The 72,089-nt window shown below is 41.1% G+C and overlaps 1 protein-coding gene across 1 annotated transcript; it reads left to right on the top strand.

The window, feature by feature from the left end:
* Positions 1-11,236: 11,236 nt before the first annotated feature.
* Positions 11,237-29,202, top strand: LOC308416179 (ras-related protein Rab-8A-like; the record flags this gene model as incomplete). The annotated part of the gene is made up of 4 exons (XM_080942607.1): positions 11,237-11,358; positions 27,182-27,257; positions 28,268-28,376; positions 28,648-29,202. 4 exons carry the CDS (start codon positions 11,237-11,239, stop codon positions 29,163-29,165), a joined length of 825 nt encoding a protein of 274 aa, XP_080798733.1. The 3' UTR covers positions 29,166-29,202.
* Positions 29,203-72,089: the final 42,887 nt, after the last annotated feature.

A 72,089-nucleotide genomic window follows, 5' to 3' on the forward strand; every position in this document is an offset into this window, starting at 1 on the left:
GGGCGTGAAGGTGGGATTGTGGGCTGTAGTGTAAGAATGTCTTGGGGAGGGTGAGTCGAGCCTAAGCCCCTAAGGGCTGCAGCCCTAGCTGCCTCATCGGCCCGGTTATTTCCCTTGGAAACAATGGAATCATTGGTCTGGTGGGATCTGCAGTGAATAATCCCAATAGCCGTGGGGAGATGGGAAGCCTTTAGCATGGCCATAATTTGATTTGCATTAGTTACTGATCCTCCTTTTGTTGTAAGTAGCCCACGTTCCTTCCAGATGGCAGCGTGGGACAGGAGGATATGAAAAGCATATTTAGAATCTGTGTAGACATTGAGGGATTTTCCCTGTGCCAGTTGAAAAGCACGGGTAAGGGCTATTAATTCAGCCTGTTGATTGGTGGTATGAGCAGGGAGGGCCTGCGCCTCTACCACCTCTGTGTCTGACACTATGGCATAGCCAGCTCTTTTGTGCCCTTCATGTAGTAAGGAGCTGCCATCTGTATACCAGGTGTGGGTAGCCTGAGGCAGTGTGCCCTCCTGTATGTGTGAGGGATGACGTAATAGTTCATCTAAAGTTTCAGTGCAAGAGTGAGACAGGGAGTAGTTAGTATCTGGTGGAGGAAGAAGGCTGGAAATGTTAAGAGGTGGACATGATTGGAAGGTGAGCGTGGAGTCTTCAATTAGTGCTACCTGGAGAGAAAGAACCCTGGAAGGGGGCAGGGTCTGTAGGCCTTTGTAAGTCAGGAGCTGCGACAGGTTGTGAGAAGAGAAAACAGTTATGGGCGAACCAAAGGTTAGCTTTTTTGACTCTCTAATGAGGAGTTCAGCAGCTGCTAAGGTGCGAATACAGGGTGCCCATCCCTGGACGGTTAGATCTAGTCTTTTTCACAAATATGCTACGGGTGCAAAAGATGGCCCCAGTTGGTGACCTAGGACTCCAAGGGCAAATCCCTCCTTTTCAGTTACATAGAGGGAAAAGGGGCGAGTCAGGTCAGGGAGATGTAAGGCCGGAGTCTTAAGGAGGGCCTGTTGGAACCTTCGAAAGAGCCTGGTAACAGGCTTGAGGGGAGGTTCATGGATGGAACCTGATGCTGCTTCATATAGGGGGCAAGAGAGGAGGGAAAAGGAAGGAACCCAGGAGCGTAGAAAGCTAGCTATCCCTAGGAATGATAAAATTTCTTCCTTTGTAAAAGGAACGATTAGGGACTGAATTAGGTTTTTTCTATCTAAGGTAATAGCTTTGTGGGTTGGGGTAATTGTTAGTCCCAGATAGGTGACCTGAGAAGTGAACAGTTGGACTTTGGAAGGTGAGACCCTGTAGCCTCGACTGAAAAGAAAGTTTAGGAGAGTGGAGGTGTCATCCTGGCTGATCTCTGAGGAAGGACTACAGAGAAGAAGGTCATCTACATAAAGTATGACCTTAGATCTGAGAGGAGGCAGAGATGACAAATCAGAAGCCAGAGCCTGGCCAAACCAGTGTGGGCTGTCTCGGAACCCCTGAGGTAGAACAGTCCAGGTAAGCTGGGTAGAGAAATGGGTGTCTGGATCTGTCCAGGTAAAGGCAAATATGTCCTGTGACTGTGCGTCTAGAGGGATGGAGAAGAACGCATCTTTGAGATCTAAGACTGAGAAATGGGAGGTCCCTGAGGGGATAGTGGAAAGAAGAGTATAAGGATTAGCCACAACAGGATGAAGGGGAACCACTGCAGAGTTGATGCGCCTGAGGTCTTGAACCAGACGATAGGTTCTGTTGGGCTTTTTAACTGCTAGTATAGGGGTGTTAAAAGGAGAAGTGGTAGGGCGAAGAAGTTTTTTCCTTAAGAGGTCAGAAATTATAGGTTTAAGTCCCCTAAGGCTCTGGAGGGAGAGAGGGTACTGAGCTTGGGTTATGTACCTGGTAGGGTCCAGTAATTGGACGACAACAGGAGAATGATGTTTAGCAACAGAGGGGTTCTGGACGTCCCAGACTTGGGGGTCTACCTGAGAAGCTGGTAAAGGAAGCAGCATGTTTGTGTCAGTAGGTTGGCTGGCTAGGAGGAGAAGCAGAGGGGTTGCTGGCGAGCTTGGGTTTAGGCGAGTGGGGGGAGCAAAGGAAATGGAAGCTCCCAACTTTACTAAAAGGTCTCTTCCCAATAAGGGGACAGGACATGTAGGCACTACCAAAAAGGAATGGGTGAGAGGTATGCCCCTGAAGGTACAATTAAGTGGTGGGGTTTGGTGAGGGAGATAGGGTTGTCCTCCTACCCCGACAATAGGAAAACGGGAGGGAGAAGTGGGTCCCCAAAACTCCATCAGGACCGAGTAAGTGGCCCCAGTGTCCAAGAGGAAGGAGATGGGCCACCCACATACCATGATAGCTACCCGTGGCTCCCTGTTTGTAATGGTAGTGGTCAGGTCAAGGGAGCCCAGGCTCCGTCAATAGTCCATAGCCAAGCCTAGGAGATCGGCTGGAGAGTTATTTGGGTGTGATGCCCCCTGTCTTGCGCGACATAAGGGCAGTCTACAGCCCAGTGTCCCTCTCGATGGCATCTAGGACATGGCCCCTTTGGTTTGCGGGGGCTAGGGCAGGCTTTTGCCCAGTGACCTTTCTGACCACACTTATAGCAGGGAGCCGGTGGTCCCTTTGCCCTCGGAGGCTGGGAGTTTGTAGCAGTGGCTGGTCGGACAGCCTGTGCCAGCATATGGTACTTTTGTTTGCGAGCCTTTTCATCTCTCCTATGGTACACTTTAAAGGCCAGCGCCAAGACTTCTGCCTGTGGAGTTAGGGGCCCCCTCTCCAGCCGTTTAAGCTTGTCTCTTATGTCGGGGTAGCTCTGGGAAAAAAATATGTCATTAACAGTTGTTTACCTTCTGGGTTTTCAGGATCTAAGTTAGTGTACTGTAACAGGGCCTTTGTGAGGCGCTCTAGGAATTGGGATGGGTTTTCTTGTCTGTCTTGGAAAACCTCTTGTAGCTTTTCAAAATTTACCGGTTTTAAGGCTGCTCTGCGGAGACCGGCCAGGAGGCAGGTTATGAACCTGTCTCTGGCCAAGATACCACTCGTGGAATTGTAATCCCATCGGGGATCTTGGTCAGGTACTGCCTCAGATCCAATTGGGTATGTTGTATCTGTTTGATGGATTTTGTCTGCATGCGTTTTTGCCTGCTCCCAAACTCGCCGGCATTCCTCAGGAAGTAAATTATTAGTAAGAATCATATGTACATCATGGAATGTCAGACTGTAAGATTGGGTAATGTATTGGAATTCTTTAATAAAAGCAGATGGGTTAAAGGTATAGGAACCCAGCCTGCTTTCTATTTGGGAGAGCTCATTTAGCGAGAAAGGAACATGGACACGGACTAGCCCGTCGACGCCAGCCACCTCCCTTAGTGGAAGGACTGATGGTGGGCCTGGCGTCTCTGGTGACGAAGAGTCAGGTGGAAGTTTGGCCATGGCCTTGGAACGAGTAATGGGAGGAGTAAAACTAGGTGCCAAAGCAGAGTGGCCTCTAGCTGGCACCGGCTGTGGAGGAGTGGAAACAGTAGTCTGGGTTTTGCGGCAAAGTGGGGGTGGCTCATTGGCTGGGTCAAGAGCCGTAGTGTCATCTGGTGTTTTCTTCATTGCTAAAAGGAGGTGAGTGGGATTACAGGAAGAACACAGAGAAGGATTAGAACGGAGGTAGGTAAATGCCTGTGCATAGGAAACCTTTTTCCGTTTACCAGATTGTTGGCAGTATGAGTGGAGGTCTCGTAAAATTAACGAGTCTAGGGTGCCATTTTTCGGGCATTTTGAGTTATTATCTAGTGGATATTGAGTCCAAACATTGTTGCAGAGGTGTATCAATTTTGATGTCTTTAGCTGAGGTGTTAGTTTTAGAGATTTGGAATTTTCCAAAAGACATCCCAGTGGGGAGCCTGGTGACACGTTTTGAGACATTGAGTTGCCCATTGGGAAGGTACAGGGAGGGGGCTACGGAGCCATCCAATCCAGCGTCCCAGTGGATGAAACTCGGTAGAAAAGTTTCGCCTATGCGCAGGGGTCGCGAGTCGTCACTCGGACTCCTGGTGGCTTCGCCAGATCCTGGATCTGGCAGAGAGTGCCCTCGCCAGGCCTGGACTTCGGCTGAGTGAACCGGCTGCTAGAACCCTGGGGGAAGGGAAAAAGAGTGAAGGGCTTTTTCCGACAAGCTTCTCAATGGTCAATGTCTGTCTCAAAACTGTGGCTATAGAGAAGTAACCCTCTTTGCCCGAAAAAGCTGGCCAGGCCTTTTTGGGAAATCGGGGATTCTCTCCACCAACTGGAGTGACAATCCCTACCAATTTGCCGATGTTTGTGCGGGAGCCTTAGCCACGATCTGGTATCAGGAAAAGTGAAACCGTGTGGCGTGTGGCTGATCTATCTCAGCAGCCCGCGTGGCAGGAGCTATTGGCACACGTGGCAGAGCAGTGGCCAGCAAGTGTCTAGAGCTTTAGTAATGGCAACAACTCACGTGCTGGAAGTCTGTGAGTCGGGCAGCTGTTGGTAGATCAGCTGTGGCAGCAGACGGGTTGCACGTGGCGGCGGCGGCGGCGGCAGGGGTGGCGGCAGCAGCGGCGGGAGACGGTCACTGCGGCAGTCAGCAGAACAAGAGGCAGTATGGGAACTCGAGGCAGTGGCCTCAGTTAAGAGGAATAAGCAACCACAGTGCCCGCCATGCAGCTGCCGCTATGCTGAGCCCGATGGGGTGGGCCGGGGTGTGCTGGAGTGGCCGGCAAGGACTGGTCGTGAGAAAATCTGGCTCCCCGTACGTGCCATCAATGTTGTAAATTAGAATTCTCGCCTAGGCCCAGACAGACCACACCAAACACGGTTCCACGTGGAGAGGTTTAATAGAACGGGATAGGGCAGGGGTTAAGGCCGGGCGAAGAGAGGAAGAGAAAAGAGAGGAGGAAGGGTTTCGGTCTTTTGTAGGGGTAGTGACGTCACTTGCTCCCAGGTGGAGATGGGATTTAGAACTGATGTCTTCTGGGAATGCTTTGGCTGTTTCCATGGCAATTGATGTGCTAGGTTCCTGTCACCTGTGGGTGGAGCCATTGCTGGGGGAGGGGGCTATCTTAATGCCAACAGGTATATGCCCAAAAGTGGAATAGCTGGATCTTCAGGTAGTACTATGTCCAATTTTCTGAGGAACTGCCAGAATTATTTCCAGAGTGGTTGTATCAGTTTACAACCCCACCAACAGTGGAGAAGTGTTCCTCTTTCTCCACAACCTTGCCAGCATCTGTTGTCATCTGAGTTTTGGATCTTGGCCTATCTGACTGGTGTGAGGTGGAATCTCAGGGTTGTTTTGACTTGCATTTCCCTGATGGCTAAGGATGTTGAGCACTTCCTTAGATGTTTCTCAGCCATTCCATATTCCTCAATTGAGAACTTTTTGTTTAGCTCTGTACCCCATTTTTTAATAGGGCTGTTTGATTCTCTGTTGTCTAGCTTTTTGAGTTCTCTGTATACCTTGGATATTAGGCCTCTATCTGATGTGAAGTTGGTAAGAATCTTTTCCCATTCTGTCGGCTGCCATTTTGTTTTCTTGTCTTTAGCCTTACAGAAACTTTGCAATCTCATTAAGTCCCATTTGTTAATCTTTGACCTTAGAGCTTGAGCCATTGGTGTGTTGTTCAGAAAATTTTTTTCCTGTGCCTATATGTTCTAAAGTTTTCCCTGCTTTCTCATCTAATAGTTTCAGTGTATCTGGTTTAATGTGGAGATCTTTGATCCACTTACACTTGAGCTCTGTACAAGGAGATAGGAAAGGGTCTACTTTCATTCTTCTGCATGATGAGTGCCAATTGGACCAACACTCTTTGTTGAAGAGGCAGTCCTTTTTCCATTGACTGTTTACAGCTCCTTTGTCAAAAATCAGGTGACCATATATGTGAGGGCTCATTTCTGGATCTTCTATTCTATTCCATTGATCCATGTGCCTATTTCTGTACCAGTAACATGCAGTTTTCAGCACAGTTGTCTTGTAATATAGCTTGAGGTCGAGGATAGTGATTCCCGAAGATGTTTTCTTGTTGTTGAGGATGGATTTCGCTATTCTAGGTCTTTTGTTATTCCAGATGAAATTGCACATTGATCTTTCCAACTTAATGAAGATCTGGGTTGGAATTTTGATGGGGATTGCATTGAATCTGTAGATTGCTTTTGGTAGGATGGCCATTTAAATATGTTGATTCTTACAATCCATGAGCATGGGAGATCTTTCCATTTTCTGAGATCCTCCTCAATTTTTTTTTCAGAGGTTTGAAGTTCTTGTCATACAGGTCCTTCACTTGCTTAGTTAGAGTCACACCAAGGTATTTCATAGTTTTTGTGACTATTGTGAAGGGTACCTTTTCCCTAATTTCTTTCTTCACATGTTTGTCCTTTGAGTATAGGAAGGCTACTGATTTGTTTGAGTTAATTTTGTATGCAGCCACTTTCCTGAACTTGTTTATCAGCTGTAGGAATTCTGTGGTGGAATTTGTTGGGTCACTTAAGTACACTATCATGTCATGTACAATGAGTGTTATTTTTAGTTCTTCCTTTTTGATTTGTATCCCCTTGACCTCGTTTTGCTGTCTAATTGCTCCAGCCAGGATTTCCAATACTATGTTGAATAGGTAGGGGGAGAGTGGGCAGCCTTGTTGAGTCCCTGATTTTAGTGGGATTGGTTCAAGTTTCCCACCATTAAGTTTGATGTTGGCTGTTGGTTTGCTGTATATTGTTTTTATTATGTTTAGGTATGGGCCTTGGATTCCTGTTCTTTCCAAGACTTTTAACATGAAGAGGTGTTGAATTTCGTTACATGCTTTCTCAGCATCTAGTGAGATGACCATGTGAATTTGTTCTTTCAGTTTGTTTATATGGTGGATTACATTGATGGATTTCCGTATATTAAACTATCCCTGCATCCCAGGTATGAAGCCTAATTGGTCATGGCGAATGATCGTTTTGATGTGTTCTTGGATTCGGTTTGCAAGGATTTTGTTGAGTATTTTTGCATCAATGTTCATAAGTGAGATTAGTCTGAAGTTCTCTTTCCTTACAGGGTTTTTGTGTGATTTAGGAATGAGGGTTATTGTAGCCTCAAAAAATGAGTTAGGTAGTATTCCATCTGATTCTATATTGTGGAATAGTTTGGACAGTATTGGGGTTATATCCCCAATAAATGTCTGATAAAATTCTGCACTGAACCTGTCTGGACCTGGGCTTTTTTTGGTTGGGAGGCTTTTGATGATTTCTTCTATTTCTTTAGGTGTTATGGGATTATTTAGATGGTTTACCTGGTTATGGTTAAACAGCTATTGCTACAATAGGGCACATCGTGCTTGGCATGTTGGTCTCGTAGTTCATACTTTTATAACCAGTTAAGACCATTGGTGACTTTTCACCTTTGGTACCATGGAAGCTAACTACCACTTAGAAAGCTTCCCAAATGATTTCTCGATATTTCACTACAAAAGTGTTTAGATCTTGAGCAATAGGATCTTCATATTTAGTTCTGGTGGGAAACTCAGAATCATGGCAATAGCCTGTTTTATTTGGGGGAGGGGTCTAACAAAATCTCATTTGTCCACCATCGTCCGGCTCCTGAGTAGAGTCCTCACCTGTGCTTGTATCTTGAAGCATACCCTCCCACTTCTTTTTCTCTAGCAGGCTCAGAGTGTCACTAAAGTTTTTTTGTCTGTTTGATTTTCTATTTGAGTTAAATTTTGTACATGTGGGATATGGATCTTTCTAAATGAAGATGTTCCGTTTTTCCAGCACTGTTTGATTAAGATGTGTAATCTTTGTCAAAAATCAGGTAGTTTTATACGTGTAGGCTTATATCTTGGTCCTCTATGCTTTCTTTCTTTATTTGTTTTTTTTTTAATTGCTTTTTGAGACAGAGTTTGTGTGTGTGTGTGTGTGTGTGTGTGTGTGTGTGTGTGTGTAGCCCTATCTGTCCTAAAACTTGCTTTCCTGACCACACTTATCTCAATCTCAAAGATCTGCCTGTGTTTGCTTCCTGAGTGCTGGGATTAAAGACATGTACCACCAGAAACCAGCAACTCAATATTTCTTATTTGCTCAGGATTTTTTTTTTTTTTGGCTACATGTAGCCTTTCATATATTTCATTTATAAATTGTAAAATAGATTTTTTTCTGATCCTATGAAGAATGATCATAGAATTTAACAAAGATTGCATTGAATCTGTATATTCCTTTTGGTCAGATGGCCATCTTCACAAAACCAATTTTTGTAATCTGAAAACACACTTCCATTTTCTAGTGCCTTCCTCAATTTCTTCAGTGTTTTATAGTTTGCATGCTAAGATTCCTTCACTTTCTCCGTTGGGTTTTTCCAAGGTATTCATTATTTTTGAGGCAATTGTAAATACAATTGTTTATCTCATTTCTTTCTAGGGTGTCTATCATGGTTTCTTATAATATTCTTATGCTCTTATTAAATAATATGTTAATTTTGTGTCCTCCATTTTGCTGAAAGAACTCATCCACACTAAGAGTTTCTGGTGGAGTCTTTTAGGTCTTATATATTGAATGATACCATCTTCAAATAAAAGATATTCCCATGTCTTCCTCTCCTTTATATAGTTCTTTGTTTTCTGTCTAGTTCTCTATGGTCAAGGTCTTTACTGAATAGAGTGGATAGAATGGATGGATACCTTTGGTATGTTCCTAATCTTAGTCCATGTGCTTCAAGATTTTCTGCATTATCATGATTCTGGCTGTGTGGTGGTCTCATCACAGACAAAGGAGGAACCCACTGTTCTGAGCAGGGTCCTTTGCCTCAGTGTCTGTAAAATGTAGCCACTTGAGGATTTATTAGGAAAAAAATAGAGAGAGAGAAAAGGGAGAAATAACAAATGTTAATTGAGGGTGACAATAATCATAGCACTATATATGAAATTGTCAGAAAACAAGGAATAAAGTAGAAATTAAATACAAAACAAAATGCAGTATATAATACAGATCATGAAAGCATCAGACCACCGGAGGAAGAAGCCAGTCTTTCCCAGTACAGCATGGCAGCAAACACCAAGGCTATAAGGAAAGGAAGAAAGAACTACAAATTAGCCAACCAGACAGAAAAAGAAACAAAAACACACACAGAATAAACCACACCCTTTTTGAGCATAAACTTGATCTTAAATGGCCTTATCTCATCAATTAAAGTACACAAATTTAGGAATAGTTTAGAAAAACCAGTTCTAAAATTAGCTTTTTTTTATAGAAAGACACTGACATCTTTATATCACAAGCTAAAAGACTAACCTAGAAGTCAAACTATGATGCAAACCAGAAAATACAGATAAATCGCTGTAGCAATGCTCAGATCTGATGTAACCTTCAAATCAAAACTTGTCAGAAGAGATAAAAAGGTCCACTGTACAGAAAGGAAGAAGCCCACCAACAGAACATAATGATTGTAAATATTTATGGGCCAAATACTGGGGCCTCCAAATCTGCCATGTGATTTGATACGGTATAAAAACACTCATATAGATCTAGCTACAGCTTAATGAAAGACTTACATGTCTCACTCTCATATCTAGATAGATAACCCCTTTCCCAACCCCATGTTAAGAAAAATCAACAAAACACCTCAAAGCTAAATTACACAATAAATTAATTGGGCCCTGCAAATGTCTACAGAATATTCTACCTAGTGAATATAGAACACACATTCTTCTCAGCAGTACATGGAACTGTTTTGAAAATGAGTACTTTGTAGGGCGCAAAACAAACCTTAATAAATACAAAAGAAAGAAAGAAAGATAAAGAAAATGATGCCTTATATCTTATCAAATCATGTAGGCTTAAATATTTGCAGCCTATTTTAGTAAACCTCTCCTCTTGCTCACCACCCACCAGAGGTAGTAAAAGAGAAAAGTTATTAGGGTATGGGGGAAGCAGACTTGTTTAGTAATAGTTTTTGGGGGTGAGCTTAATCTTTATTGTCAGCAGTTCAGTCCTGTATCAAACACCAAATACGAATCAGCAGCTGCAGTCCAGTCCTCTTGGCAGGCAAACAGCATGCAGGAACCAGCATCTGTAGTTTAATCCTGAAGAAACTGCAAGGCTTGTCAACTGACCCAAGGCTGCTGAAGTGGTAAGAAGACTCAGGAACCTCATAAGCAGTTCTTTGGCAAGTTGTGGTGTTACCCCAAGTAGAGCTCAGCAATGCTATGTAAGGGGAACCAATACATGTGTGTCATTAGCAAAGAATAACAAGGTGGAGCAAAGCAAACCAATGCTCCAGCTCCCACTGTCTGTGGGGTCAAATTTATACTCCTTCATCACATGTCCTTTCATGTGTTTGCTGACCATCCTTTCATTTGTGTCTGCTTCAGGAAACATTCTTTTATGTGTCTGCTTTAGCAAGACACCTTTTTCACCTGTGTGCTCAGTCAAAACATCATTTGACATAACTAACTTTCCAAAGAAACTAGAAGTTTTCACTTCATATCATAATGGACTAAAACTAGAAATCATAGCAAGATTAGCCTGAGGAACACAAACACCTTAAGATTTTCTTAGAGTTATTATTGCTTTGATAAAACACACCACGAAGCAAAGCAAGTTGGAGAGGAAAGGGTTTGTTGGGCATACACTTCTACATTGTAGTTCATCCCTGAAGGAAGCTAGGAAAGAAACTCAAATAGGCAAAAAATATGGATGTAGGAGCTGATGCAGAGACCATGGGTTGTGGACTGCTTCTTACTGGCTTGCTTCTCATTGCTTGCTCAACATCATTTCTTTCTTTCTTTCTTTCTTTCTTTCTTTCTTTCCTTCTTTCTTTTTCTTTCTGTTTTCCAAAGCTTTATTTTTTTTCTTGGTCCAAGACTTGTGAGAGGTCCCAGGGCAGTTACAAAGCTGCCTAGTGGCTTCAGAGGCTAATTCAGGTGGAAGTCCTGAGATGGTTGGCACAGCAGAGGAGGGAGCCCCTTGGAAGCCACAGAGGCCTCCTAGTCATGCTTGAGAGTAGGTGCTCAAAGAGATACTCACACAGAGATCCCTGGGGCATGCCAATCTGTGCTGGTTGTGTCCCTGCCAGCCAACAGAGGTTGGTCAGGTGGTTACCTAACTTCTTGATAAGCTTCACTTTCTTATCCAGGAAGTGGCTTTTCAAGAAGTCACAGAGCTTCTTCTCCAGAGCCAAGGCAGCTTCCATCGCCTCCTAAGTTTTGCTTAATTCATCTTGAGATGGTTTCTGCACACCCTAGAAGATTTCACAGCCCCCATGATGGTTCTGCAACTTGAGGAAATGTTTGGCGCCCTCACGCTTCTCTTTATCCAGTTCTCAGAAGAAGTGGCCTACTCCCTCCAAAGCCACATCATCCCAACCAAAAAGAAACCCAGAGAGAGGTAGGTGTAGGAGGCCCACAGGTGCAAGTTGACCAGGCGGTTCATGGCAGCTTCCACTTCAGTGGAATAATTCTGATGAATCTGGGGGGTCATGGCTGATCTGGAGCACGGGACTAACCACAAAGACGGTGATGGCTGGTCCTAGGAGCCAAAGGCAGCAAGAAAATTGTCCCAGAGGATGCGACTGGAGAGACTTATAAGGCACTGGAAGCTAAAAGGTGGGAGTCCCTGGGTCTGTTCCGTTCAAACGCTGTTGAAGCAACACACAAATTCACAGGATCTCAAAGACTCTGCCTCAACATGATTTCTTACAGAACCCATAAGCGAAGGGATAGCAGCACTCACAAGGGGCCTTGCCATTAACCACTGATGAAGTAAAGGCCCTAGTGACTAGCCTACAGCCCGAATTTATAGAGGAATTCTTTCAATCAATGTTTCCTTCTCTCAAATGACCACACTTTGTGTCAACTTAACATAGATCTAGCCAGCATAATGAGTAAACAATTTTTAAATGAGCAATGAGTCAATGAGTCACTGAAGAAGACAGAGGAAATTAAACAAGAATAAAATGAACTTGTGCACAGCCAGGAAACTTCCTAGAGATTTCATAATTCTAAGTGCTCACATTAAAAGTTGATAGGTTTTCCCAAAGAACACAATATGGCCTGGTTTGTGTTGTCACTTGTGGTGGTTTGAATAGGAGTAGCCTTATAAAATCATGTGCTTGAATGCTCAGCCATAGGGAATGGCATGGTCAGGAGGTGTGGCCTTATTAGAGAAAATGTGTCACTGTGGGGGCAGAACTTTGAGGTCAGATATGCTCAAGCATAGTAGGAAGGAAACTGTGAAGTCTCTTTCTGCTGCCTTCAGATCAAATGTAGAACTCTCAGCTATTTCTCTTCTACCATGTCTGCCATGCTTCTCACCATGATGATAATGGACTGAACCTCTGAAACTGTAAGCCAGCCCCAGTTAAATGTTTTCTTTTAGGAACTGAACTTGAATGGGTCAAGAATTTAATTCTATTATAAAACGTGAAAGCTGAACCATATTTCAATCTATTTCTTCTTGAACAGTGCAAACATTTCCACTGAAAGAATATGGGTTGTTAAAAACAACAAACAAACAAACAAAATCTCTTACCAATATGAATAGAGAAAGAAGTCAAACTATCTTTATTTACAGATGACATGAATATATACTAGAGCTCAAATTCTGTCAGAAAACTTAAAACAATAAGAAACTTCAGCAATCTGGTAGGATATAGAATCAAACTGTGCAAATCAAAAGCAGTTCTACACACATGCAATAAACATATGGAGAAAGAGATCATGGGCACACTGTCATTCACAATAGCCTCAAAGAAAATAAAATATCTAGAAATAAATGTAACCAATGAAGGATTATCCTCTACAGTGAAAAGCTTAAACCCTGAAGAAAGAGATAGAGAAAGGCACTAGAAAATGGAAAGACATCCTATGATCATGGATTCAGAATTAATATTGAAAAAATGATCATTCTGCAAAAACCTATTTACAGATTCAATGTAATCCCTATAAAAATCCCATCTCATTTTTCATAGAAATAGAAAAAAACTATTTTAATGAGGTACCTAACAAGGTACAAAAGGCATACAGAATACCAAATAGACAGGAGCAGAAAAGAAATTCTCTATGACACATAATAATCAAAACACTAAATGTACGAAAGAAAGGATACTAAACGCTACAGGGGGAAAGATGAAGTCAAATATAAAGGCAGTCCCATTCGACTAACACCTGACTTCTCAACACAAACTCTGAAAGTCAGAAAAGCCAGAAGAGATGTTTTACAAACTCTGAGAGACCACAGATGCCAGGCCAGACTATTATATCCAGCAAAACTTTCAAGCACCTTAGACAGAGAAAGTAAAGCATTCCATAAAAGAACTAAACATAAGGAGTATCTGCCTACTACTCCAGGTCCACAGGAGACACTAGAAGGAAACTTCAGTCTGGAAAGGTTATATATACCCAAGAAGACAAAAGTAATCCCAGAGTAGTAAATCAAGGGAAAAGGTTGGACTTACATCATAACAACAAAGTAACAGGAATAAATAAATACTACTCACTGATAATTCTGGTATCACTGGTCTCAATTCTCCAATAAAAAGATACAGAGTAATAGGCTCAATTTGAAAATAGGATATGTCTTCCTGCTGCATCAACAAAACACACCTCAACATTAAAGATAGAAATCTCGTTAGGATAAAAGTATAGAGAACGGCATTCTAAAAAAAATGGACCTTAGAAGCAAGCCTATGCAGCCCTCTGAATGCCTCATAAAATAGATTTCAAACCAAAAGTATTTGAGAGATAGGAAAGGACACTCAAAAAAAAAAAATCCAACAAAAAACAAAAGCAAAAAAAAAAAAAAAAAAAAAAAAAAAAAAACAAAGCCCTACAGCAAGGTGGATTCTGTACAGAATTCTCCCAGAACTTCAAAGAAGAGTTAATACCAATATTCTTCAAATTAATATATAAAATAAAAACCATTATCTAAAACAATATACATATCTTAGTTATTTTACTAAGTTATTATTACTCTGATACCAAAGACACACAAAGACCCAGCGATTAAAAAATTATAGACCAGCATCCTTTATAAACAATGTTCAAAACGTCCCGACAAAATACTTGAATTCTGAAGTCCAAGAATACATCAAGGGGGGAGGAAATCAAGATGGATCCAGAGAAAGCAGACCTGGATCCTGGTAGCCATAATTGGCAATAGGTAGAGAGAAACATTTTAAGGGATTTTATAGGTCTTTTATCTCATATGGAAGGACAGTTTGTATCTTTGTTTAGTTGATGTAATCTTATGGTATAGAGGATTTGTATACTGAGACTATAATGTATAAACCTGCATGAAAAGCTAAAAAAAAAAAGAGAATTCATCAAAATATTCATACACCATGATTAAGTTAACTTTATTTCAGAGATGAAAGGAATAGTTCAACATATGTAAAAATAATAAATATTACCTGAAAGACAAGTCACATAAACAAACTAAAAAACAAAACTATATGTTCATCTCATTAGATGCAAAAAGAAGGTCTTTGATAAGGATGCTTGCAGCTAACCACCAGACTGAGCACAGAGACTCCAATGGAGGAGCTAGAGAAAAGAATAAAGCAGTTGAAGGGGTTTGCAACCCTATAGGAAGAACAACAATATCAACCAAGCAGATGCTCCAGAGCTCCCAGGAACTAAACTACTAACCAAAGAATACACATGCATTGTCTGGCATCAATAGGAGAGGCCCTTGGTCCTGTAAAGGCTTAATGCCCCAGTGTAGTAGGATGTCAGTGTGGTGAGGTCAGAGTGGGTGGGAGGGGCAGCGTCCTCATAGAAGAAGGGAATAGGAATACAAGAGGGAGAAATTGGGAAAGGGGATAAAATTTGAAATGTAAATGTATAAAATATTCAAAAATGCAAAAAATAAATAAATAAAAATATATGACTCCTGCTAAGGATGGGTTGTATGCCCTCCTCTGAAAACAATGCTGCTTCCAAGACAACAGATCCTAACTGGTTAAAAACAAAACAACAACAGCAACAAAAAGGCATTTGACAAAAATACAACCCTTTCTGATGAAAATCATGGAGAAATTAGGGACATACATCAATACAATAAAGGAGTACGGTAAGTTCATAGCCCAAATGAACAAAAAATGAAGAGACACTCCAAGCAATTCCAGAAGAATCAGGGCCAAGATCATGTTTGCTCTCCATACCTATACATAGTGCTTGAAGTCTGATTAAGAACAAAAAGACAACAGAAGAAGATCAAGGTGGAGATAAAAAGGAAAGGAAGAAGTCAAGTATCTTTATTTGCAAACCATATGCTTTTATATATCAAAGACCCAAAAATTTCCACCAGCAATCAAAAAATATCTTGGGATAATTCTGTGAAAGTGAAAAACTTGTATGATTAAAGACTTTGTTAAAAATGTTTACTATTTTGTTTATTGGCATTCCTGCCATTGATCCTCACTCTCAGTCCCCCCTGCAATTCCTCATTCCATTTCTTTTGCTTCCAAGAGGGTTCCCCATCTAAGGATTCTCCCTTTCCTGGGGCCTCTAATCTCTCAAGGATTAATGTATCTTGCCCTACTAATGCCTGACCTCTGCTATATTTGTGCCAGGGGCCTAGGTGGCTCAGTCTCTAGGCTCTCCATGGGGTCTGGGTAAGTTGAGACTGCTGGTCTTCTTATGGAGTCACTCTCCCCTTCAGCTTCTTTAGTCCTTCCCTTAATTCAACCATAGAGGTCCCAACTTCAGTTCAATGGTTGGGTGTAACTATTTGTATCTGCCTTAGTCAGCTGCTGCTAGGGCCTCTCAGGGCACAGCCATGCCCAGCTCAGATTTGTAAGCACATCCCTTCAGTCTTTTCCCCATTTTTTCCCTGTGGTTCTTTTAGACAAGAAGAATTCTGGGTCAAGTTTTGACTGTGGATTAGTAATCCTGTCTCTCTATCAGATGTAGGGTTGGTGATAATTTTTTTCCCAATCTGTAGCTTGCCGATTTGTCCTATTGACAGTGTCTTTTGCATTACTGAAGCTTTTTAGTTTAACATGGTCCCATTTAACAATTGCTGATTTTAGAGCATGAACCATTGGTGTTCCATTCAGGAAAGTTTTTCCTCTGCCAGTGAGTTTGAGGCTTTTTCCCACTTTCTCTTCTGTTAGATCTAGTGTATCTGGTTTTATGTTGAGGTCCTTGATCCACATGGACTTGAGCTTTGTGTAGGGTAATAAACATGGATCTATTTTCAGTCCTACATACAGACCACCAGTTAGACCAGCACCATTTATTAAAGATGCTTTCTTCTTTCCACTGTATGTTTTTGGCTTCTTTGTCAAAGATCAAGTATCCATAGGCGTGTGGGTTTACTTCTGGGTCTATTCCACTGATTGACCTGTCTGTTTCTGTAACAATACCATGTGCTTTTTATTGCTACTGTTTTGTAGTACAGCTTGAGGTCATGGATAGTGATTTTCTTGGAAGTTATTTAATTTGTTGAGAAGTGTTTTGGCTATCCTGGTTTATTCCCATATAAAGTTGAGAATTGTTCTTTCCATGTTTGTGAAGAATTGATTTTGATGGGGATTCCACTGAACCTGTAGATTTGCTTTTTGTAAGTGGCCATTTTCATTATGTCAATGCTACCAATTTATGAGCACTGAAGATCTTTCCATTTTCTGAGATCTTCTTTGATCTCTTTTTTCAGTTCTTGTCATGCAGATCTTACACTTGCTTGGTAAGAGTTACACCAAGGGGCTGGAGAGATGGCTCAGTGTTTAAGAGCACTGACTGCTCTTTCAGAGGTCCTGAGTTTAAATATCAGCAACCACATGGTGACTCACAACTATCTGTAATGGGATCTCATGCCCTTTTCTGGTGTATCCAAAACCTCTTCTGAAGCTCAAGTAATCCATTAACTGTAACCCATGTAAGACCAAAATTAAAAAGCAGATCACATACTTCCAATATACAATGAGACTGAATATGCTTGGCCATTCCAAAAGGGAGGAAAGAGAGCATAGAGAAGAAATACTGGACTAGAGCAAGACCAAAAAAACCATCGTGGGAAACTACAAACTGCATCTGCATGTTTGATTTCAGAGTGCTCTTCAGATCTGCAATTCCTGTCAGATTTGTTGACGGCAACACACCTTTCTCTTTTGGGTTGGTACCAAATTTTTAGAAGTTCTTGACAGGTAACCTGTGACTGTGGCTCTCCAACACCTTAAGATATCCAAAGCAATCCAGGATCACCTTCAGAGCTTCATACAATGACTTTCATGGGCCTCCGCAGGGACACACCTGATACACACCTGGCCTCAGCAGCTTCCTGTAGCAACCAAGGGAAATTAAATCCTTTCTTGTTTCCTTAATTCAAAAGCCAGAATGGTGTGGATAAGAGGAACACTCCTTCATTGCTGGTGGGATTGCCAGCTGGTACAACCACTGCAGAAATCAGTCTGGTAGTTCCTCAGAAAATTGGGCACTCCCTTTGTTCTATTTAGCATAAGGCTTTTATTTAACATTTATGTTTTTGAGCACTAGACTTTGCTCTATTTTACTTCCTGGTGCTTCCTTTCTCATTAAACTGTACACGTTGCATTTTTTCCTTAATCATTTTGCTCCTTTAGATTATAGCTCTGCATAAGAGTGACCATTAGTAATCACATGATACAGTCAGTACTAGCCTGTTTTGAAATCTCTGCCAATACCATTAATCCCAAACTATTTAGTTTAGCCTCAGGCAGAGTTTTTAGACAAAAACAAAATGTAACCACATCCTTTGCGAAAATATCATAAGTTTAATCTCTAGGTCACTTACTAACATTCTCCTCTGAAACCTCTTTGGTAGGGCCATCATTCGTTACATTGCTCTCAGCACCACTGTCTTCCATGCTTCTACTAATATGTCCCATTAAGCCCCACTTAAAATATTCAACTGTTTTCCTAATGCAAAGTCTATGTTCCAGCAGTCAACTGTACTCGTTAGTTTACGTTAACTTGACACAAGCTGGAGTCATCAGAGGAGAGAACCTCGACTGAGTCTCCACAATATCAGGCTATAGGCGAGCCTGCAGGGAATGTTTGAAAACAGCTTAGGACACTGGTTATCTGTAAATAGTGTGTAGGTAGGTGTGTCCCAGCAGTCTGTCTGTCTTCACATTGGTAGAGGGAATGTTTTAAAACAGCTTAGGACACTGGTCATCTGTAAACAGTGTGTAGGTAGGTGTGTCCCAGCAGTCTGTCTGTCTTCACATTGGTAGAAGTCTTTTCTATGGAGCCTTCACAGGGGCCTGGGCACCTTTAGGAGCCTTAGCTGGAGCTTTAGCTTCTGTCTTGGTTTGAACCTTGGGCTTTTGGTTGGCAGGGCCTTTGACCCTTCTCCATGTAGATTTAAATCTGCTTCCTAAGCTTGAGGTGAGTGATAAGACAGCTAAATTTGCAAATTCTTCTTGGTCTGATGGTCCTGGGTTCATAAGAAAGTAGGCTGAGAAAGCCATGAGGAGCAAGCCAGTAAGCAGCACCCCCTGACGGTCCCTACTTCAGCTCCTGCTTCCAGGTTTCTACCCCGTGTGAGTTTCTGTCCTCACTGCTTTTGATGATAAAATGTTATATAGGACTGCAAGTGAAATAAACTGGTTCAATTTGATTTTCGTCATGGTGTTTTATCACATCAATAGTAACCCTAACTAAGAAAATGTGCATATACAAATATGTGAGTTATATGTGTATATTTATGTATACGTATATTTGTATACAAGTATGCATTTATGTGTATGTACATATGTATTTTATATTTGTGTGGGCTTTTTGTATATTTTGATTGTGTGTATTTGTATATTTATAGTTCATACATGTATAAATTTTTGTGTGTCTTCATGCACATATTTATCTGTGCACATTTGCTTGTTGCTTGTGTGTACATGTATAAGTTTATCTGTAAATGCAATGTGGTCATTGTAAGGAAAAGATGGCGGGGCACCAATGAAAGGAAAAGTCACTGAAATGAAGAGTCACAGGGCACCAATGTTGTGAAAGGATAACGATCCGAGTCACGGCACCAATGTTAGGGGAAGGATGAAGAGAGTGGGGGGCATATGGCCCATGGAGGTGCGGCAAGGCCTGGGGGCAAGGGAGATGCCTCTGAGGGGTCCATGTTGGAAATCCCTTCCCTGAGGGACCAGCCACACAACAGTATAGTATGGAATAGAGTTTATTCAGGTCACGGGAGAGTTAAGAGGGTGGTAGAGGCAGAGGCAGAGAGAGAGAGAGCTAGAGAGAGAGAGAGAGAGAGAGAGAGAGAGAGAGAGAGAGAGAGAAGTAGAGGAGTAGAGGCTGGCCATGAGCACGTGGGACAGAGGGGGAAGGGAAGGGGAGAGCATGCCCGCAAGAGCACAAGGGCAAGAGAGGCCAAGAGAGAGAGGAGGAGTCAAGCAGCTCTTTTATAGTGTCAGGTCACTGGGGCTGAGCATACCTGGCCACTGCTGGGTAATTGAGGGGTGGGGCATACCTGGTTGTTGCTAAGCAACTGAGGGGTGGGGTTTACAGAATCCCAACAGTCATTGTGACCACCATGGCTAGCAGTGTAACAGTCTGCAGGTTAGGAAATAGTAGAATAAAGGTAAAATCAAAGTTGATAGGTAGAATACTGGGCTGCTGGTGGTGGAAATACATAAGCAAGAAGGTATTTGGGAAGATAGGAGACACCTGAAGGTTACACCTGAAGGAGGAACATATAAATAATGTGTGGAAATTTGCTTTTGCAACCCGAGTAAACAATATAATTGAAGGGAATGGTAGTATACATTTATATGAAAGATGTTATGGGGACTATTGAGGACTAAACATTTAAGTGGTACTGGGGACATAAATGGGGGAGACGAGGGGATAAGAGTTGGATTGACCAAAACTAAGATTGTATGAAAAGACTTATGGAAACTTAAAGCTAGTAAAGCTAATTTCTGAACTATAATTGAAAAAAGTAAAGGGAGATTAAACAGAAGTATACTGCATGGGTAGGCAATGTTATTCACAGAAGACATGGATTATTAAACAAAAAATGCATAACGGGGCAGTTACTTCCATATGAGTAATTTATCAATGAGGTCCTAGAGGGCTCCAAAGCAAACACAGGCCATTGCTTCTTCTTTTGCTTACATATTGTGGTGGTTTGAATGAGAATGTGCCAGTGAATTCCGTGTATTTGGACATTTGGTTCTCAGTTGATTACAGTATTTGGGATGCTATGTGGTCTTATTGGAGAAAATGTAGCACTGAAGGTTGTGGAGGTCACTGTGATCTCCAGTGCTAGCAGAGAGATGACTTTCACACCATCAGGATTCTAGCTTGATACAAAGAAGGAAAAAGGCAAACCCAGGAAATCAGAGCAAGCTGGAAACCATCTACTGATGCTAGCAGAAGAAGCTGAAGTTCAAGTTTCTCAACAGATCTGCTGCTATTTTTGGGCCAGTAGCCACAGCCAAGGAGCCCCAGCCCCTCAGCACTCCTCAGCCAAAAGCCAAGCCAGAGTAGCAATGTGGCAGATGGCAGGATTCTAACTCACCTTGTGCCCCTGCAAAATATCTGCTAAATAGACAGTAAAGAGACTCTAGGAATGTAGGTATGTGTACCTACAGTGTGTGTGTGTGTGTGTGTGTGTGTGTGTGTGTGTGTGTGTGTGTGTGTGTGTGTAAGAGAGACAGGGGAAGGGAGGAGAGAGAACACATAAAAACTTGTTAACAGCTATAGCTAAGAATTAATTCCTTCAGCCACTATCAACAGCAGCCTCCCTGGAAAGACACAATCACAATTTTCCCTTTTTTCTCTATCCGAGCCTCTTTTCTATTATTGCAATCCTTAACCTACTTTCTCCAGAGTCATATTCTTTGACATTGAAGTCAATGGTATTTCAGATCCCTCTGACATTTCTGTGAATCACTGCTCCCCAGCCTTTTTCTCTAGATTAATTTTCAAGTATCCCACTGTCTCTGTCCAGTGTTCTCGGGATTTCAATCACATTTTGTCCCACTAGACATTTCACACGTTTATACTTTAGTTTTTCAACCATCGCAGCCTGTTCCTGTTGGTGAGTATGTATGTGTGTGTGTGTGTGTGTGTGTGTGTGTGTGTATTTGCACACCTGTGCATGCCTGTCTGTCCACTGTGTCAGTAAAAGAATCTTAGTGCACTGTCAGGACTAGCCTCAAACTACTGACCTCAAGTCATTCTTCTACAATCTCTGAAAGATCAGCTCAACAGACACAGGCCAAAAGATACTGTGCCCAGCCATTCACAGTTCTTTTAATGGGAGATTCAGGGCACAATATATAAAGAAAGATAGATGGGGTGGGGGACACAGAGAGATTGGTTAAATCAAATTTTCATAAATTCAATAGAAACAGTCAGATCGTGTACACATTTATGTCCCTAAAAGCACAGCCTTGTCGTTATCATGTGATGACTCAGAGGATGGCCTGAGCCACAAGACTCTATGGCAGTGATTAGCTGTGGTTCTTAACCTTCCTACTGCTGTGACTCTTTCTTCATATTGTGGTGACCCACAGTCGTCAAATAATGTTTGTTGCTACCTCATAATTGTAATTGTGCTATTGTTATAGATCACAATGTAAATATCTGACATGCAGATGATTTTGGCAGCCCTCAGGAAAGGGTTGTTCAACCCCATAGGAGGCCATGACCCACAGACTGAGGTCTACTAAACTAGAACAATTCCTACTCATGATAATAAAACACGTTCAGATTTACACATGAATCCAGGAGTTGTGTGCCAGTCAAAAGTATCTGGAATCTGAAAAAAAAAAATTGCATGAACCCTTATATAGGCAGGAAGGTAATTAAGCATTACAGTATTTACCTTATGGTTGCCCTTGTTACAGACAAAATACCCAAATCATGTAGCAAGACTGGGGGAAGGAAGGGGTTATTTGACATAGAATACAGTCTTCAATAACATGAACTACTCAGATGTCTCTGACCATTTCCTTCCCTGGAAAGAATACAAATTAAGAATCTCAAAAACATCTATTCTCTGGAAACTGTATTCAGGAGCAACAATTACAGTATAAGCAAGACCTAAAAGATAAAGGTGGTAAGAGCTTTGAGCCCATGTACAACCTGTCTATGTGGCTCAAGAGAAGGAAAGCCAAGCCATTTCTGAATCTTCCCTCTAGAGAGTTCTGCACCTCTAGAGAATTCTGCACCTCCCCAGAAAATCTCTCCATGCCTGCTTTTTCTTTGAGCCAAGACCTTTGTAGAACTAACATTTGTTTTCAAGATTTGGCAATATGATTATTGTTAATATTTTTCTTGGAGCTGTTGTGCAGTTTAAAATGAAGTAATACACAGGAGGAATGCAGCAATAAGATTAGGAAAGATCAATATTTTTGAAAAGCCTGAACTCTATTCATTTACAGGGGATGCTGGAAGAACTCTTAGTCATCATTTCCAAAAGAAATCATGTCATCTTCTTACATGTGTCCAGAACAGCAGAAACTGCATCAAGTCCAAATAGAAATAAGATAACTGAGAAACACTAGGCTTCTGAGTACAGGCCATAGCAGAACAGACTGGAGACCACAGAAAGAAATAATCTGTAACAAGATCTAAAAATCAGCTAAAGCTGTGAAGGTCTTTTTGAACAGTCAAGAAACTCTGAAAAGTGTCTGCAAACTCAGAGGCAGTAAGAACCAGACATGATGTTAGGATCAACTCTTTCTATGTAGGACATTTTACCAGCCCAGCTAATTTCACAAACAACAAAAGTATCCAACACAGGGCAAAGAAAAGCTAAGACCAGGAGACTAGAGCTATTTCTGCTTGAGTGTCTGTTCTATGCCTAACCTGAAACAACTCACACAGGTCTCTAGACAGAGCAGCTTCCAAACTTACAGTGCTAAAGCTATGTCAGAAAAAAAAGGTTAAAAAGTTAAAGGAAGCTTTTTGTCTCCTCTTCTCCTTACTCTCATCTGCCCTCTGTCATTACTATTCTTATACTTGCGGAACTCAAAAGAGGGTGAACTATGACTGGAGAGAGTGGTTAAAAGTCAAATAGTTTCAATGTAAATTGTGAAGTTTAAGAGAATTTCACCAATGTTTCTTTTCAAAACCCCTTATATCCAAGTTTGGAAACTTCAATTATACAAAGCAGATAAATAATAACACTAACTTTTAGGAGATATTCTTCAAAATAAAGGAAAGCATAAATCTGGGAGCATAACTTGGCTGTACAGCCTCTGCCTGCCAAATGTGAAACCCTAGGCTTAAACCAAAAGAAGCAAGAAAGAAAAGAAGGTATAAGGGTAGGGAAAGAATGAGAAAAGAAATGAGGACCAGGAGGAGGGAGGGAAAGAAAAAGGGGAAAGGAAGAAAAAGAAATACTACCAATTATCATCCACAAATTACTGTTGAAAATATATTAATATCTGCATTTGAGGATACAAAAAAAATTATCCTTTCATGGAGAACCATTTAAAAAGGGCAGGATTGATCAGCACATTCTCCACTCATTTTCTGTTAATTCAACTTTTACCACTATCTGGGAAAACTGTGCCCAGAAAACAACCAACATAGTTATTCAACTTATTCATTTCCAAACTAGAGACAACTGGTCTACCTACCAGGTACCTTGCTTAGCTACTGCTTAGTCACACAGAGGGCAAAGCTCTATTATTGGTCCAGGATCCTGTGAGGCTTGAAGATAGATTGGCCAAAATATGGCCATCTTGTAAGCTAAACTCAGGCTACTGAAGAAGTGGCAAGTGGCAAACTCTTAGGACAGAACACAGCAATATTTTATGTGAATTGTATGTTGTGGTCTGTCCATTCAAATATAAATTGAGTTTATATTTCCCTCCAAATTTTAAAACATATTTCTTTATATTTTAGAATTTATATTTCTTTTATTTTAGAATATTTAGAAAATATTCTTTATATATATGTGAACCGTGTGCATTGAATGCCCTTGGAGGCCAAAAAGATCATTAGATCCATAAACAAGAGTGAGAAATGGCTCTTAACCAACTGATAAGGGTGCTGGAAATGTTCTTAACTATTGAGCCCTCTCTCTTTAGTCCCTTTCCCAAACATTTAGTATACTCAGTTTAAATATGGAACTAGCCAGCTGTTTCTGTAAAAGGTCAGAGACTAAGTATTTTAAGCTATGCTGGCCACAGAACCTCCAGTGAAACTCTTTAACTCTGTCTCCACAGTATAAAAAGGGTCACAGGTGCTAAGTAGATGAATGGATATGGCTGTGTTTTAGTAAAACTATTTATGAACTAAACAGAGAAGTAATTTGGGGCAAAAGCAATTTGCTTTACTACCGTTGCAAATATCAATTTAAAAATTCCAAATTAAAAAAAAAGGAAAAAGAGGGTCTCTGGTACTTTAGTTTTTCCAAGCAAAAGCCAAAGTTTTGAGTAGATATGTCATAATATACCTTTTAGGGTAAGAACTAGAATTAAAATAATTTCCAAAATATCTAATAGTGTCTGTCTAAATGAAAACAAAATTCTCTTTACTTAATGTCAACTTTGAACAAAATTAAATGGAAAATTATCACTGGGGGTACTCTTGCAAGACAAGAAGGATTAAAGTAAATTTGGCCAATATTCATAATAAGAGGTGGATCAGAAACAATGCATCTATGGGAGAAAACCCATCTTAGGAAGAACTTCTTGCATCCACCTAGCTCTTCTCCATCTTTAAGCAGTACTCTTCTCAACTTCAAAAGCAGTGATGTAGGATCAATTATAATAAAGTTTCCTGTTTTCTCTAGAACTTATAAGTAATCACCTGCTAATCTCCCAAACATTATTAGAGACAAGCTTACCAAATTACACTAGTTAATATATTTTTATTGTGTTGAGAGTAATAAGACTTTAAACTCTCTAGAAAGTTCAAAGTGATCAGACCAAGTAGAAAAGATAACTAAAGGGTCATATTTTTGCAGCCAGAGATGGAAAGTAAGGTACCTCCCACCGGTCTTATAAACCAAAGATTCATGGTTCTGAAAGGGTATGTATGTCCCCTTTTACCCACACGATTACAGAGGCAGGTAAACAACAGTGTCTTTCAAACTTGAGATAATTCTGCAGGTATAGGATTGACGGAATGAAAACATATCCTGGAATATTTCACCTTGGTTTTATACCCAAGGGAACTGCCTCTAAAAATTAATGATCTGTGAAAATGTCTTGTATAAATAGAAGCCTGGTTCTCCCCCTCAATCCCCCATCAGAAAAATAAATCCTGGGGAAATAATATTAATTCGAATCCAAACTCCAAACCTTCTGGGAGTCAATTTGTATTCACTGAAGGGGGGTGAGAAACTCATCAACTGCAAATGTGCCCTTCAGGAGCCTGCACTGTGAATGACATGGAGATGGGAGCCAATGACTACAACACAACATGTTACTGCAGTAGCTGAAATATTTCCTCCACAAAAATAGCAACAAAAACCACCTCAATTATGACATCATAATCAACACAGGAAGGGATACAAATAAATCAAACCACAGCTTCCTACCAGGTCAGTAAAATTTAAAAGGCCAATCATAACTTTACTTCTGGGAAGTACTGGCTAACGGTCTCTCTCACATTGTTAATGTGAAGACCTAGAAATCTTATTAATTTCAATTAGTCTGTGTGAGTCATTGGTTTCACAATATAAAGGTCAGATTCCTATGAGAGATCTCTGAGCAGAATATCTAGTAAGCAGGTGTTCATATACAATAACTAACATTACTCAGGGTATATGGTAATCTTAAAACACAGTATGTCATTAAACCTGAAACTTCAAAGTCGCTACAAAAGCAGTAATAACAGGAAACAGAAACCACTATTCCTTGATATCTATGAACATAAATGGACTCAACTCCTCAATAAAGAGACATAGGATATCAGACTGGATACGTAAACAAAATGGAGCATTTTGCTGCATACATGAAACTCATATCAGAGACAAAGACAGACACTCTCTCTGAGTAAAAGGTTGGGAAAAAAAAACTTCCAAGCAAACAGCCCCAAGAAGCAAGCTGGAGTGGCTATTCTAATATCAAATAAAGTAAATTTTCAACCAAAAGTTATCAAAAAAGATAAGGAAGGACACTTTTTACTCATTACAAGGGAAATCTCTCAGGAGGAACTCTCAATCCTTAACATATATGCTCCAAATATAAAATCACCCACACTCATAAAAGATACCCCACTAAAGCTCAAAAAATACATTTGACCCCACACAATAATAGTGGGAGACTTTAATACGCCACTCTCACCAATGGACAGATCATGGAAACAGAAACTGAACAAGGACACTGCAAAACTAGTAGAGACTATGAACCAACTGAAATTAATAGATATCTATAGAACATATCATCCTAAAGTAAAAGAATACACCTTCTTCTCAGCACCCCATGGCACCTTCTCGAAAACTGACCACATAATTTGACACAGAACAAGCCTCAATTGATATAAGAAGACTGAAATACTCCCATGCATCCTCTCAGATCACCATGATCTAAGGCTGGTCTTTAACAACAACAAAGACAACAAAAATCCCACATACACATGGAAACTAAACAATGCTCTGTGAAACCATAGAAGGGTCAAAGAAGAAATAAAAAAAGAAATTAAGGACTTAATTAAAGAGAAAACATGTATTCCTTTAAACTATAAGGACTAGTTTGTGACATGTATTACTGTCTTATATTGTGATTGGCAAAAATGTACATTTTAGAAAAATGAATCACCTTACCAATCCTTTCTACTCTAAAAACAGAACCAACATTTGTTCATATATGAAGTCAGGGTGGCACTATACAGTACCCCAACTGGTCACCCAAAAAAAGGTAGAGAACTGACTGATAATATTTATGATGAAGCTTATCCAATGAAATCACTTTAGAAAACAAAATACCTTTTATGAAGGCTTGAGGTTTCAAATATTCCAATGTTCCTCACCTGCCAGCCACCCACATCAGCTAACTACACAGCCGAGTGGCTGATGTCACACAACTGCCACTCCTACCCTCTGATGAGTCTGTAGGAACTTGTTTCATTTATGTTTGGCACAGTTCTCAGCTATCCCTAAAAGCACTCTCTTCATTTCTTATAATACAACCCCCAGAGATAAGCACAAGTAAGAAACTAAAACCACTCATGAGCATACCAGCCAAACTGATTCCTACTATCATTCTGAGGTAATAAGAAGTGACCACTGGACACTCCTCTGCTTGAAGGCATCGTCCTGTTCCTTCTCTTCTTCCATGGACTGCCCCCCTGCACACTGAGGTGCAGAGGTATACAGAGACCACAGTAAGTAAGCATCACTGAGAAACACCTTTGTGGAGGAACTGAGGAAGCATGTTCTAACAGAGCCCCATGGGTGCACAGGTGTGACCTGCCAGACCCACAGCTGGCCAGCTGTGCTGCGGCTACCTGTGAACAGCATCAGGTGCTTCCTGCTCACATCACTTACTGTGCCGGGCATGTGACTTCTCTCATTCCTCCCATTCTGTGAGGGGCCATTTTTGAGCTTCTTCTTCTTCTTGGCTGTCTCTTTGTGTTCTTTCTGCTTGTTCTGCACCTCAATAAGTGCAGAAATAAAGCTGTTTTCCAGTTCCTTCACAAACTCCAGTTCATCTCTCAGGGACAACTGCTGCACCAGCTCCTCAGATTACTCTTTAATGGCTGTCTCAATTTCTTCCAGCAGTTCATTTAGCTCAGACACTGACAGCCTATATACTCCTGTGGCCAGAAACAAAGTACAGCAAACATTGTGACTGGATTGTTTCAAGGCAGCATAACGGGTGCTTTAAACCAAAGGACAAATCAAAGTCAAAGCAATTATACTGACTGTTTGGGATCTTCTCAGAAACTAAGACGCTCTGGTGGGTACATATGAGTAGAGATGAGTAAAGTACTCAGCCGAGATGAAAACTTTATCTATTTTTATATGTATGAATCAAGCATCCCAGGAAAGTACTATAGCCAAGACTGAAATGAGCTGGTCTGAGGAAAAGAACAGACACAAAAGCAGAGTGAAGGGACTCAGAGTGACAAGCAAGCTGGCAGGGACAAGAAACGATCAGAAAGGATCAAATAAAATGCTAGCTCAATCCTCAGGAGGACGAAAGGAGGGACAGTCCATGACAATCACTTCGGTTCTTCCCCAGCACTCCAAAGCAGGAGAGCCAGGGGGCTATCGCTGAAGCCCTACTGTCTGCACCTTGAAATGAGACAGAGTGAGCTTTAGGGAAGCATTTACAAAAGTCATAAAACAAAAGTGAGGTTACTGTAATCCAATGTAACCACTATCTTTACAGAATGGAGAGAACAGACATCACCTCCTGAAAACCAAGGAGAAATACAGCTATCCCCAGCCACAAGCCAAGGAGTTGAATTTTAACCTCTGGCCCACAAAGTTCAGATATGGTAAGTTCCACTGTCTAAGCCACCCAGTCTAAGGAACTTTTTCGGAATGCTAGCTTAACTAATACATACTTTCCATATCTTATATATCAAGACTGGATTTTGGATTTAGTACTCCAGCAGGGCTAATGGCTTATCTACAGACCAAATTGTGGCCAAATCATATCAGAGGAAAAAATGTATCGTGTCAGAAAATTTTCTGAAGGTTAAAAAGAAGCCACATAATACACAGAGATTAAGGTAGGCCAGCCTCAGACCTTTGGTCAAAACATAGATACAGGAGAGAGTGTAATATGGCGAAGACCTACGATTACCATAGAGCTTGATGGCAAGAGGATTAAACTGCAGATATGGGACACGGCCAGCCAGGAGTGGTTTCGGACAATCACGACAGCCTACTACAGGGGTGCCCTGGGTATCATGCTGGTCTATGACATTACCAATGAGAAGTCCTTCAACATCATCCAGAATTGGATTCGGAACATTGAGGAGCATGCCTCGGCAGATGTGGAGAAGATGATACTGGGGAACAAGTGTGACGTGAATGACAAGAGACAGGTGTCCAAGGAACGGAGAGAAAAGCTGGCGCTCGACAATGGGATCAAGTTCATGGAGACCAGTGCGAAGGCCAACATCAATGTGGAGAATGCATTTTTCACTCTCGCCAGGGATAACAAAGCAAAAATGGACAAAATGTTGGAAGGGAACAGCCCTCAGGGGAGCAGCCATGGACTCAAGATCACAGTGGAGCGGCAGAGGAGGACCAGCTTCTTCCGATGCAGTCTTCTGTGAGGACAAGATCTCTGTCCATCCTGAGCCTGTGCTCAGCCCAGCTGACTGTGCCTGCCCCGGGCGAGCCTCCACCTCCAATGCTCGGACTCGATTGAGAAATTGATTATTTTAGTAACCATCTGATCTTCTCCACCTTCAGAGATGGACCAAGTTAGAATTTTGCTGTTTTTCCTGTGTCATCTGCCAGTCAGGCCTATCCATCCCCTGCCGCATTGCCACAGTTGGAGAGAGGTTGGGTGGGGGCACGGCAGCCTCCATCTCCAGCCTTCTGTCCCTCCACCACAGAAGGGAGGCCAGTGGCAGTGCCCAGCCTGCCTGGCCCCATACTCAAAGCACCACCTCAATGAGGGTCAAGCCTGGCATCTGCCTTCACCTATTCTCAGTTGTAGACAAGTGACAGCCATGTCCACTGTCTCCTTATGTGTCAAACCAAAGGGAAGCACAAACTAACTGAAGCCCACTTAGAGGATTTTGGAAGAAGTGGACGGCTCCCATGGTCAGAGCAGGGAGTCTGTGATCCAGACTGAGGTGACCACCACTCTCTCATGATCCACTGTCATTGGGCCACCTGTGTCAGTGACACATAAATCACTTCCTGATCTTCTTCTTCTCTGGCTGGCTCTAATCGGATGTTCTTTTCTAGCTAAGATGATTTTTATATTTCCAGATTCCTAACACCATGAGGTGATTCTGTCTTTGATTTTCTAGCAGCAGACCTGGGAGATCGGGAACCATGTGTCTGCCCTGTCATAGGGCACCTGGTCCCTGAGACCCAGACAGACATTCCATGGCACAGTGCGACCCTGCAGTCTTTACACTTACGTTGTGACAGCTCTGTCCTCCAAGAGGGGTGTTGTCTAGGAGCACCTTTCATTTTACTCTAACCCTCCCCCCAAGCTGACAGTCAAGCTGTCAGCATCAAAATCTCTCCCTTTTTTGAAATTAAAACCAATGTACCAGCAGTAGTCACCCGCCCTCCCCTAGAGTCCCTGATGTACCATGTTTACACTGACCAGAGAAAATCCAATTAAAGTGCATTTTAAAAGTAAAAAAAAAAACAAAAAACAAAAAACAAAAAACAAAACAAACAAACAAAAAAAAAAACATAGATACAAGCCCAGATCATAATGGGATCTTACCCAGGAGGGAACCAGGCCTGGCAATCAATAATCATGATGCATCAGCTGCCAGTCTCAGAGCAATCCCATGCTGGGTATGGCTATTCAGGACCTCTTCTTGACAACCAGCCACCTGGTACTTACAGTCCAGTGCTGTCAAATCCAGACACAGATCCAACTCTAAAGAAATCTCACTTCCCCAAATTCTTCAAAGCTACATCAAAGACAACTGTTCGTAAACTTAGGAATTCTTTTCAATAAATACATTACTATCTTGCTTTTTATAAGCTAAAGTTTCTCTCCAGAAAATGCATGTTGAAGTCTTAACTCACAGGAGCACAGAATAAACCAGTGTTTGGAATATTTACAGAGATGACTAAGTTAAAATGAGGCACAAGCCAGTTCTCAATCTAATGTGACCAATATCTCACAGGAAGACGAAGAAGCATGGGACACTGGTACATACAGAAGGAAGCCCAGGGAAAGGATGGCCAGCCACAGGCCAGGGAGGAGGCTTGAGAGAAGCCAAACCTCAGACCTTATCAGAACAACCAGGAAATAAACTTAGGCCGTTGAAGCACCCCAGACTGCAAAAAATTCTCCCAAAAACAAACCAGTCCAGGGCTTGAGGAAAATAGAGACCTGCACAATGGCCAAAGTATGTGCACAGAACTTATGGTCAGAGGACCCAAGAAAACTAAAGCTTTCTGGAGATGTGCCATTTTGTGTTGAATGTAGACAGAAGGCATGGAGGCTGACATAAGTAGGGTCTCGTACGCTCTTCATAGCTGCTCATGCTAGAACTCTTAAAGAGTTTGAATCTCCTGGGAGAGCATGTAGAGCCGGTCTGACTGTGTGGGGGTCTCCTCATCTTCTGGGTCTGGTGATTCCTGCATCATTTCTTCAATTTCAATAACCTTTCAAAACATGTACATTGCTGTTAATCAACTAAATTAACCAAGAAAAGAATTGATTGTGTCACAGTACTTACCAGATTACCTGAGTAGAGGGATGTTAATTGCCTAGTATGTACAGGAAGCACATGTAGAAGTGAACACTGCTTATGGAATTTATAATATATGAACACAAAATTAAATAGAATATGATCTTGTATGCCTACTGCGACTCAACAGACCTTAGCAGATCTTCATGTGTCTGAAAAAAAGGTGCTGTAATTTACTCATACGCAGATCATAGCTAGAGTTTAAAGATGGTAAATACCAGAAAATGTACTATAAACCACACAAGTGTGCTCAACTTCAATGTATTCTACATTAATTTGACAAAAACTTACAAAATGTAATATACATAAAAATATTCACAAATAGAACAGGAAGTCAGCTCTCTAGCAGAAAAAGAATTTCATTTATTAATTCAGTGAAGGACAAATGGGGTATTTTTAAATTACCAAAACCAGAATCAGACAGAAAAAAAGCTTAGAGAAGAAGGAAGACTCCAGAAATGAACCTAGCTTTAATTACACCAGGACCTACTTTAATACTCAGTATGAGTCAAGCCTTACAACTGTACCTTGTCTGATTCCAGATTAAGAGAAAAGGGAAGTAGAAACTTTAAAGGAAAGAGAAAGATACTCACTACCTAAAAGGGAGTGGGAGGGCATTTAAAATTAAGAAACATTTAAAAATGCACTTCAATGTTGATGTAAAACACAGTGAGTACATATGAAAGAACCTAGGCATCAATGAATGTTACATGTAGCTCTTCAGCTGGGGAAAGTAAAAGCCAACCCAAGAGGGACCTTGCTGGGTAGGAAGGAAGCCTCCCCATATAGCAATGTGAACAGTACAGTAAGACATTCCAGGAGGCTGTAGCAGGGGACTCTGTAAACCTTAAAAACAGAAACAACATGGCATCCAGCATATTTCTTGGGGATTGAGACTGTTCAGGGTCACAGTGCATTCTGAACTGTCATTACCTTTCTCGTTAGCACCACAGTTGCCTAAGCCTAGAACAATCCAACTACAAATGTAATCAGGGAATCAGAAAGACATTCCTCCCGTGCAAACGCACTCCTCTGACCTAGCCATAACATATCTTCTTACTGACCTTCTCTTCCCTGACTAAAAATAAAAGGTGACAGAATGCACAGCTGGGCAGCCTAAACAGCCATGTCCCACTCTGGCAACAGTACAGGTGCAGGAGGAGTGCTCAATGGCAGGGCTGACTTCAAGAAGTCAGAAGAAACAGAAGCTGGTTTCAAGATGACTTTGATATTACTACCACACCCCACAGGTATAATGCCGGCTTCTGTCTACAGAATATAACAAACACTTTAAAAATTCTTACCCAGGGTTCTACAGAAAGAAGCTTTCTCGGGCAAAGCTTGGCAGCTCAGATCTCTGATTTTAAGCACTCAGGAGGTAGAGGCAGGGGGGTCTCCATAGTCTGAGAACACCTTTGTCTGCAAAGGGAGTTCCAGGCCAGCCAAGGTATGTAAGGAGACCTTGGCTCAAAACAAACTCAAATATTCCAGTCCACTCATGTTTGGGTAACCTTGTAAAAAGCAGAAATTTCTTAAGTTTTTTTTTTTTTTTTTTTTTTTTTTAATTTTGGTTTAAACACTAACCCTCTGTTACTTGTAATCAATCACAGACTGTGACTAGCCTGGAAATCTTCTCAATTCAAAAACATAATCTTCCTTGGACAGTAGACAGCTTGTTTCACCTCTCCATTGAAGCCAGCACTGCCCACACTATTCTACAGGAAAGGAGAGTATTCTGACAAGCGTCATTTGCTGCCAGTGTAAGAAGTGGCTCTAAGGCCCAGGCTTCACCTCCATACCTGGTCTGCAGTAGAGAGAGGCTCCTCGTTGACACAGGAGATGATGATTGAATGCATGTCCAGCTGCTCCCTCAGCAACTCTTTATCTGAGGTGTCAAAGAGCAAGCCACCACTCATCTAGAAACAGAAGCACCCCATTTAAAAGGAAGACCTGAGTCTGAGACAATGGGAAAATGTGGTGTGCTTCTTGACCATCGAGAAAAGACGACCACCACCCCTTCTCAGATCACGCTTTATTGTGGGAGCCTCTTGGTTGAAGGGGAGAGCAGGAAGCAAGAGGCCCTGAACTACCCTGGCTGTCTGCTTATATAGGGAGAAGCGTGTACCGGGCATGCCATGATTGGTTGTCACCAGTCGGCTGAAACCAGAGGCCTCGGGATTGGCCAGAGATAGGTTATGTACTGCGCATGCGCAGGGTTCAGTGCCTTAGCTGACAAGAGCCTTACTATATATGGAGTTGTTTACCTCAATCCGTGAGGGAGCCAGCGCCATCTTGTAATGGCATCCGCTCCCCACAAGAAAGTACATGCAGTTCCTTGGAAGGGGTAAACTGACAGGCATTCCACACACAGAGCATGTTGAAATGCTTTTTAACTAATTTATCTAATTTAATAATAAATTTTTACTAATTTATCTACAAACTACTTCCTAACATGCAAATACTCAGAGTAAAAGGAATTGACATCCTGGCAGGCAGTACCTGTCCAGGAAACACACTGAGCTTCCCAGATGAACATCTAAAAGAAGAAAGAACATCTGCAGGTCCTAAAACACCTTTAAGCCTAACTATGCTGGAGAACCTCCAATCACCTCGGAGCCATTTTCTACCTGAGCTCTGTGCACAGGAGGCTGACCATATGGACCAGAACAAAGGATGCCCTTGACTTCAGGCTTCCAGTTGGGTTACACATTACTGATGGACACCAGGAGACTGCAAGGTGAGAAGGAGAGTGCTGGGCTCCTGTTGTCCTCCTCTCTGCCAGAATGCCATTTGTCAGCTCTGGCTCTAGTCAAGCCGACTTCTCAGCTAATCTCTACAGTTTCTAGGAACTTCTCTCTCTCCCCTGTTCATCTCAGATCTGCTATAGCAGCAATAGCTGTAATCGTTCCTGGAGTACCCAGGAGCTGGAGCCAAGCCTGAGATACTGTGTCATGCCTAGTCACTTTCTCTCATACCTACCCAACCCAATGTAAATAGCCCCTCTAGGAATACTGAGTTTTCTATCAACATCAATGACGAAAGGTACCTGCAAGACCCAACAGAATCAAGGAACTAGTACTGTCACATGATTTAGAGCTCTATTCTCCGAGAAGAACTAGCATACAATGAGAACAAACTATGGAAGAAAAAAATACCATTACAGTACATAGTATATCATTAAATTGATGTATTAATCAATTATTATACAATATTACATGACAGACCAAGCAACTGTAATCTAAAACTTAAGTAAATAAATAAAAATCCTTAATATCCAAATGCTTCAAATCAGAAGCTTATTGAGTAGCTTCATGATGTCACCAGGGGAAATTTCTCATATGACCTCAGTGTGGCAGGTTGTGCTCTAAACACATGTAGACCAAAGATATTAAAACTCCCACCAGACTATATAAATAAAATAATATTGTAATCATGCTTATACTTGGGTCCCACCTCTGTATCTCATTATATACGCACAAATATTCCAATTAAAAAAATCCAAAATCAAAAGCAATCATTTTAGATAGAGATTACTCAACCATTTATGAATATTTTTGCATAACTTAGTTAAAAAGTATTAGGCATGGTAGTACGGGCCTGTAAAGCCAACAATAGGATGAGACAGGAAGATCTCAGTTCAAAGCCTTTCTAGGCAACTTAGTAACATCCTGTCTCAAAATGAAAAGTACAAAATGGTTAGGGATATATCTCACAACCTGCTTAAAGCTCTAGGTTCAAGCCCCAGTAATTGAGGTAAGAGAGGTTTATCTGAAAAAGCAATTTTATTTACTAGTATATAGGATATATTTGAACTATGGAATAAAATGGAGCAGATGCAGGTCTCTAGAACCTTCCCAGTTCTTTATACAAGAGTTTCAGGAGCTTTCAGATGAATTCCAGCCAGAATAAAGATAGTGAAAGGAAAAAGGGTATGAAGGGGCCCCTGGCATGCTGATTTTTCACGGAAGCATGGGAAAGACCTGCTGCTCTCCACCTCTGTCGGTACTGACTGCAATTCTCTGCCTACCCCCGGGGACAATGTACCTTCTCTTTCTATTTCTCATAGCATCTCAGGCCAGGAAAGGCCTAGCAGTGAGAACAAACACACACACCCATCGTCAAATTTTAGAACTCCATATATGAAAGACAAAAGCAAAATAGCAGAAAAAGAATCAGAAATTAATATTGTTGGCATCAGGATAGCTCCTATCCTCAGAAATGGCACCACCCACAGGTGACAGGGACCTGGCACATCCATCACCATGGAAACAGCCAAGCATTCCCAGGATACACAGGTTCAGAAGCCCACCTTCACCTTTAAGTAAATGATGTCACTACCCCATTAAAGACAGAACCATCCTACCCTTCTCTCTGTCTCTCTGTCTCTCTGTCTGTCTCTCTCTCTCTCTCTCTCTCTCTCTCTCTCTCTCTCTCTCTCTCTACCCCTTCTTTCTCTTTCCTCTTGACCACAACCCCTGTTCCATCATTCTATTAAACCTCTCCACGTGGGACCAAGCAGGTTTGGTGTAGTTACAGTGAGCCCAGAATTCTAATTAATGAGAGTGGGAGTCTGTACGGTGATCTTAGATTTTTTCCAGACCTGCCTGGCCTTGGGTCCTTGCATGGCAATGCAGCTGCCTGGTTCCCTTAACTGCTGACACCACTGCCTAGCGATTTTGTACCACCTCCCAGGCAGCTGATCACCACCACTCATGCTGCCACCTCCACCCACCCACTGCCACAGTCTTCTACCATGTGATTCGCTGCTGCTACTGAGGCCACTGGACATACTCGTGGGCCGCTGCCCACTGTGGCCCACCATGTGCCACATGGGCCACTTAGGCAGGTCAGCTACACACCACACAATTTCACTTTTCCTGATATCAGATTGTGGCTAAGTTTCCCACACAAACACCAGCTAATTAAAAGAGCAGATTAATAGATCTTACCACTCTAGTTGGAAAAAAGAACCCCCAATTTCACAAACAAGGTTTGGCCAGCCTTTGTGGGCAAGGAGGGTTAGTTCTCTGCAGCCAAGGTCCAAAATAGACATTGACCTTCCCGGGAACGGTCCTTAATTTTCACCCCCTAAGGGCTCTTACAGAAGTCCAGGCCTGGTGGGGAGTGACAACTCAGACCTCTGGTAGTAAGTGGATGTTTTCCTCTCTATTGAGTTTATCTACTGGGACATTAGTTGAGATAACTCAATAGCTCCCCCTTCCCAATGGGCAACTCAATGTCTCAGAAGGTATCACTGGGCTCCCCACTGGGATATCTCTTGGAAATATCTTTCAAATATCTAAAACTAATGCCCCAGCTGAGGACAGACATCTAAAATTGATACGCCTCTGCAATAATATTTGGACTCAATATTCATTACACAATGACTCAAAATGGTCACAAGATGGCACCCTAGACTTGTTAATTTTATGAGACCTTCACTCATACTGCCAACTATCAGGTAAATGGATAAGTGGTTCCCTGTGTACAGGCATTTATCTATCTCTGCTCTAGCCCTTCTCTGTGTTCCTCTTGTAGCCCCCCCCAACTCCTTTTAGCAATGAGGCAAACAGCAGATGACAGCACAGCTCTCATCCCAGCTAACAAGCCACTCCCTCTCCGAGGCAAAATACATACTACCACCTCAGCTTCCACTCCTGCTACTCTAAACTTTACAGAACCCTCCTCCCTCCACTGCTGGACTCACACTCGAGTGTTACACACCACCCACCCTGAGGACCCCTTCCCGCCTTCTCTCGTCCTCATCTGCACCGCACCCCCAACCCCACCCCATCTCCACACACACTGGCTCTCTGCTGGTGCAAGCTGCAGGTCGCTCTACCTTGGCGCCTAGTTTTACTCCTCCCATTACCTGCTCCAAGGCCACAGCCAAACTCCCACCAAATTCTTCATTTCCAGAGACACCTGGCCCAGCACCTGTACTTCTGATAAATGAGGTGGCCGGTGTCAATGGGCTACTCCATGTCCACGTACCTCACTAAATAAACTCTCCAAAATAGAAAGCAGACTGGGTTCCTACACCTCCAACTTTTTATTAAACAGTTCTGATACATGGCCCAATCTTACAGTTTGACATTCCATGAGGTACATATGACCGTTACTAATAATTTAATTCCTGAGAAATGACAGCAGGTTTGGGAGTAGGCAAAAATGCATGCAGACAAGATCCATCAAAGAGATGGAACATACCCAATATGATCTGAGGTAGTACCAGACCAAGATCCCCAATGGGATCATAACTCCGCAGGTGCTATTTTAGCCAGAGACAGATTCACAACCTTCCTCCTGGCCAGTCTCCACAGAGCAGCCTTAAAACTGGTATATTTTGAAAAACTCCAAGAGGTTTTTCCAAGACAGACAGGAAACTATTAACCCCCTGACACTTGTCAAACTGTCCTGTCTTCACCAACACTTCCATCCTAACAGCCAAGAGTTGTTATTTTGTTAAGACCCATCCACAGCCTACTCCTGAAGATTTAAGTTTCTTAAAATTATCACTGTTTCTTGCAGAATCTGCCAGGCATCAGACTTCAACTCAAAATAATCTAGCGCCTCCTTTTCTACCCATCAGGCCCGAGGTTCTCTTCCTGGAACCGACTGGCAACTTTTACTTTACCCACATGCCCACTGTCAGACGTGCCATGTACCTCCTATTCTTGGGAGATACCTTCTTGGGGTGGGTAGAGGCATTTCCCACAACTAACAAAAGGGCTCAGACAGTCTCTAATCTCCTTCTCTGAGAGATCATCCCCTGAATCAGTGTCCCAGCTTTCTTGCAGTCAGACAATGGTCCCACTGAGTTTACCTCCCAAATCTCTCAAAATCTGACATTTCCTGACATTTTCAAATTCCCCACCACCCTCAATCTTCAGGTGAAGTAGAAAGAACCACCCACTCTAAAACCCACCCTTGTGCAGCTGACACTGAAACTTCACCTTGACTGAGTAAAACTCTTACCTCTGTCTCTTTTCAGACTACTAGCTCTCCCCAAGCGACGTCTCCAGGCCTCACCTTTTGAACTCATGTATGGGCATCCGGTCCTAACTCCTGGCCTCTCACCTAAATGCTCTCCCCTCCCAGATCGTTTACTCACCCTGTTACTTTGCCACCTCCGTTCTCTCCTATGGAATTTTGCTGTCCACCATCTACCTCGACCTCACACTGAAACTTGTCCACTGCCTGTCAACACTGGAGACCAAATTCTTCTATCCCCTCCAGACAACTGGCGCTCATTCCTCTCTCCTAAACGGCAGAGACCTTTAAGGATTCTCTTGACACCCACAGCTGCTTAACTTGAAGGACTCACTCACTGGGTCCATCTGTCCCACCTCAAACCTTTTATCCCTCCTCCTAAACGTTCTTCATACATGTCAACCCTAACAGGACCATGCTCTGTTAAGTTCCAGAACATCGAGACCATCCACCTTGTCCCCAGTTTCAGAAAATAAGACTTCACCCTGTCAGTGACATTCAACACCACTGGAGTAGACATGGGTTTCTAATCTGACCCTTATTGTTTGTTTCTATCCAAGGTAGCCTGTACATTTTGAGATTCGAGGTTCAAGAAACTCTCACAGAAAACTAATTTTTTAACAGTGTAAACGATTTTTTTTTAAAAAAATCAATACCAAGTTTACTACATTTATTCCACAAAGTTTGGCTGCAAGTTTATATATATATATATATATATATATATATATATATATATATATATATATTCATATATATATCATATATATATATGAATGCATGATGGCACAGCTCAATATCTTTATTATTTTAAATTATATCTATTATGTCTGTTTTCTAGAAGAAACACAAAGTATTATTCCAAGTTTTAGGTATCCACAGAAAACTATTTCCCACATATGGAAAACACGTGGCATGAGCTATGTGTTGTTGTCTAGGATGACTCCGACCAAGTTACTAGTTTTAAAAAAAAACTGTGTTTACCAATGTTACAAATTTGTAATCATACCCAGTTGCTTATAAGCCAATAATCTAAGACCAGGACATACAGAGCATATTTATACCTTTTAAAACCAGTCAAAGCAAACATGAAGTAACCACACATTTTATATAGTTAAGCTACATAAAAATTACCTTTTTTAGCTGTAATTTAATGAAATGAGCACTCTATCACCAGCTGAGCTCAATAAACACAGTCAGGGATTTGTCTAGGAAAAACAGCCATCAACTCTAAACTGAGAGCACCTGTGCAAGCAGCCTGGCCAGACATTTGGCTCCAGGCAGGCCTCTAGCTGAGCTAACTTCCGGTGTAGAGCTCCAAAGGCCTGCTCTTATTTTATCTTTTATTGTTACCTTTTTAGGCATGAGTTAAAACTAAATCAAAAGGTAAGCGAATATAAAACTCAACTTTATATTTCTTGTGAAACAATATAAAAAATTAAGATAATTATAAATCCTCACTAGCTGGCATCTGACTAGCAGCAGTTATCTGGTTAAGGCCACATGGTCAGCAGCCTGACTAGCTGACAGGCTTAAGTCACCTTTAGCTTGGGGTCCTTGGAGGGGTTAGGCTATATGTTTTTTTATTCTTTCACAGTAAATGTCCAGAAAGGAACAAAGCTATTATTTCTTCCATTGTGTTATTCAGGTGGGTAAAAAAATCTTTAAATAATATATTATAAAATATTTTATATACACACATGCCCAGAATTTGTATAAAATTTATTGGGCAAATTTATCTGGTGAGGGGAAACTGAAGTCAAATGTACTGTATGGGAGAAAAGTAAATCTGAAAAGGTGTGTGTGTGTGTGTGTGTGTGTGTGTGTGTGTGTGTGTGTGCGTGTGTGTGTGTGAGTATGTGTATTACATAGATGGATAGATAGATAGATAGATAGATAGATAGATAGATAGATAGATAGGGTCTAGTTGTCAAAGTACCATGCTTTAGCAAATGCTAAACCAACAGATAAGAAGGCCTCTAAATGAAATTTTCTATTGAAAACTTCAGATAGAGTAATTACAAAGTAACTGAGTTATTCGAGTAAAGAGGAGGTCTGGGGACAGGTAGCATCAAAACAGATACCAGTAGGTGTGTAGGAGAAATAGACCCCAAGTTTATAGAGAGACCCAATATACATATCAACCAACAGAGAAGAAAATAAAACCAGAATGAAAAGAAATCTATATTGACCAAAAAAAATTAAGGAAAAGCTTTTTTGCTTGTCAAAAAGAATTGAATTCTTTCCATTTGTTTTCCTATTAAAAAACAAAACAAAACTTTTGAACAGACAACATACAAAGAAACCATCTTTTTTAAGAAGTTGGATATGCCCATTACCCTGATTTGATTATGAATTGTAAGCATTTATCAAGTTACCACATTTTACTACATAAATATGTGTTAAGTATTATATGTTGATTAAAACTAAGAACACTGGCAATCCAGAATTTGTTAATTAATGACATTTCATTCTGGTTATACCAATTTGATATGGGGAGTCTTGGGTGAACAGCTACACTTTGCACTTTAATGATTAAATTGATGTCTTCATTCATTCTGAGCAATAGCAGTTGGTCACCATAAGAAGGAGCCAAGATGACTGACTATGGCTTCATCCTATGGAAGGTACCAGAAGCCCTGACCAGGTGGCCACTCTGAGTACATGTGTGAGTGTATCCTGTGTCATCTGAGTACATGTGTGAGTGTGTCCTGTGTCATCAAAAGCTGTTCTCTGAATGATAGCTACAAGGTAATATTGGCGGCAGTTCTTTGTCCAACCTTAACATTTATTAACTCTTATTTTACCTCTGAAGTAAAACTATATTTTACACTACCATTATATAAATTAAGTTTACTGCAAGGTGATGTACCATTAATAACTTAGACTGTTGGCACTTGAGTATTCAGAGCAACATCAGAGGATATAACTATGAAAAGAAGTTCAATGGAAACAGGGTATCTCTAGCAGTCAAGAAGCTAAGTAAGCCCATTCATGTCCTATTCTTATGGGAGAGGGATAAGAAGTTTCTTCTAAATTGTATTTAGTACAAAGAAAAATGGACAATGAAATGACATTTGAGTAAAGGGGGAGGTCTGGAGACAGGTAGCATCAAAGGAGACACCAATTGGTGTCTAGAAAAAAATAGATAATTTAGAGTAGTCTGCATCAGAAGAGACTCCATGAGGCTGGGACTATACCCACACAGGTTCAGGGGAAGCTCTTCATTGGGATCTGATATAGTTATATATTTCACTTGGATCATATACATCATTGTACCATATCTTCTGGAATACTGAATAATGTATATTTATTATAGAAATATTCTAAATTTTCTACATAATCAGAATTAGGCAATTATATTGCTCAGCAATAGCCTATAAAACCCTCTAGAACTGTCTCCCAAATTTGACAATAATGAGAGAGACAGGAAAAATTTTCTTTTCAATTGATGCATTTTACTCTTTAGGAATTTTCCCCTACAATCTTGCTGCCTCTTTCCTAAGTTCTGATGTCTAAAACTTTTACAATATTTCTTGCTATCTTGAAAAAAAGCTTTTTAACTGAGGAGATTGTGAGGATATGGATAAAAATATCTACTATACATATAAACATAATTTCAAATTTTTCACATTTTTGTTGGATATATTTTATTTACAATTCAATTGTTATTTCCTTCCCACTTTACTCTCCATAACTCCCAATCCCATTCCTACCCTGTGTCCATGAGGGTGTCCCCCTACCCTCTACTACCTCCTTGCCTGACATTCCCCTGTACGGGGGATGGGACCTTGGCCGGACCAATGGAAAAAGCACATTTTTAAATGGAGCATGACATGGATAAAGTGATCTTTTATTGCACATATTTGAGAAGATAATGTCTTACTGAATATGGTGGTGAACATCTTTTAACCCTTTTTAATTGAATATTCTCTGTATTTACATTTAAAATGTTATCTCCTCCCTCCCTCTCCAATCCCCCTTCCCCTCCACTTGCCTTCATGAAGGTGCTCACTCTCCCAACCACCCACTCCCACCTTAGTGCCTTGGCATTGGTCTGTACTGGGAAAACACACCTTTCTGAACCAAAGGCCTCTCCTCCCACTGTTGGCAGACAATGCCATTCTCTGCTGCATATGCAACTGGAGCCATAGGTTTCTCCATGTGTACTCATTGGTTGGTGTTTTAGTTCCTGGGAGCTGCTAAAGGTTTGATTTATTGATAACGTTAGTTATCACATGGGGCTGAAAACCTTTCAGTTTCTTCAGTCCTTTCTCTAGCTCCTTCATCCCTGTGTTCAGTCTGATGGGTAGCTCCAAGTATCCTCATCTGTATCAGTACAGCTCTGGCAGACCCTCTGAAGAGGCATCCACATCATGCTCCTGCGACTAAGCACTTCTTGGCATCAGACATAGTGCCTGGGTATAGTGGCTGAATATGGGATGAATCCCCCGGTCTCATGAATATCTTTTCTCCAATCCCTGCTCCTCTATTTGTTCTTTTATTTCCTCCCGTGAGTTTTTTGTCCTCTTTTCTAAGAAAGACTGAGGCATCCACCTCCTGATCATCCTTCTTTTTATCTTCATAAGGTCTGTGAATTGGGTATTATGAGATTTTTGGCCTAGTATCTACTTATCAGTGAGTACATATAATGAGTGGTTTTCTTTCTTTCTTTCTTTCTTTTTTTATTTGCTTGCTTGTTTTGTAACTGGGTTACTTCACTCAGGATAATGCTTCTAGTTTGATCCATTTGCCCAGGAATTTTATGAAGTCATTGTTGAATAGTTGAGTAGTACTCCATTGTGTAAATGTACCACACTTTTCTGTATCATTCCTCTGTTGAAAGACATCTGGGTTTTTTTTTTTTTTTTTTTTTTTTTTTTTTTTTTTTTTTTTGCCTTCTGGCTATTATAAAGAAGGTTACAATGAACACGGTTGAACATGTGTCCTTGTTATATGCTGGAGAATTTTTTGGGTATATGCTGAGAAGTTGGATAGGTGGGTCCACAGGTAGTACTATGTCCAATTTTCTTGCAAACCCACCAACAATAAAGAAAAGTTCCTCTTCCTCCACATCCTCTCCACCATATACTGTCACCAGAGTTTTTGATCTTAGCCATTCTCACTGGTGTGAGGCAGAATCTCAGGGTTGTTTTTCTTTGCATTTCTCTAATGATGAGGATGTTGAACACTTCTTTAGGTGCTTTTAAGCCATTCAGTATCCCTCACTTGATACTTATTTGTTTAGCTCTGTACCTCATTTTTAATAGGATTATTTGATTCTCTGAAGTCTAACTTCTTGAGTTTTTGTTTTTGTTTTTGTTTTTTTTTGTTTTTTGTATACTTTGAATACTAGCCCCCTGTCAGATGTAGGATTGGTAAAGATCTTTTGTCAATCTGTTGGTTGTTGTGTTCTTTCCTTACAGGAGCTTTCCAATTTTATGAGGTCTCATTTCTCAATTCTTCATCTTAGAGCATAAACCACTGCTGTTCTGGACCAGAAAATTTTTGCTGTGTCTCTGTGTTCTAAGATTTGCCCCACTTTCTCTTCTATTAGGTTCAGTATACCTGGTTTTACATGGAGGTCTTTGATTCACTTAGACATAAGTTTTCTACAAGGAGATAAGACAGGATTGATTTGCATTCTTCTGCCTGCTGACTGCCAGGTGAACCAGCATTTTTTTGAAGATGCTGTCCTTTTTACATTGAAAGTTTTTAGCTCCTTTATCAAAAATCAAGTGACCATAAATATGTGGGTTCATTTCTGGGTCTTTAGTTCTATTCCATTGATCTACCTGCCTGTTGCTCTACCAATACCATACAGTTTTGATCATGAGTGATCTGTAATGTAGCTTGAGGTCAGGGATAGTGATTCCCCCTGAAGTTCTTTTATTTTTGAGAATCGTTTTTGCTTTCCTGGGCTTTTTGTTATTTCAAATGCGTTTGCAAATTGCTCTTTCTAGCTCTATGAAGAATTGAGTTGGTATTTGATGGAGATTACATTGAACCTGTAGATTGCTTTAGGCAAGATGACCATTTTTACTATGTTGATCTTTCCAATCCATGAGCATGGGAGATCTTTCCACCTTCTGAGATCTTCTTCAATTTCCTTCTTCAGAGACTTGAAGTTCTTGTCAAAGAGATACTTCACTTGGTTGGTTAGGGTTACACCAGGGTATTTTATATTCTTTGTGACTATTGTGAAAGGTGTCAATTCTCTAATTTCTTTCTCAACCTGTTTATCCTATGAGTAGAGGAAAGCTACTGATTTGTTTGAGTTAATGTTATATCCAACTGCTTTGCTGAAGTTGTTTATCAGTTGTAGAAATTCTCTGGTGAAATTTTTGGGGTCACTTTAGTACACAATCATGTCATCTGCAAATAGTGATATTTTTTACTTCTTTCTTTCTAATTTGTATCCCTTTGACTTCCTTTTGCTGTCTATTGCTCCATCCAGGACTTCCAGTACTGTGTTTAATAGGTAGGGGGAGAGTGGGCAGCCTTGTCTAGTCCCTGATTTTAGTTTCTCACTTTTTAGTTTGATGTAGGCTATTGGTTTGCTGTATATTGCTTTTATTATGTCAAGGTATAGGCCTTGGATTCCTGCTATTTCCAAGACTTTTTACTTGAAGATGTGTTGAATTTTGTCAAATAATTTCTCAGCATCTTTTGAGATGACCATGTGCTTTTTTATCTATGATTTGAATTTATTTATATGGTGGATTATGTTGATTGATTTCCATATGTTAAACGAACCCTGCATCCCAGGGATGAAGCCTACTTGATCATGGTGAATGATCATTTTGATGTGTTCTTAAATTTGGTTTGCAAGAATTTTATTGAGTATCTTTGCATTAGTGTTCATGAGGGAAATTAGTCCGAAGTTCTCTTTCTTTGCAAGACCTTTGTCTGGTTTAGGTATGAGTGTAATTGTGGCTTTAAAGAATAAATTTAGTAGTGTTTCTTCAGTTTCTATTTTGTGGACTACTTTGGAGAGCTTTGGTTTTAGGCCTTCTATGATGGTCTGATTGAATTCAGAGGCTTTTGATGACTACTTCTATTTCTTTAGGGGTTATGGGGCTATCTAGATGATTTACTTGATGCTGATTTAACTTTGATAACTGGTATCTCTTTAGAAAATTGTCCATTGCATCTAGATTTTTTAGTTTGGTTGAATAAAGGTTATTATAGGAGGATATGATGATTTCTTGAATTTTCACAGTTTCTGTTATAAAGTCTCCCCTTTTATTTCTGATTTTTTTAATTTGGATACTCTCTTTCCACCCTCTAGTTAATCTAGCTAATGGACTATTATTAATATTATCAATATTGTTGCTTTTCTCAAAGAACCAGCTTTTGATTTTGTTGCTTGTTTGTATAGTTCATTTTATTTCTAGTTGGTTGTTTTCAGTTCTGAGTTTGTTTATTTCTTGATGTCTACTCCTCTTGGGTGTATCTGCTTCTTTTCATTTTAGAGCTTTCAGGTGTTCAGTCAAGTTGTTAGTTTCTTTCTGGAATCACTCAGTGCTATGAGCTTTCCTCTTAGCACTGTTTTCATTGTATCCCACAAGTTTGTGTATGTTGTGGCTTCATTTTCATTAAATTTTAAAAAGGCTTAGATTTCTTTCTTTATTTCTTCTTTGACCAAGCTATCATAGAGTAGAGCATTGTTTAGCTTTAATGTGTATGTGGGCTTTATATTGTTGTTGTTATTGTTGTTGTTACTATTATTGAAGACCAGCCTTAGTGCATAGTGATCTGATAAGATGCATGGTATTATTTTCATGTTCTTATATCTGTTAATGACTATTCTGTGACCAGCTATATGGTCAATTTTGAAGAAGGTTCCCTGAGGTGCTGAGAAGAAGGTATATTGTTTTGCTCTATATATTTTTTGTTCTATTAAAATCATTTGGTTCATAACTGCTATTAGTTTCACTGTGTCTCTGTTAAGTTTCTGCTTCTGTGATCTGTCCATTGATGAGAGTGGGGTGTTGAAGTCTCTCACTAATATTCTGTGTGTATGCAATATATGCTCTGAGGTTTAATAGAGCTTCTTTTCTGAATGTGGGTGCCCTTGTATTTGAAGCACAGATTTTCAGGATTGAGAATTTATATGGATAGATTTTTCCTTTGATGAGTAAAAAGTGTCCTTCCTTGCCTTTTTTGATGACTTTTCATTGAAAATCTATTTTATTCCTGATTAGGTTGGCTATTCCAACTAGTTTCTTTGGACCTTTTGCTTGAAAAGTTTGTTCCCAACATTTTATTCTGAGGTAGTCCCTTTCTTTGTTGATAATATGAGCTTCCTGTATGCAGCAAAATGCTGGGTCCTATTTTTGTATCCAGTCTGATAGTCTATGTCTTTTTATTGAGGAATTGAGTCCATTGATGTTAAGAGATATTAAGGAATAGTGATTGTTGTTTACTTCTAATTTGTTGTTGTGGGTAGAATTATTTTTGTGTGATTGTCTTCTTTTGGTTTAGTTGCAAAAAGATTATTTTCTTGCTTTTTCTAGAATGTAGTTTCCCTCCTTGTGTTGGGTTTTCCATCTATTATTCTTTGTAGGGTTGGATTTGTGTTCAGATCTTGTGTAAATTTAGTTTTGTCCTGAAATATCTTGGTTTCTCCATTTATGGTACTTGAGAATTTTGCTGAATACAGTAGCCTTGGCTGGCATTTGTGTTCTCTTAAGGTCTGCATGGCATCTGTTCAGGATCTTCTAGCTTTCATTGTCTCTGTTGAGAATTCTGGTGTAATTCTGATTGGTCTGCCTGTATATGTTACTTGTTCTTTTTCCCTTACTTTGTGCTTTTAGTGTACTTTCTTTGTTTTGAACATTTGGTGTTTTGACTATTATGCGTTGGAAGAAATTTGTTTTCTGTTCCAATCTATTTGGTGTTCTGTAGGGTTCTTGTATGTTCCTGGTTATCTCTTTCTTTTGGTTATTCAAGTTTTTTTCTATAATTTTGCTGAAGATATTTACTGGGCCTTTTAGGTGGGAGTCTTCATTCTCTTCTACACCTATTATCTTTAGAATTTGTCTTCTCCTTGTTTCCTAGATTTTCTGGATGTTTTGTTTTGGGAGCTTTATGGTTTTTGTATTTTCTCTGTCTGTTGTGTCAATGAGTTCTATGGTATCTTCTGAGATTCTCTCATCCATCTCTTTTATTCTGTTGGCGATGCTTGTTTCTGTGACTCCCGACCTCTTTCCTAGGTTTTCTATCTCAAGGGTTGCTTACCTTTTGTTTCTCTTTATTGTTTTTATTTCTGTTTTTAGATTCTGGATGTTTTTGTTCAATTCCTTCACCTGTTTACTTGTGTTTTCTGATGTTTCTCTAAGGGCTTCTACTTGTATTTTTTTAAGGGAGTTATTCATGTGCTACTCGAGGTCCTCCAGCATCAACAGGACAAATGGTTTTAAATCTAAAACTTGATTTTCTGGTGTGTTGGGTTATTCAGTACTTGCTGTGGTAGGAGATCTTGGTCCGGATGTTGCCAGGTTGTTTTGGTTTCTGTTTCTTAGGTTCTTGTGCTTGCTTCTTGCCATTTTGTTGTCTTTGATATTAGTTGATCTTGTCTCTGATTGTAGCTTACTCTCCTGTTCATCTTAGGGTTCATAGGCTCCAGAGGGATATTGGTCCTGGGTGCTCAGCTCTCTATGAGCATGCGGTTAATTTTGAGCTTTACCTCTGGGCACAGATGGAGTCCCAAAGGATTCCAGACCCATGCAGTACTTCGATACCTGTGCCCTGAGATTTCCCGGAGTTCTCTCTCTTTGGTATCAGGAGAGAGTGCTCCTGAGTCTCCTTTGGGTGCTCAGCTCTCTGAGCAGACTGTGTGTCCCAATGGCAGTGTCCAGCTCTGGCTCTGGACACAGATCTACATTCTTTACTTTGTGTGTATACACTGTGCTTGCTCAGGTGTGCCCACGAGTGCCACATAAGACACATGTACAGGTCAGAAGACAGTCTGTGGGGCCTAGGTCTTTTCTGTCCTGTGGGTTTTGAGCCTTGAACTCACATCATTGAACTTGGCTGCAGGCACCTTTACCTGATGAGCCATCTTATTGGCCACTTACATACATTTTTAAATGATTTTTTAATTTTATGTGCATTAGTGTTTTATCTGCATGTTTTGTCAGTGTGAGGATATTGGATTCCTTGGATCTTGAGTTACTGACATTTATGAGTTGCCATATGGGTGCTGGGAATTAAACCTGGGTCCTCTGGAAAAGCAGCCAGGGTTTGTAACTACTGAGCCATTTCCTCAGTCCTCCAACATAATTTTAAAGCTATAAGTTTAATAGAATATTTTTTACCATGTGTCTTAAAAATATGTCAGTGCTTTTGACAGCAAAAGAGCTAAATCTATAACACTGCATCAAAATAGTTTCTTTAAATGTTCTGAACCTAAACAGACATGCTATTGAAGTCAGACAGGAATCAAGTTCACAAGAGCTAAACCAAGTTTACTATTAAGACAATTGTTTGTACAATGTAAGCAAACAAGTAATTACTCAATTTTCTGCTCAATTTGACTAGGATAGACACAGAAGTCGCTAAGTGTTTCGAATTTAGTAATATAGGGTTAAAGCTAGGGGTTTTGTAAAGTCCTTGTTATGGAATTTAAAGAAACCTTAGTCTTCTCTGATGTTGTGGAGAGTAACTTGCAACCCTGAGATACTGATTTACAGTTTAGAAAAATGAATCAGTGTGACTCAGAAATCTTACAGGCTGGGAGACTTTTAAAGTCCTTAATTAGCACCAAACCCTGAATTTTACTATTTACCTCTATGAACCCTTGTGGTTTCTAGGGGCACTTGCCACCTGAGTTGTGTTTTTATATTCCTGCACCGGAGATTCAGGAATGAGCAAACATTCTCTAAGAAGCATTTGCCCAGACCCCCAGGTAACCTCAGAAGCAGCCATTTCATTTTATTATGGACACATCTGCATCCCTTAAATCTCTATGCCAGAACCTCTCAGCCTGGATACCACAGATTTTGGCTATATTTGGAGATACCATTTTAAAGGAGATTAAGGTAGGGTGGAGTCTTTAAGGGGGCCATAGTCCAATTTATCTTAAAATAGAAGAGAGTATTTGGTCCTGAAGATAAACCCCAGAAGTTCACAGGCACAGAAGGTGGCCACATAAACACACAGTATAATGGAGATAAGGAAACCTTGCTAGCCCTGTTCACATGTCAGTCTTGGGCTTCCTGCTTTCAGAAGTAGGGGAATACTTTGTTGTTGTGTAAGCCAGGCAACTTTGTTGTTGTGTTCAACAGGCAAGTTTGATCTCAGACTTGTGATGATCCTTCTGTCATTGTCTCCTGAGTACAGACTGGGGTACTGACATTGACAACCACATCTAACTGAGTACCCAACAATTAAAAATACTTTTCCAGGTTTTTCTGTAAATGTAAGATGTGCTCTGTGTTCATACTGGAATGAGAGAGGACTTTTTCCAAGTCTCTGGTTTTATAGTGAACTGCCTATGAATGATTTATAATGTGCAATTTTTTTCCATGAATTTTTTTGAAGATCAATCTTTTCCTGTCTGTCCTTTACCTAAAAGTGATATTAAATTGTTCTCCCATAAGCAAAGGGTGACACAAGCTAAAAACCATGCTCTTAATAGTTAGAGATACAGATATTGACATTGATTTTTACATCAAATGAATCTGAAGGAGAGACTTGTCTCCACTCTCCAATGAATAAACAATATTATGTTATTCAAAATTACATATTTTAATTGCAGGCCTGATATAAAAAATAAGGCATTTATATCTTCTCAAGATGTTAGAAAAAATTAGCAAATCCCTAAGTTGTACATATTTAATTTGCAGATGATTCTGGTTACACATTCATCCTATTTTTAATACCATTTTATCTTATTGATTTCAGGAAATAATGTTATTTTCATTCATAGTTTGGACATTTGCAATTGTGAGTAGATTTCTTTCAATTATACATATTCCTTTTCAGTCTCAGTAATTGCATTCTTACACTGGCTACCATGTTGATTTGAATAGGTTTGGCCCCCATAGACTCATGTGTTTGAATGCTTGACCCATAAGAAAGGGCAGTATTAGAAGGTGTGAGCTTGTTAAAGGAAGTGTACCTCTGTGGGGGTGGAGCTTTGAGGTCTTAAATGCTCAAGCTCTGCCCAGTGTGAAACAAGTCCAGCCTCATCCTGGTTGCCTTTGGATCAAGATATAGATCTCTCAGCTGTTCTCCAGCACCATGTCTGCTTGCACACTGCCATGTGTCCCACCATGATGATAATGGACTGAACCTCTGAAACTGTAAGCCAGCTCCAATTAAATGTTGTCTTTTATAAGAGGTTTCCTAGTCAGAGTGTCTGTCACAGCAATGGAACTCTTAAAATAGACATAGTGCAGCACAAGGTGAAGCTATGTGATTTTTCCCCCTTAATACATAATCATTTAGCCCAAATACAGTCTTCAGACAGTACTCATTTCTAACACTTTACATATATACCTTACTTTATCCACTGTTATCCAAATCTTCCTTGTGTCTGTGTGTTATATGTGTTGGTCTGGAGGCCAGAGGCTGAAGCCACATATCTTCTGCATCTCCATTTCCTTTCATTGTCATTGCTTGGTTTTGTTGTGATGGCTGGTTTTTAGGGTCCTATTATCATATATTTATTTATATTATGTGTGTTGGTGTTTTATCTGCAAGTATGTCTGTGTGAACGTGTCAGATCTTCTGCAGTAGAGTTACAGGACAGCTGTAAGCTTTCATGCGGGTGCTGGGACCTGAACCCAGAGCTGGAAGAGCAGCCACTGCTCTTGCATCCCTCCAATGTCTTTGATTTTGCTTTTAAAGACAGGTCTAGTACTAAATCTGGAGCTTTCTCAATTTAGCTAGACTGGCTGACCATCCCGCTGCTGATGTCAGCTAGTCTCTGTCTTTCTCCTCCCCCCATATCTCTCTAGTGCTGGGGTTGCAGACATACTCTCTTATTTTCACAGCAAGCACCTTACCCATTGAGCCATCCCTCCAGTCTTCCGCAGTTACATTTATTTTCAACTTCCTATTTTTAACTGTTTCTTCATTATTTTACTCTGGACAGCCAGCATTGTTGTTCACAAAGACACCTGGAATGTTTTTATTCCTCATCCAACCTTCTTTTGGGACAAAGAAGCTTTTGTTTTACCTAAGGCAGTTTCACCTTTTCTGTAGTCATACCCAGTAAGCAGCCTGAAAAAGCCTGAGGTACCATTGCTACTTGGAAAGTGGGAGTTTGAAACCAGGCTTGCTGGTGGAATTCAACTAACCTTCCATAGAGGGCAGTGATGCTGAGGTTGAGCCTGCATGCCAATCAAGTATTCAGAAACCAGTGGCAGTCTCCATAGCAGTGTGCGGGTCTGGACACACTCTGCCCTCACAGGTGAGGAGAGCACATTTTCTGTTTGCTGGGTGCTAGGATCAAGGGTGTGCCCTACCTAGGCAAGAGATGTTGACTCATGCCCTTAATCCCAGCTTTCAATTGGATCTCTGAGTTTGAGGCCAGTGGGATCTACAGAGCAAGTTCCAGTGCAGCCAGGACTCCACAGAGAAACACACACACACACACACACACACACTCTCTCTCTCTCTCTCTCTCTCTCTCTCTCTCTCTCTCTCTCACTCTCTCTCACTCTCTCTCTCTCTCTCTCTCTCTCTCTCTCTCTCTGTGTGTGTGTGTGTGTGTGTGTGTGTGTGTGTAGGAATGCCCCTCCATGCCCAGCTCATCTGGACTTGACTTCATAGGCTCACTGCAGCTCCTTGTAATCCTGAGAATGCATATAAGCTACATACCCTGCATCCAGACCTGAGCAATGCAAACCTCCAACACGAGCCTCCTGTGTTTCTTCCCATCAGCAATGGGCTCAACACGCATGAGCACATGTGCACATGGACATGACAGTTGCTGATAAATGCAGTGCACCTGCACAACGAAGAAAGCGGGGTCCCAGTCACTGATTAAAAGTAAAGAACCTGAAAAAACCCACTCTGGACTTTCTGTCAGTGAGAAATCACTTTTTACAGTTAAAGTTCTGTATGTTTTCTGTTACAAAAGCTTTAAAAAAAAGAAATGCATTAACAATTTTAAAACAACTTTCAGATTTCTGGCAATAACAACTAAATGGAAGGTCAAGGCAAACCTAAGTATTAGATAAGTTCAGCTTTGCCTTTCTGAGTGCCAGTGACATCTTATAATATTAAGCTGATAAGGTAGTTGAAAATGAATCATGCTCAAAGAGGTCTAGAGAGGAATTTTTCAAGGAGAGTTCAATTGTGAATGCTGAGCATATAACAAGAGCTGGGGACCAGCAACAGCTCTGGACACACCCAAAAAAGAGCCCAGCTGACTGGCCAGAGATAGACTCAGATTAATACAGGACTGAGCTCTGCTATGTTATGCAGAGGAAAGGAAAGCAGGCAGATACGGGAATCCCTGCTTTACAATCACTTTCACTTCAGAAATTTCATCAGGATAGAGAAATCTAGTCACTTCTGATAGGTTTTGTTTGTCATGAATATTCTTGCCACGTAACCCTGGAATCAGCTTGAGCCAACCTACTAAAAACAAAACAATACACCTAGACTGTACTGACAAGAAACCACAACATACATGAACAACCAGCACTGTTAGGAAATCTTGGGTCTGAGGAAGTTTGTACCTGGACTTGGAGAGATTCCCCACCAGAAGACTCTGCTGTTAAATCTTTACTTAACAGAGATTTGCCAGTCAAACCCCAGAATGCATAAAAATTCCAGATGAAGGCCAGAGAGAGGATCCAGTGAATACAGATACATTCTACCAAGTTGATCTTGGGTTTGATCCCTGGGACCCACATGGTGGAAGAGAGAGAAAAGCCTCCTCTAAGTTTATCCTCTCAATGTGTTCAAGTTCTCTCTCCACTCTCTCAAGAGCTGGTGGGACAAATGTACCTGGAAAAGTTAATAAATACAAGTCTTGAAAAGCACAAAAAGAAAAAAAAGCTACTGCAAAGTGGTGTTTACAAGAAAATGGACATTATTAGGAACATGATGTGCCAGGAGAAATGGTAAATGTCAATCCTTAAAATGTATACCTGGAGAGGGGCTGTCTGGCCAGAAACAGAACTTCTCGTGGGCACTGCACAAGGACTTCTTTAGCTCAGCACATTGCTCCTTTTCTGAAAGCATAAGAGGGGACAGTCATTGTATGTTATGCAGACTCCACATGATCAAACAATGCCAAGAGTCTTCTAGAGAAAACATAACTACACATACATTCAAATAATTAGTTTACCTTAGAAAATATGAAATTAGGCAGGTGTGGTAGTACACACCTTTAAGAAGCCCTATCTATAAACAAAGATCTTTTGTTAGTGCAAAGAAGGTACACTGTGCAACTTGGAAGGTAGGGATTTCCAAATCTTGGGCCTTCAGAATGTGCTCTCTTTGTTCTGAAGTCCGAATACTGCTGTCCATCTAGACCACGAAAAGAACAACCAAGGCCATGGAGCAGAAACCACCAAACTTCACTGTATTCCACGTGGAACAGCCCATCATTTGCTGGGACAACGGTCTGTCCAGCACCCTGCACATACTAGGCAAGTGCTCTACCACTGGCTATGTCACCAGCTCCATTGGACCTTCTGTTGTGGACAAAACTGTAATCTGGACTTCATACTTACACCTGCCAAAGTCAAAGGTGGGCTTCAGACTGGCACAGAAGAACGCCTGGCAGCTGGAGCATTTGAGCATATCACACTCAACTGTGATCCAACTATATTTTTCACAGATAAGTGGAGACAGTTCAGGGGGCTTCCCCACCCATTTCAAAGAGTATTCATGTTAAGGAAAATCATGTATATGAAAACCAAGCATAATTAAAACTTGAACACATTCTTAATATAGGAATACATTCATTAAAAGCAGACAGTAAAGAAAATGGCAAAGTCTTTCAGTTTTTCGGGTATGTATTGTAAACATGTATATGTGTGTACGTTTGCATGTGTAGGGGAACACATGTATGTGGAAGTCTGAGTTTGACATTGGGTGTTTTCCTAATGTTTGCCCACTTTATATATTAAGGCAGAAGTGTCTCTTTGAACCTGGAATTTACCATTTTAGCTTGTCTAGTGGAGGCTGAACTAATAGCTCAGAGGTTAAATGCACTTAATGCTCTTGCAAAGGACTCTGGTTCAGTTCCCAGTACCTACATGGTAGCTCAAAAACCATCTGTAACTCCAGGTCCAGGGGCTCTGATAACTTCTTTTGATGTCTGGACACCAGGCATACATGTGATACCTATGGTGCATAAACATTCATGCTGGCTAGCCAGCCAGCTCCAAGGATCCCATTTCTGCTTCCTGATTGCTGGGCTTACAGGTACACTGCCATTTCCACCAGCTTTTATGTGGGTACTGGGATCCCAACTCTCATCTTCATGTTTCATCCAGAGTCTTCTCCCTAACCTTCAGTGTTGTTTTTGGAGTAGAGTTCAATCTGTAACCCAGAGTTCAATCTCAACTCCTGAAAATTCTACTTGATTAAAGGTGTGAGCCACTATTCCAGCTACTAAAGATCACTTTTTATTTTTATTTAATATTTACATTACATGAGTTTTGGCTGCATGTCTGTTTATACACTATGTGCATGCAGTGTCATAGAGGCCAGAAAGCACTGTATGCCCTATAATATGTGTTAAAGATGGTTGGAAACTGCCATGTAGGTGCTGGGCTTCAAACTCAGATCCTCTGGAAGAAGGGTCAGGGTTCTTTATGACTGAGCAATCTCTTCAGCTTCATTGCCATTTTTAAAATACAAGTTTTACAGGATGCTAGTCAATAAGCAGAGAGGAAAAATTATGAACTTTTTGTTTAGAAAGACTCAAATGTTTTATAGCATGCCAATTGTTCTTGCTACTATAAAGGTGTAACAGATGGGCAATTTAGGCCCACAAGGACAGGACTATCTTGCACAGCATAGTGAGAATCTATCTTTTAAAAATAAAAACATAGTTGTAAGTTGAGCATGCCAGTGTATACCATTAATCCCAACACTGGGGAGGCAGAGGCAGGAAGATCTTTGAGTGTGAGGCCAGGCTGGTTTACAAGGACATCCAATATACCCAAGTCTACATAATAGAGGCTACATCTCAAAGTAAATAAAAATTTTAATTATGTATGTATTATTAGGTATGCACACATCTGTGCCAGTGTCTCCCAGGCCAGAGGAATTGGTTTGGATTCCTGTGGATGGAATTACTGGCAACCTGTGAGTTAACTGAGCAGCAAGGACTCTTTGTTTGTTATTTTATTGAGACAGGGTCTCTTTATAGTCCTGGCAGTCATGGAACTTGCTCTGTACTCCCGGATGACCTCAAACTCAAAGATCCACCTGCCTCTGCCTCACAAGTACTAGGATTAAAGGTGTGTGGCATGCTATCTTTTGGAAAAACACCCACACATATACAGCAAAAGATCAGAGTCAGCAGCACCTATCCCTTACAGTGCAGCAGTGTCTCTATGGTAACAACTCTGCAGCACATGGGACCACTTACAGAAACTGAAAAGGATATAGAAAAGATTCCACTCTGTGAAATGAGACTTCTTTGCTTGTAGATTCCAATCCAGGCTGTTCTGCTTGAGGCAATCTATCAACTGACTGGAATGTGGCAGATGTGTCCTTTCTGAAACCAAGTTACTGATCGCTATACTATTCTTTTTTCTTAGATTTATTTATTTCTTATATACAAATACACTTTACTGTCATCATACACACCAAAAGAGAGCATCAGATCTCATAACAGATGGTTGTGAGCCACCATGTGGTTGCGGGGACTTGAACTCAGGACCTCTGGAAGAACAGTCAGTGCCTTAACCATTGAGCAATCTTTCCAGCATTGTATCAATCTTCTTAAATATTCTGAGCCTAACTATCCCACACACATCACATACCAAACCTAAACTAGATTTCCAGTTTCTAAAAATTATTTCAGGCATTCCTCTGCTTAATATACCTCATGACTTCACAATGCTAAATATCCTCTAAATTCTTCAGTCTGGGAGTCAGAACTCTTTACAGTTACCCAGCCTCTCCTACCTCATTCACAGTTCTCCAACAATGTTTTGCATAACTTTAGTACACACAAAATAAGGCCTTCAAGGGATTATATTTTTAATATTAATACAATTTAAAACATTTCAGAGAAAGAGTTATTTTTCTTTTTTGAGACAGAGTCTCACATTATACCCCACGTTGGCCTAGAATTCACAGAATCCCCCTATTTCAGCCTCGTAAGTGTTGAGATCACTACTGTGGGTAATATGTGTGTGACTTGTGTATGTGTAATATATATGTGCCCAGGCACATGTATAGAAATCAGAGAAGAAGTCTGTGGAGTCAGATCTTTTTCTTCTGCCTTTGTGTGGGTTCAGGGCTTGATCTCTGGTCACCAGGCTTGCATGTAAATCACCTTTACCTGATAAGCTATCCTGCTGGCCTATACATTCAACTCTCAATATGAGAAAGAATAGCTTAAATATTGTTATATACATGAACCCTTGCTTCTCACTACCTCAATTAGAAAACTCAAGTCATGGGCTGGAGAGATGTCCCAGCAATTAAGAGCACTGACTGCTCTTCCAGAGGTTCTGAGTTCAATTCCCAGTAACCACATGGTGGCTCACAACCATCTGTAATGGGATCTAATGCCCCCTTCTGGTGTGCCCAAAGACAGCTACAGTGTGCTCACATACATAAAACAAATAAATAAATTTTAAAAAAGACAGAAAAACATTTGTGAAATTGTCACCATTAGAAAAAATTTGCTCACATTAAGGCTGACTATATTTTAAAACAGTATTCACGGTATCATAATTCAATGTTAACATGCTACTAGATATTAACTCTTTTTTCTCCTCTCCTTCCTCGCTACAATTCTTTCTGGCACGGGCTGGCAAATTAGCCTGGAACTTCTGATTATCCACCTTCCAAAGACTTAAGAGTTTTATGATATTATTACCAGTTTAATAAAATGCTAGGGATTAAATCTTGAGCTCAGTATATGCTATGCTATCTAATTCCCAGCCCAACATTAAATATTTAAAAAAGGAAGAAGAGAGGGAAACGGCATGTTACCACATAACTTCATTTTCCTACCTTGCTAACTTTTTACTGTGTGGTTGTTTCATTTACAATTCCATGTAATTTACTTTTTACATTTAAGACTGTTCTTCAGTGAAGGGGTCGCTAAGCTTCACTATACTGTGAGACTCCACGGGCTTTAGTATTCAGCTAACAGTTCTCTCAAAAAAAAAATTACAAATTTTTGCTAGTGATGTGGTGTCAGGTACAACCGGAGGCAACTGAAGCCAAGCAATCAGAGAAGCCTTGCCTCTTTCAGAGTTCAGGAATAATACAACCTCACCCACCAAGTCACAGACTGAATTTACCTGCTGCACTCCCCGCCCCCTGCTCCAGCACCTAGGGTTAAGTGGCTCAGAAACTTACATTCTGAGTTAAGTCCCGCCCCCTGGTCTATCAAAATAGTGACTGTAAGTCTCACCCTTTCCTGGATATCTTAAAGAATTTTTAAGAGTGGTTATATTCTTTAAATGTAGGTATTTGATTGATGAATTAGCATATTTAGATTAACAAAGAGTTCTCTTTTTTGATATAGATTTCTACGTAGTCCTGGAATTCAAGAGATCCACCTGCCTCTGCCTTTGCTTCTGGAATACTGGGATGCAAGTTATGTGCCACCACAATAAAGGGTTTTAAAGGCGATGGCACTCCAGATTCAGAAGGGCTGAAGTACTCAATTGCAGCCTACAAATAAAAGTAAAAGACCCTCGTCCAGAGGACCTTTATCTGAGGGGACCCCAGGACCCAAGAATCAGCCGAGACCACTGGCTGCAATCAGTAGGAGCGTTTATTTGATCAAAGTACACAGGTACCTGCAGGCACACAGTCTCTTGGAGGACTTGCGCACCAGACAAAGGGGCAGTTCCCTCTAATAAGGCTTGGGGGGCAGAAGCAAGGTACAGAAGCAGAAGCACAGCAACAGGGTTCTAATTGGTTAGTTTAAATGTAGCCAGGGAATGAGCCTGAAAATATGTCTCTAAGGACACGGCTCCTGGTACCAGCTGGGGCTGCAGCTTCTGGGAATAGTTGCTTTGGGCTTATCTAAGTGTGGAAACTGTGGCAGAAATATGGCTCCAAGGAAGGAACTCCTGGTACCATTTGGGGCTGCAGCTTCTCTGAAAGCTGGGCTTATCTGAGTGTCTTCCTTTCTTTGTCTATTGTAAGCTGGCCACCCACCGGTATCTTGCTTGGCCACCTAGGACCCTGATCTAGCCTCCCCCGTGTGTGCACAGCCTTACAGAAATGGCATTTATTGTTGCTAAGCGGGGGTCTTTTAAAAGTCACACTGTACTCTCCTAAATTACAATTTTTTCCAGGTAAGGAAACAATAGTGTTTAGGTGAGAACAAATAATTTGAAATCCTTCATAGGATTGTATTATTATTGGAAGAAGTCTATGGCTTTGACCCTCAACCTCCATTCCTTAGCAACCATTATTAACTATTGCCCTGGTATACTGGGAAAGGTCGATAAAATGGTGAACAAAAGAGATGAGCTTGTCAGCGCTGAGGGAATACAACCCACAGCCTCACACAAGCTAGGTAACCAGTCTACCACTGAGCTATGTGCTAAGGTCCATCCTATCATTTTAAAATTATGACTATATGAAAGAGTTAAAATTTCAAGTTGGCCCCACTTACTCTGCTTTGAGGACAAGTATGCTTCAAGGCTAATAGCAAAATAACTTGTTTAAAGAAATGGCCCAAACCCAGACCGGCTAGACTCAATAAGGTCTGGGCTGGCCTTGCAGTCCTGAGATAAACAAAGTATGAAGGTCAGTGTGCCCCAAAACAGATTGGTCTAGAGTTGAATCATATCCAAAAACAGACAGATAGTGCCAATTTGAATAAACCAATGAAATTATTATGTGCTTGTTGCCAACTGCTTATGTATTTTTCCCTATAAATATGTCCCTCTAATTGAGTTCAGGGTCATTATCTCTGTCTCCTGCGTGAGATATGTATCGGCCCGGAGCTCCGTCATTAAACTACCTCGTGCTTTTGCAGGAAGAAGGTCTCTCGAGTTTCATTGGGTAACCCCGTGTCCTGAGACTCGAGTGGGGGTCCCCAAAAGGGGGTCTTATATATACATACTTTAAAGAATGCTCACTGAGGACCTAATTTGGCTGCAGAGTCTTTTTAAAAGAAGATTTATTTGTTTTATATGCATACATTGTATCTGTCTTCAGATACACACCAGAAGAGGGTATCAAATCTCATTACAGATGGTTGTGAGCCACTGTGTGGTTTCTGGGATTTAAACTCAGAACCTCTGGAAAAGCAGTCAGTGTTCTTAACCACTGAACCATCTCTCGAGTCCCCATTGGCTGCAGAGTCTTGAGAAAACCATTTGTATGATGCCTCTGACTGTCAGAGGTAGCAGCAGGAGTTTCAGAAACTCTGGGCCAGCCCTACCTGCAAAGTTCAGGGTCAGCCTAGTTTACATTATAAAAGGGAGTGGGCCTGGAGCAAAGACTAAGCCATTAAGAGTGTTTGTTGTTCTTGCAGAAGACCTAGATTCAGTCTCAAGCATCTACACAGTGGTTCATAACTATCCCTTCTCACTGGGGATACAAGGCTTTTTGTCAACCTCCCAGGGCACATGGTACACAAGCATAACATGCAGGCAAAACATTCATACACTTTAGATAATGAAACCAAAAAAGTTTATTTTAAAGTGAGGGAGGTTTGGTGCTAGAGAGGTGAGTCAGTGGTTAAGAGCACTGTCCGCTTGTGTGGTTTTGGTTTGGTTTCTGGTACCCATGTTGGGTATGTAGCTCATTAGCACCTGTGATTCAAGTTCCAGGGAATCTGATTGTCCTCCATTTGTTTTTCTAGGGAACTGCATGAAGATGTATACATGCCTATTTGTGGGGCGCCGCCTGCACATTCTCCATTACAAGATGGCGCTGACATCCGGCTGGAGTTAGCAGTAAACAAGCCATGTGTGCACGTGCTGGGTAACTTTCCACTCCTTGAGCTCTGCCTCTCCCGTGGCATCATAGGGCCTGATGAGTTTCAACCAATCAGGGGGCTCTGCGTCCAAGGCAAGGACTGTTCCCTTTATAAGGGGACGGGCTAGATAGTTCGGCTCTCTCGTTGGTCTCGTTCGTCTCATGGATCTCGTTCGTCTTGTTCGTCCTGTTCGTCTTTTTGGTCTTCTTCGTCTTCTTCATCTTCTTCGTCACGTGTAGCAAGTGCTGGTTCTCGAGGATATTAAAGTTTACCGCAGAAGGATCCTATTTCATGTGCTGCATCGTTCTTGCAGGCGAGACGGTTGCGCGGGACACCTATTCTCTCTCTCTCTCTCTCTCTCTCTCTCTCTCTCTCTCTCTCTCACACACACACACACACACACACACACACACAGAATTAAATCTTTAAAAGAAACTAATTTTTATAGAGCAGCAGACAGAGAGGTGGGGAGGGGTTTGTAAACACCAGTTTTTTGTATGTTTGTTTGCTTGTTTTTCAGATATGGTTTCTTTATGTAGCCCTGGCTGTTCTGGAACTATTTCTGTAGACCAGGCTACCCTTGAACTCACAGAGATCTGCCTGCCTCTTTCTCCCAAGTGCCACCACTACCATGGGGAAACCCAGTCTTAGTACTGAAGTGGGGTTGTTGGGAAGAAACCTGCACAGGGTCTTCAAAAGCTGGAAGACTGATAGACAGGGATGATGAGCAAAGGAGACAGCAGGCTCAGCTCTCGTCTTTCAGCTTATGTCCTATGACTCCTGACTCCAACACAGTTCCTAGACACTGGAACTTGAAACCCATGGATCTATCATATAGATTTAGAAGCAGGCAGATCTCTGTTCATTTGAGGCTACCTGGTCCCCATAGTTTCAGTTCAGTCAGAATTCCATGAGGCTCTCTTTCCAAAATAGGAGGGAAAAGGGAAGAAAAAAAGCCCTCTTACTGCAGAATTTGGTCATATGCCTGCAGCCATCCAAGTGCCAGAAATTTCAGCAAAACCTTATCTTTAAACCTTATCTTAATTACAAGCTTGGATCAATGCAACTTAAGAAGCCACAGACTCATATGACACCTAAGTGTGGCTTTCCTGAGATGCCTGAATCCATGTCTGGGCAAGTATCGCTAATCTTTTATTCTCTAAATGTATTTATTTGTGTTAATAATTGTCCTGCTGAATGTATGTATGTGTGAGGGCCAAGAATGAGCCCCAGGTCCTCTAAAAGGGGAGACTGGTTTACTACTGAGGAGTCTCTACAGCCCCATTGGTCTTTTATTTTGGTGCTTATCCATTACTATTATTTTCCTTTTGTGTTTGTGATGTAGATAAATGTACACATTGCTGTACAGATGTGTATGCACTCGTGTGTAATTGCAATTTTGGAATTTTGGTCTCTTTAAAAAAATGAGAACCTGGGCTGGAGAGATGGCTCAGTGGTTAAGAGCACCGACTGCTCTTCCAGAGGCCCTGAGTTCAATTCCCAGCAACCACATGGTGGCACACAATTATCTGTAATGGGATCTGATGCCCTCTTCTGGTGGGTCTGAAGACAGCCACATAGTGTACTCATATAAATATAATAATAAATAAATCTTTAGAAAAAATAAGTTTAAGATTATCCTTTGCTACATAGGATGTTCAAGGCTTGCCTGAGCGCTCTCATCAAGAGTTCTATAGTTTATTCTGTCCTCACACAGTATGACCGTGTGAATGCTCTTTCTGGTTGTTAACTTGAGTACATGTACAAGGAACTATAATCCAGAAATGGAGGGCACACCTGTGATCAGGACCTTGAGGTATAGTGACCATGAAAAGCATAGGTCCAGGTGAGGTACTACAACCCTTTAATCCCAGGAGACAGTGGCAAGCAGATGTGAGGTCCTGGGGAAAATCAAGTTCCAAATCCAGTTATAGACACCTATAGTTTGGGCCACACCTTCTTCTGGAGGCCTACTTTATGACAGTGGAGGAGGAGGAGTCACTTTCTTCGCCTGCTTGCACTTACTTGCCATCACATCTGTTGGGACCTACTTCTTCAGGATTCCAGCTTATACAGAAGACCAGAAGAAACAGCCAGCCTCCTGGGACTGAGAAACTTCTAGATTCTTGGACTTTCCATTCACAGCTGCCCACAGTTGCACTACAGATTATCAGTCATCCCAACAAGTTCCCTTAATATATAGATACATTGCATAAGTTCTGTGACTCTAGAGTCTCCTGACTAAAATATAGGCTATTGACTATCTACAGGGAAGAATTTTCTAGCTCCTGCTACTTCCTGGGCAGTTACCCACAAATACAACTTTTGAATGAATGACTTTTATTTTTTGGAGTGGTTTTCAGTTTACAGCGAATTACATAGAAAGTACAGATAGTTCACAGCCATCTTGTGCCTGATGTGCAGTTTCCCCATCCAGCCAGGCCAGTGTGTGGCTCAGTGGTTTGAATCAATGAACCAGTGTTGTCGCATCATTACCAGCCAAAGTTCATCATCGACACAGTGTAATCTAGAATTCTTTCTTTGAAAAGTATTTTTTTAAGATATGTACTATATATAAGTACAGTGTAGCTGTCTTCAGACACACAAGAAGAGGGCATCAGATTCCATTACAGATGGTTGTGAGCCACCATGTGGTTGCTGAGAATTGACCTCTGAACCTGTGAAAGAGATGTCAGCGCTCTTAACCACTGAGATATCTCCCCAGTCCTGAAAACTGTTCTTAAAAACTTTTCATGAGAAAAAAAAATCAAATCTACATTTTTTTTTGTTTAATTTGTTTGTAGACCAGCCTGGCCTCAAACTCACAGAAATCCATCTGCTTCTGCTTTCTGGGTGCTGGGACTAAAGGTGAGTCACCTCACCCAGCTTTAAAACTTTGTTTCAAAACTAGGGAGACATACAATAAACTCTGAGGATCCATTATCTAGCTGCAACAAGCATCAATTCTCAGCTATTTCTCATCTGATTGATCACCTTTCTCCAGGATTCTCCAGACTACTCTACCACATTCCCAGCCTTTACTCTTAGCCACTGGGCTGTTTTTTTGAGATCTGTCAAAGTATTTTTGTATATCTTTTCCCACATAATTTTCTTTATTAAATGTTTGCTAAATTTCTCCATTAAATATTTGCTTTTTATGCTGGGCAGTGGTGGCGCATGTCTTCAGTCTCAGCAGCTGGGAGGTAGAGAGGCAGGTGGATCTCTGATTTCAAGGCTTGTCTACAGATTAAGTTCCAGGGCTAAACAATAAATGTGTCTGGACAACCACACCCTCCATTTGTTCTTTTTCCGTTTATGAACAGTGTTTGCACCTTTGGCAGCATGGCTGCACATTGAGTTCATGTTGGCCATAGAGGCCAGGAAAGGGGGTTGGGTTTCCTGGAAATGGAGTCACAGATGGCTGTGGGCCACTCTGTTGGTGCTGTGAGTGGAATACAGTTCTTTTGGAAGAGTTCTCAGTGATTTCAACAGGCAAGTCATCTTTCTAGATAACCCTGCCCCCTCCCAATCCTTCCCTCTGTTGCCAGTATTCCACTTTATATCTCTGGCTGGCCTAGAACATATGTAGAACAGACTAGCTCCAACTCACAGAGATCTACTTGCCACTACCTTCTGAGTGGTTGGAATTACTAGCATGTACAGCAGCTTTTTAAAGATTTATTATTTACCTGTGTGTGTATGAATTTATGTGTACTCTGTGTGTAAAGAACTGAACTACAGGTAGTTGTGAACTGTCTACTGAGGATGGTGGGAATCAAACCTGCATCCTTTAGAATAAGTTCTCTTAACTGCTGAGCCATAGCTCTTATTTTATTTAAATATAACCACCGAGTGCAATTGGCCTTCCCTGCGTGTGTGGGTGTGGATTTATACACTGGAGCGTGAGCAACTACCAGTAGCCACACCATTGAAGGCAAATGACCCTCATCCAGTAGCCATCAGTTGTGCAGTGTTCCTCAGCTAGAAGTAGAGCTTTAGGACTCTGCTTCCTCCAGACAGACCTGTGCTGGGATGTTGAGCTGCCTGGTCCTGTGCAGGCAGCCATAGCTGGTGTTTATCTCAAGTGCAATGAGTAGAGTCTCACAGTGCTGCCTCCCACCTTTCGGCTCCTGCCTTCTCTCTGCCTTTCCTTACTGAGCCATTTCACTGGCCCTCATTGTTCCTCCCTTAAGCCTAATTCATTACCATGTTATACTGTCAGGTGATGCTAGTGGTGGCAGACATTCCAGGGGAAGGTCTCTTAATTTGTTAAGGGTGGCAAAATGGTCCTACCATTCCTTAGTTATATAGAGTTCTCTTAGCAAGACAACATTTCTTGGTGCTGGAGAAACGGCTCAATTATTAAAGAGCACTGACTGTTCTTCCAGAGGTTCTAAGTTCAAGTCCCAGCAACCACATGGAGCCTCACAATCTGTAATGGGATCCAGTGTCCTCCTCTAATGCAGTCATATGCATAAAATAAGTGAAGAAACCTTATATTAGAATCAGGCTGTTCACTTGGTACAATTCTTTTGTAAAGAATGTATGCATATGAGTGTTTTATTTGTATGTGTACCTTATGTGTGGGGGAGGCCAGAAGAGGGAATTAGACTTTGGGACTGGAATTACAGGTGTTTGTAAATTGACAAGTGTGTACTAGGAATCAAATCTAGTTCTTCTGGAAGAGTAGCCAGTGCTTTGAACTGCTATGTCATCCCTCCAGCTGTGGGAATACAATTCTTTTGAAAAATTAACACTCATTAAGTTTTTTTCCCCTTGTTTTAAGTCCACAGGCTTTGGGGCTTGATTGGGGACAGTCTCATAAATTACAGGGTGGCTTTTAACCTGTTATATACCCAAGGCACTTGAATATATGGGCCTTCTACTTCTACCAGTAAGGTGTTGTTCTTAGGAGACAGGCAGCACCATCACCAGTGAGGCGTTGGGCTGGGGAGATAGCCAAGTACCATCACACTGGACTTATGTTTGTCCTGCCTTTTTTTTTTATTAACTTAACTTAATAATTTAATGTGTCCCAGCACCTAGAGGCGGTTATGAGAGATTTTCTGATTCTGGATTTGGAGTTACAGATGGGTGTGAGCTGCTCTGTAAGTACTAGGAATTGTAGTCAGGTATTCCATTGACCAGCCAGAGTTCTGCACACATCCTTCTAGCCCCTGGTTTTTTGTTTGTTTGTTTGCTTGTAGAGACAGGTTTTGTTTTTTTTACCTGGAAGAGAATTGTCAGGAATGATGCATTAGACCTTCCCATGTTTTGTGTGTGTGTGTTTGTTTGTATGTGTGACTAGTGTTGATTGTACCAGTAATATTTATTTAGATAGTTTTGAGAACCTGATTTTCTCTGAATTGTATTCACTGTCGTGACTTGTTATCCTATGTAGTAAAAAAAGAAATCAATTGATTAATTTGAAAATAAATAAGTGAATATTACTTATTCAAAGAGACAATTACTAATATTTGTGTTATGGTTTTAATGTGTGCCAGGAATGTTCATTAATCCATTTGTGCATGCCATTAAAATAAAATTGAGTCATTTGCATATAATCAAATATACCATGAATTGGATTAGATAAGGACAGTATCAGACAAAGTATTCTGAAATTGCTAACTATGTGATCTTTAACAAGGAGAAAAGAAGACTTTTAATTTTTTTTTTTTTTTGGTTATGCCTAGTTAACAACAAAACCCTTGGTTTTGTGCATCACTAGCCTAGAAATTAAATCCCTTGGCAAGCATGATTCCAAGTTTTCTCTCTGCCTGCAATCTTTAAGTCTTTGGTCATGGATTAATAATTATACCATGAACTTCATGTGGGCATTCTCAGGGTCCTGTAACATATTGGTGCAGTTCCACTCTGCTACCACACGAGGGAAGTGTAAGCCATGATTTCAAATAAGGGCCTGAATGGTGGTGCAATTTCTAAGTTCCCTTAGTGTGAGAGGATAAGAACAGCCATTTGGTACAGGCTGAGCTACTGAGACCTGGAACAGATCTTAGGAACTTCTGTTCCCACCCGGAGAGGACTTCAGGTCGCAGAGCAGAGCCTGGCTTAACCATCAGCCGGAAAGGCGGCTCCAGCCAGAAAGGCGGCTCGTACAGGCTGAGCAACTGGTGAGTGGGAGACCTAGGCTGCGGGGGAGCAGAGGGACCTCTGCGGAGTGCACACGAAAGGGCACCCTCTGCCCTGATCTGCCCTGTCCTCCACGATCCAGTAACCAGGAACAGATCTTAGGAACTTCTGTTCCCACCCGGAGAGGACTTCAGGTCACAGAGCAGAGCCTGGCCCAACCACCAGCCGGAAAGGGGGCTCCAGCCAGAAAGGCAGCTCGTACAGGCTGAGCTACTGAGACCTGGAACTGATCTTAGGAACTTCTGTGCCCACCCGGAGAGGACTTCAGGTCGCAGAGCAGAGCCTGGCCCAACCACCAGCCGGAAATGCGGCTCCAGCCAGAAAGGCGGCTCGTACAGGCTGAGCTACTGAGACCTGGAACAGATCCTAGGAACTTCTGTTCCCACCCAGAGAGGACTTCAGGTCGCAGAGCAGAGCCTGGCCCAACCACCAGCCGGAAAGGCGGCTCCAGCCAGAAAGGCGGCTCGTACAGGCTGAGCAACTGGTGAGTGGGAGACCTAGGCTGCGGGGGAGCAGAGGGATCCCTGCGGAGTGCACACGGAAAGGGCACCCCCTGCCCTGACCTGCCCTGACCTGCCCTGTCCTCCCCGATCCAGTAACCGTGAACAGATCTTAGGAACTTCTGTTCCCACCCGGAGAGGACTTCAGGTCGCAGAGCAGAGCCTGGCCCAACCACCAGCCGGAAAGGCGGCTCTTACAGGCTGAGCTACTGCGACCAGGAACAAATCTTAGGAACATTTGTTCCCATCCGGAGGTGACTTCAGTACGCAGAGCAGAGCCTGGCCCAGCTGCCACCCAGAACCTGGGCTGCTGGGGAGTAGAGAGATCTCTGAGGAGTGCACACGGAAAGTGTACCAGGGGCACAGACCAGATACAAGGGAAAGGTAAGAACATATCACTAACAAGAAAATGGCAAGAGGAAAGAGAAAGAGTATATCCCAAGGAAACCAAGACAATCTAGCAACACCAGAACCCAGCTCTCCGATAGTAGCAAACATAGGAATTCCAAACACTCCAGAGAAAGAAGACACAGACCTGAAAACAGGCCTCAAGACGCTGATAGAGTTACTTAAACAAGAAAGGGGGGAAAAGCAAAAAGATTCAGAAGCTTTTAAAGAAGAAACAAGAAAAACACTCAAAGAACTCAAAGAACGAGACGAAAACAGAACCAAGGAAATAAAGGAATGGAAGAGGGAAATTAAAACAGAAATTGACACAATAAAAAAAGCGCTAAAAGAGATAACCCTAGAGTCAGAACACCAAAAAAAGAAATCAGGAGTCACAGAAGCAAGCATTTCCAACAGATTACAAGAGATCGAGGAGAGAATCTCGGGGGCAGAAGACAACATTGCAAACATAGACAAAACAGCCAGAGAAGATGCAAAAAACAAAAAGCTCCTAACCCAAAATGTCCAGGAAATACAAGACACAATGAGAAGACTGAACCTAAGGATAATAGGAATAGAAGAGGGAGAAGAGTATCAACTAAGAGGCACAGTAAATATCTTCAACAAAATCATAGAAGAAAACTTCCCTACCCTCAAGAATGAGATGACCACGAGCATAAAAGAAGCCTTCAGAACTCCAAATAGGTTGGACCAAAAAAGAAATAACTCCCGACACATAATAGTAAAAACATCAAGTGCCCAAAGTAAAGAAAGAATACTAAAAGCAGTAAGGGAAAAAGGTCAGGAAACTTATAAAGGCAGACCAATCAGACTCACACCCGATTTCTCAGCAGAGACTATGAAAGCTAGAAGAGCCTGGACAGACATCATGCACTCCTTAAGAGAGCACAAGTGCCAGCCCAAGCTGCTATACCCAGCAAAACTATCAATCACCATCGATGGAGAGACAAAGATATTTCAAGACAAATCAAAATTCACACAATATATGACCACAAACCCAGCACTACAACGAATTACAGGTGGAAAACCCAATACAAAAAGGGAAAATACAGCCTAGTAAAAACAAGAAAACTCCTAAACAAGAAAACTAAAAAAAGAAAAAAAAACACGGACACAACTCAACCCAAAAAAGCAAAAATGGCAGGATACAGAAACAATTATTCCTTGATATCTATTAACATAAATGGGCTCAACTCCCCAATAAAGAGACACAGACTATCAGACTGGATACATAAACAAAATCCAGCCTTTTGCTGCATACAGGAAACTCATCTCAGAGACAGAGACAGACACTATCTCAGAGTAAAAGGGTGGGAAAAAAACTTCCAAGCAAACAGCTCCAAGAAGCAAGCTGGAGTGGCTATTCTAATATCGAATAAAGTAAATTTCCAACCAAAAGTTATCAAAAAAGATAAAGAAGGACACTTTTTACTCATTACCGGGAAAATCTGTCAGGAGGAACTCTCAATCCTTAACATATATGCTCCAAATAAAAAATCACACACATTCATAAAAGAAACTCTACTAAAGCTCAAAAAATACATTTCACCCCACACAACAATAGTGGGAGACTTTAACACCCCACTATCACCAATGGACAGATCAGGGAAACAGAAACTGAACAAGGACACTGCAAAACCAGCAGAGACTTTGAACCAACTAGAATTAATAGATATATACAGAACATACTATCCTAAAGTAAAAGAATACACCTTCTTCTTACCACCCCATGGCACCTTCTCGAAAATTGACCACATAATTGGACACAGAACGAGCCTTCATCGATATAACAAGATTGAAATACTCCCATGCATCCTCTCAGATCACCATGGTTTATGGCTGGTCTTTAACAACAACAAAGACAACAAAATGCCCACATACACATGGAAACTAAAGAACACTCTGTTAAAGGATAGCAGGGTGAAAGAAGAAATAAAGAAAGAAATTAAGGATTTTCTAGAATTCAACGAAAACGATAACACAACATACCCAAACCTATGGGATGCAATGAAAGCAGTATTGAGAGGAAAACTCATTGCCCTAAATGCTTCCAAGAAGAAACTGGAGAGACCTCACATCAGCAACCTGACAGCACAGCTAAAAGCACTAGAACAAAAGGAAGCAGATATACCCAAAAAGAGTAGAAGGCAAGAAATAATCAAAATTAGGGCAGAAATAGACGAAATAGAAACAAAAAAAATTATTGAAAAAATCAACAAAACAAAGAGTTGGTTCTTTGAGAAAATCAACAAGATTGATAAACCCCTAGCCAGACTAACTAAAGGGCAAAGAGAGAGTATCCAAATTAACAAAATCAGAAAGGAAAGTGGTGACAAAACAACTGAAACTAAGGAAATTCAAGAAATCATCAGATCCTACTACAAAAACTTATACTCCACAAAATTGGAAAATCTGGAGGAAATGGACGAATTCCTAGACAGATACAAGGTACCAAAGTTGAACCAGGACCAAGTAAACCATCTAAATAACTTATAACACCTAAAGAAATAGAAGAAGTCATCAAAAGCCTCCCAACCAAAAAAAGCCCAGGTCCAGACGGGTTCAGTGCAGAATTTTATCAGACATTTATTGGGGATATAACACCAATATTCGCCAAGGTATTCCAAAAGATAGAATCAGATGGAATATTACCCAACTCATTTTTTGAGGCTACAATAACCCTCGTAACTAAGCCACACAAAGACCCTACAAGGAAAGAGAACTTCAGACCAATCTCACTTATGAACATTGATGCAAAAATACTCAATAAAATCCTTGCAAACCGAATCCAAGAACACATCAAAACCATCATTCATCATGACCAAGTAGGCTTCATCCCTGGGATGCAGGGATGGTTTAACATAAGGAAATCCATCAATGTAATCCACCATATAAACAAACTTAAAGACCAAAATCACATGGTCATCTCACTAGATGCTGAGAAAGCATTCGAAAAAATCCAACACCCCTTCATGTTAAAAGTCCTGGAAAGAACAGGAATCCAAGGCCCATATTTAAACATAATAAAAGCAATATACAGCAAACCAACAGCCAACATCAAACTTAATGGCGAGAAACTTGAAGCAATCCCACTAAAATCAGGGACTCGACAAGGCTGCCCACTCTCTCCCTACCTATTCAACATAGTACTGGAAGTCCTGGCTTGAGCAATTAGACAGCAAAAGGAGATCAAGGGGATACAAATCGGAAAGGAAGAGATAAAAACATTACTCTTTGCCGATGACATGATAGTGTACTTGAGTGACCCCAAAAATTCCACCAGAGAACTCCTACAGCTGATAAACAAGTTTAGCAAAGTGGCCGGATACAAAATTAACTAAAACAAATCAGTAGCCTTCCTATACTCAAAGGACAATCATGTGGAGAAAGAAATTAGGGAAAAGGTACCTTTCACAATAGTTACAAAAACTATGAAATAAATTGGTGTGACTCTAACTAAGGAAGTAAAGGACCTGTATGACAAGAACTTCAAACCTCTAAAGAAAGAAATTGAGGAGGATCTCAGAAAATGGAAAGATCTTCCATGCTCAAGGATTGGAAAGATCAACATCTTAAAAATGCCCATCCTACCAAAAGCAATCCACAGATTCAATGCAATCCCCATCAAAATTCCAACCCAGTTCTTCATGGAATTGGAAAGATCAATGTGCAATTTCATCTGGAATAACAAAAGACCTAGAATAGCGAAATCCATCCTCAACAACAAAAAAACATCAGCGGGAATCACTATCCCTGACCTCAAGCTATATTACAAGGCAATTGTGCTGAAAACTGCATGGTACTGGTACAGAAATAGGCAAGTGGATCAATGGAATAGAATAGAAGATTCAGAAATGAGCCCTTATGTATATGGTCACCTGATTTTTGACAAAGGAGCAGTAAACATTCAATGGAAAAAGGACAGCCTATTCAACAAATGGTGCTGGTCCAACTGGCACTCAACATGCAAAAGAATGAAAATAGACCCGTTCTTATCTCCTTGTACAAAGCTCAAGTGTAAGTGGATTAAAGATCTCCACATTAAACCAGATACACTGGAACTATTAGATGAGAAAGTAGGGAAAACCTTAGAACACATAGGCACAGGAGAAAATTTCCTGAACAAAACACCAATGGCTCAAGCTCTAAGGTCAAAGATTAACAAATGGGACTTAATGAGATTGCAAAGTTTTTATAAGGCTAAAGACATCGTCAAGGAAACAAAACGGCAACCAACAGAATGTTAAAAGATCTTTACCAACACCACATCAGATAGAGGCCTAATATCCAAGGTGTACAAGGAACTCAAAAAGCTAGACACCAGAGAATCAAATAACGCTATTAAAAAATGGGGTACAGAGCTAAACAAATCATTTTCAGTTGAGGAACACCGAATGGCCGAGAAACATCTGAGGAAGTGCTCGACATCCTTAGCCATCAGGGAAATGCAAATCAAAACAACCCTAAGATTCCACCTCACACCAGTCAGATTGGCCAAGATCAAAAACTCAGATGACAGCAGATGCTGGCGAGGCTGCGGAGAAATAGGAACACTTCTTCACTGTTGGTGGGGTTGCAAGCTAATACAACCACTCTGGAAATCTGTCTGGCGATACCTCAGAAAATTGGATATAGTACTACCTG

The sequence above is a fragment of the Micromys minutus genome (assembly GCF_963924665.1).
Source record: "Micromys minutus genome assembly, contig: SCAFFOLD_252, whole genome shotgun sequence".
Classification (NCBI taxonomy): Eukaryota; Metazoa; Chordata; class Mammalia; order Rodentia; family Muridae; genus Micromys; species Micromys minutus.